This window comes from Akebia trifoliata, chromosome 2 (assembly GCF_017979445.1).
Source record: "Akebia trifoliata isolate Shusen 1 chromosome 2, ASM1797944v1, whole genome shotgun sequence".
NCBI classification, from domain to species: Eukaryota; Viridiplantae; Streptophyta; class Magnoliopsida; order Ranunculales; family Lardizabalaceae; genus Akebia; species Akebia trifoliata.
In genome coordinates, this window is record NC_141376.1 from 1,299,786 (window position 1) to 1,369,875 (window position 70,090).

General features: G+C 35.7%; 5 protein-coding genes and 5 pseudogenes across 9 annotated transcripts; 9 read left to right on the plus strand and 1 right to left on the minus strand.

Annotated features, from left to right (window-relative positions):
* Window positions 1-203: 203 nt before the first annotated feature.
* On the minus strand, window positions 204-8,655 carry EMB1030 (Alanyl-tRNA synthetase, class IIc). 4 transcript variants are annotated; one of them, XM_086419969.1, is made up of 13 exons: window positions 8,411-8,649; window positions 7,716-7,835; window positions 7,418-7,626; window positions 6,863-7,041; window positions 5,980-6,058; window positions 5,406-5,540; window positions 5,124-5,273; window positions 4,802-4,912; window positions 3,740-4,657; window positions 3,171-3,443; window positions 2,215-2,424; window positions 1,307-1,464; window positions 204-919 (listed from the first exon to the last, which is right to left on the minus strand). In XM_086419969.1, the coding sequence occupies exons 1-13, from the start codon at window positions 8,544-8,546 to the stop codon at window positions 583-585; spliced, it is 3,015 nt and encodes a 1,004-aa protein (XP_086276095.1). In that variant the 5' UTR covers window positions 8,547-8,649; the 3' UTR covers window positions 204-582. The 4 variants fall into 4 exon arrangements, 3 of the variants coding, with proteins under 3 accessions (XP_086276095.1, XP_086276096.1, XP_086276097.1); XM_086419970.1 differs by having other exon boundaries at window positions 7,744-7,835; window positions 8,411-8,431; XR_015171085.1 differs by lacking the exons at window positions 204-919; window positions 1,307-1,464 and adding an exon at window positions 2,642-2,899 and having other exon boundaries at window positions 2,286-2,424; window positions 8,411-8,655.
* Window positions 8,656-10,645: 1,990 nt separating this feature from the next.
* On the plus strand, window positions 10,646-13,635 carry LOC147408612 (putative CoA ligase CCL5). Its single transcript, XM_086419983.1, has 5 exons — window positions 10,646-11,944; window positions 12,047-12,192; window positions 12,506-12,573; window positions 12,855-12,957; window positions 13,350-13,635. Exons 1-5 carry the CDS (start codon window positions 10,705-10,707, stop codon window positions 13,461-13,463), a joined length of 1,671 nt encoding a protein of 556 aa, XP_086276109.1. The 5' UTR covers window positions 10,646-10,704; the 3' UTR covers window positions 13,464-13,635.
* Window positions 13,636-17,931: 4,296 nt separating this feature from the next.
* On the plus strand, window positions 17,932-23,388 carry LOC147408613 (putative CoA ligase CCL5). 2 transcript variants are annotated; one of them, XM_086420012.1, is made up of 5 exons: window positions 17,932-19,480; window positions 21,612-21,757; window positions 21,940-22,007; window positions 22,510-22,564; window positions 22,723-23,388. In XM_086420012.1, the coding sequence occupies exons 1-5, from the start codon at window positions 18,247-18,249 to the stop codon at window positions 22,834-22,836; spliced, it is 1,617 nt and encodes a 538-aa protein (XP_086276138.1). In that variant the 5' UTR covers window positions 17,932-18,246; the 3' UTR covers window positions 22,837-23,388. The 2 variants fall into 2 exon arrangements, with proteins under 2 accessions (XP_086276138.1, XP_086276130.1); XM_086420004.1 differs by having other exon boundaries at window positions 17,943-19,480; window positions 22,510-22,612.
* A 1-nt stretch (window position 23,389) lies between these two features.
* LOC147408614 (auxin-responsive protein SAUR64 pseudogene) lies at window positions 23,390-23,812 on the plus strand (annotated as a pseudogene).
* A 4,449-nt stretch (window positions 23,813-28,261) lies between these two features.
* On the plus strand, window positions 28,262-28,678 carry LOC147408615 (auxin-responsive protein SAUR68 pseudogene; annotated as a pseudogene).
* Window positions 28,679-29,764: 1,086 nt separating this feature from the next.
* LOC147408616 (auxin-responsive protein SAUR67 pseudogene) lies at window positions 29,765-30,181 on the plus strand (annotated as a pseudogene).
* Window positions 30,182-32,035: 1,854 nt separating this feature from the next.
* On the plus strand, window positions 32,036-32,743 carry LOC147408617 (auxin-responsive protein SAUR67-like). The gene has a single exon (XM_086458870.1). It carries the CDS (start codon window positions 32,143-32,145, stop codon window positions 32,587-32,589), a length of 447 nt encoding a protein of 148 aa, XP_086314996.1. The 5' UTR covers window positions 32,036-32,142; the 3' UTR covers window positions 32,590-32,743.
* A 1,430-nt stretch (window positions 32,744-34,173) lies between these two features.
* LOC147408618 (auxin-responsive protein SAUR67 pseudogene) lies at window positions 34,174-34,590 on the plus strand (annotated as a pseudogene).
* Window positions 34,591-38,351: 3,761 nt separating this feature from the next.
* Window positions 38,352-38,762, plus strand: LOC147408619 (auxin-responsive protein SAUR68 pseudogene; annotated as a pseudogene).
* Window positions 38,763-47,512: 8,750 nt separating this feature from the next.
* Window positions 47,513-50,969, plus strand: LOC147408620 (lysine histidine transporter-like 8). The gene is made up of 5 exons (XM_086420019.1): window positions 47,513-47,952; window positions 48,188-48,321; window positions 48,508-48,932; window positions 50,054-50,185; window positions 50,305-50,969. The coding sequence occupies exons 1-5, from the start codon at window positions 47,579-47,581 to the stop codon at window positions 50,788-50,790; spliced, it is 1,551 nt and encodes a 516-aa protein (XP_086276145.1). The 5' UTR covers window positions 47,513-47,578; the 3' UTR covers window positions 50,791-50,969.
* The last annotated feature ends 19,121 nt before the right edge of the window (window positions 50,970-70,090 follow it).

Consider the following 70,090-nt stretch of genomic DNA (forward strand, 5'->3'; position numbering starts at 1 on the left):
CTCAAAAAAGGTAAAACTGTATCCCAAGTGGATTTATTAATAAAAAAAGCCTGAAAACATGTCGTGACAGAAGATATGTATCCAAATCCAATAGTGTCTGTGACAGAAGATATAGATACAATAGATTTGAATGGTGAACTTAGATTCATATGGCCAGCACAGAAAGTTGGCATGAGGCATATTAGGTTTGTTCAACATAAGGGTGATACAGAACAAATTTTGGTTTTATAGACATGTACATTACAAAAATTAGTGTAGCACTTGTACAAATTCCCAATTTAACGCAATGCTTCATCAGTGCAAGCAAGCATTTGAAGAAACTAAATATCCTAAAATACATTTTTACAGGTTTATACTAGTTGAATGGAAAGGAAAAAAAAAGAAGAGTGGGGGGGAGGGGATCATTACCTGTTACATGCTTTTGCAATCTTTGGGTGCGTTAGTGCAAATGGAAGTATGTTGAGCACTTATGCAGTTGCAGACCCTGAAAACCTTTTGAAGATCCCAAAAGCCCAAAATCACACACCATCAGTTGTTTAACCTCGTAATGGAAAGTTTTATAAAACCAAATCCTACTGCATTTCAGCTTGCTTTTTCGGACAGAATAGCTACAAGATCGGTTCGGGCTTTTTCCAGGGCACTCAACAAGTTCTCAGGTTTTCTTCCACCTGCCTGGGCAAAATTAGGTCTGCCACCCCCTCCTCCACCACATAACTTAGCTATGGGTCCTATAAATTTCCCTGCCTGAATTCCCAGACCTACAATACCTGGACTAAAGGCAGCAACTAAGCTAACCTTACCGTCACCTGGACATGAGCCCAAAACAACGGCTGCAGGATCTTGTAAGTTATCCATGAGATATTCTGCGGCACTCTTTAGTGAATCAGCATCTATATCATCCATGTTCTCAACAAGAACCCTGGAAAATAATTTTTTTCCTCAAAAAAAAAAAAAAAAAATGAAATGAAAGTAATCAAACTAATCAAGTGCAAAATTGGACATATTTATAATAGTTAGCGAAAAAAATTGTTGTAGATTAGTTAGATATTTTTCAAAATGAAATCACAAAAATTTACTATGCAATTACATATCTTACAATAAATTAAAATTTTGCATTTTCTAGTAGAACTGGGAGATTTATCAAATTTCAAAATATTCATCATTTATTTTTCCTTGAGGAAAACCTGAAATCGTCCCGATAAAAAAACCAAGGAAAATAGAGAGAAATTTTAAAACTCTTCTTTGTTAAGAGCTTGCTAGGGATGGACGTTGTATTCATGCAAAGAGGAAAGAAGAGGTTTCGTACTTTATTGTTTTTGAAGTTCCAACAGAGAATGCTTCCTTTGCAACCATTGATGCTTTGTATACTGCAGCTTTAGCACGTAAAGCTGAAACTTCATTTCTCACCATTCGTAACTCCTCCAAAAGGCTTTCCACCCTGGTCGTTACATCTTCAGCTTTTACCTTTCCAAAAGAAAAAAAAAATGTTTCAAGAATCAACTGTTAGCACTCAAATAAGGATATTAAAAAAAAACTAATAAAGAATAAATGTATTTGAAGAAACATATCCATAATCCATAATCCAATTATAGTTCATAATCCAACTATAAGTGTTTTCATTCTGTGCAATCCCAATCTTTTGAAAGACGGTCAACTTATTCACAGATGAATTTTCTCACAACTCAATCCGAAAAATCACTTTCTTGAACAAGGATTAAAAAAGCATTTTTTTTCCATGCAAGTTGGCAATAGCTGAAACAGAGGGAGGAAATTCTGCCTTGGCAAACAGTCACACAAAAAATAATGTACACCTTGATATGATTCCCACTTTATTGCATAATTGACATATATGGAGACTCCAAAAAATTGAGAAGTGAGGAGCAGAGCAAGACAGGGAAAATGAAAAGCAGTTAAAATATAAAAATAAATGACCATACAGTCCCATCCATCTGCTTTTGGAAACAAAAAGATCATTGGGCTAATTTATTTAAGAAGCATATTCAACCCACAATAAAGGATGTTCCATTATCACTTCAAATAAACTGGCATCAGATGGATTGGCTTATGTCATACTAATGATTTCAGATGCTGGATTGTCTTTCTTTCTTTCTTTTATTTTATTTCATTACGAGTTTTCGTGTGCACCAGAAATATAAAATATCAAGATAGGTTTGGTGCTGATGCTGAATGACAAAAGCTCTCAAGAAAACTTACTTTGAGAGTGGAGCATAGACATTTCATGTAATTATCTCGGACACACATATAATCAACAAAGGCTTCACCAGCTACAGCTTCAATACGTCTGATCCCTGATGCTATCCCTTGCTCAGAAATTATTTTAAAACCTCGTAGTTCAGCAGTATTGCAGACATGGGTCCCACCACATAGTTCCATTGATACACCAGGAACTTCAACAACACGTACCTATAGCATAGTAAGTAAATATAAGTCATCATAAATTGGTTTCATGTATGGACTTCATTGTCCAAATGAAAATATCAATTGCTACATTGTTTTTAGTGTGGAAAATTTTCAAACTCCTTTACTAACTAATTACTCATTACGGGCGAAAGAGGATAGTTTTCCACCTATATGGATCTAACCATGGATTACAATTTTGTGGTTAAAGAGGTCAGCAAACCTGGTATCCTAAAGTTTCCAGAGTATGATGGGAGGGAGAATGCTGTCCACAAGTTTCCACCTCACCATTATATTGTGTAGATATTCCTTTCAAAAGCTAACATTTACTAGTCTAGATAAAGAAAGAGTCAATCAGCTCGATCTTGTGAGAAAATTGGACCCCTAGTAATCTGAAGCAGAGTGAACCCGCCAGCAAACCACTTTCTACTTCTTTGAATCTTGTGTATTTATTTGATGGGATCAACACACTTGGACTTCTCTGAAAGAATTCATAAAAATTAGAAAGAAGCATGTTTCTTCTTGGGCACAATTTTCCTTAAAAGTTCTGAAGTCTGAATTACCTGTATAATCTTTTTATTCTATGCTCTAGGTTTTTTTTTTTTTTTTTTCTTTTTTTTTGGAATTTCACAAAAAAAAAAAAAAAAAAATCCTATTATTGCCATCTGTGAATTTAATTGGGAGTATGAATTCACACTACTCAAAGGTTTTATTTCATTGTAAAAATAAAAAAGAAATTGATTAGATCAAACCTGCTCCCCATATTTTTCCCCAAACATTGCAATAGCACCTGCTCTTTTAGCATCAGTTAGTGGCATCACTTTAGTTTGAAGATCCATTGCATCACCAATCCACCTATTGATCATTTGTTCAATCTCCATAATCTCATGATCTTGGAGTGGTCGGTGAAAATTGAAATCAAATCGGAGACGTTCAAAAGCCACCAGTGAACCAGCTTGTGATGTTTCCTGACCTATTACGCTTTTAAGTGCAGCTTGTAGCAAATGTGTAGCAGTATGGTGAACCTGCAATTTCCCACCAAAGACCAATTTTTATAACATGGAAAAAACAAATCAAACAAAGCATATCATGCAAACACTACGGATAGATTTTATATCAATATATATGTTCATAACTAGCTACATTGAGATCTCAGTACATTTGTAAGATAAATAATTGAGTAGTACTAACTCATAGCTTTTGGCTTGAATCTCAGTAAACAGTAGTAGAACAGAATATTGACCCAACTAATGTGACAATGACAGCATAGACTTAAAAAAATGTAAAACAGAGGAGATGAAATTTAACATTGAATCCTCACCTTAGCATGCTGTCTAAGTTTAACATCAACTGCAGCTTCAACTTCTGTGCCGATTTCTATAGCTCCCTCCCTAATAGTACCCTTGTGAACAAATATATTTCCCAAAGACTTTTGGACATCTTTGATTTCTACAATGGCTTTCAGTTTACTTTCAACTTCGGAGACGTAGAGAAAACCGTTGTCTCCGATTTGACCACCTGATTCAGCATAGAAGGGTGTCCTATTAAGTAAAATCTCTACATCACTTCCTTCAGAACCCTTCATTACAGGATTTCCATTCACCAACAGACCCTCAATTACCGCTCTGGCAGAAAGGGTATCGTATCCCAAAAATTCAGTGTCTGGAATGCTTTCTGTAAGCTCTGACTCATTTCCAACAGCAAGTTTAACAACACTGTGAGCAGCCTGAGATTGACGTCTTTGGTTCTCCATTTCAATATCAAAACCTTTCATATCAATACCAACACCTCGTTCCTCAGCAACTTCCATTGTAATTTCTATTGGGAAGCCATACGTATCATACAAAAGAAATGCATCTTTGCCTGACAAACAAGGTGCACTTCCATGGTCTTGGGCATATAATAATGCATTAGTTAACAACTGATCGAGTAGCTTTTCTCCTCTCTCCAAAGTCTGCACAAAACGTAGCTCTTCCCTTCTCAACTCCTCAATGATACGGCGTGTCCTAGACTTTACATCTGAGTCTATCCGAGTACTTAATTCTATTACTTTCTCTGCAATTGCAGGTAGAAAAGTTCCTTCATGGTCTCCCTTACCATCACCCCTTATACCAAGTAATCTTCCAGTACGAACAACCCTTCTGATGAGCCGCCGAACTACATAACCCCTCCCAATATTTGATGGGACAACGCCATCTGATATGAGATAAACAATTGCACGCATGTGGTCTCCAACAATCTGTAAAAGAAACAAAGAAAAAATTATAAGAATGATTTTAAAAGAGATATTAACTGCATTGATACAAACCTATGAAATCAAAATTAGAAATAGATTATATGGATATTCTTGAAAGAAATAGCAGATTCTCAGAAAAGAGCATACTTTTAGACTGGTCTTTATATTGTCATCAGATTCTGCATATGAGATCATTGCCAATTCTGAGACCTTCTCTATGATGGGATAGATCAAGTCGGTCTCATAGTTGTTCGGAACCTGAAAATGAGTGTGACACATGAGTATGGTAAATTTGGGAATAAGGCTTTGATGACGATGATATGACTATGGTAGATTTCTACATGAGATAATGAGCCAAGCAGTAGAATGATGTCATATTATCATTTTACTCTACGGGAAGTTTAACACACAAGTGATCATTTTCATGACAGTAGACTGGAGCAGAACTAATGTATTGAACTACAGATACCTTCTGAAGGATGCGAGCCATACGTTCAAGGCCAAGCCCTGTATCTATGTTCTTTTGTTTTAAGGGTTCAAGGGATCCATCATCCTTCTTGTTATATTGCATGAAGACCAGATTGTAGAACTCTATAAACCTGGTATCATCTCCCAAATCCTATACATGTATTTTACCTGTTATTAGAAAAAACACAAGATACACGCATGCACACTTATATATATATATATATATATATATATATATATATATATATATATATATAGAGGGAGAGAGAGAGAGAGTACTTACAGTGTTGGAATATCCCCTCTCAGGATGGAAGTCATAATAAATCTCAGAGCATGGACCACAGGGACCAGTAACCCCGCTAGTCCAAAAATTGTCATCCTCACCCATCCTTTTTATACGCTCCACAGGAACACCTACCTGATGCAAGAATCAACATCAATACAAAGTAATAAGATTTTTGTATCTTTTATAGGCCAAAATAAGACTTTTTTGCTCGTCTCTTCTTTTTCGATAGGTTTACACGTGAAAGCGGGTTTTGATCCCAGGTCTGTAGTATTACCCACACAGACTTTACCACCTCACCAAGGTGGCACCTTGTTTTTCTTTGTTATTTACTACGAAGCATCCAATAAAACAAATTTTAGAAGGGTGAACACACCATAAAGATGCAAATGTTGGTTCTAGAAGTACAGTTAAAGAAGGTATCCTAGTAAAAGTAGCAGATAAAAAATAAGCTTTATAGATTTTATCCACCAAAGAAGTAAGATGAACAAGTATTGTTTATTAATGTGCACATAAGATCCAGAGAAGAAAAATAATAAAAGAAAAAGTAAATCTAAAATCAAATCTCGCTTACCTCATTATGCCATATGGAGAAAGCTTCATCATCATCTTCAAAAACACTAATCCAAAGTCTCTCAGGTGGCAGATCAAACCTGTAAGTTAACACAGTAGATGAATACTAAGCACATGCCTCCCAAAAATCATCAAAAAAGACAAAACCAAACTAAGGCAACAGAAATCCAAAATTTCTTGATAAAGCTATATTTATTTGATACAATTATGCTAAATGATGATTCCACTTTAAAACAATAGTTTCCATAAAACAATAACAATGTCCTTAATCTGGAACTACAAATGATAAATAAAAATGAAAATATGTATAATTTTTTTTTTCTCTCCTTTTTTTTTTTTAATTTTTTTGACTGGCATGTATGGTCTAGAACCTCTGGACCAGTTGCAAATTGAGTTGGGACCACATGATAGATGGGGATTTAAACCAAGGACACTACGCCAGATGGGAAACCAATACAAAGATTCCATTATAGAAATGAAACAAGCATGCTTGCAGAAACATCCTATATAAGATTATAATGAGGATGACCATCATCAAGTAAAGATTAATAAAGAAGAATAACGGAATAGGTATAGATATATATATAGGATGCAGCATCCATAAAAATTAAAAGTGGATTAACATTAGTCGAGTAGAGAAGTCATCTTTGTACAGATGTAATGTCATTGCTACTTCTATACATTTATAAACCACGGTTAATCAAATCAGTAATAAAACAGACCACAAATCTAAGCATGGTACCACTATATGAATGACGGTAAACAATACAAGGACCCCATAACTCAGTGTGCAATCATTGTCTCTAGCAAGTTTTCAATTAAATGACACAAAATTTACCAATCTAGAGTTCATGGCCCATCAGCAATAAAAGTTTTATGCGTACTCCTTGGTCGAAAGTTCCCATGCCCAGCTAATTGCTTCCTTCTTGAAGTAATCACCAAAGCTGAAGTTTCCAAGCATCTCAAAGAAGGTATGATGTCGAGATGTTCGACCCACATTCTCCACATCATTTGTCCGTATGCACTTTTGAGCAGTTGTAGCACGAGATACTTGTCTAGGTGCCTACATGAGATGTCCCAGCATTGTTGAAACCTCAAAAATATGATAAAAAGTACGCACCAATATTCCACTCTCTTGAGTATGAAATAGGCACTAAAGTAATATGACTGGATGACAAATCACATTGCTAATGTCAGAAAGGCCTTGCAGAAGGCATGCAATATATTCCATAAAAGTGATCAATGCACACAAAAAAAGGAAGAAAAAGGGAAAAATAATAATTTCTAGCCAATCAAACCATCACGAAAAATATGTCGTGCCTTCTAACAATGGAGTTTGCAAATCTTTATCCAGGTTCACTATGAAACATTTGTACTGTTAATTACCAAATAGCTGAAATCCAACCTATGAGAAACTTATGCTACCACATCTAACATACCTTTCCAAGAAATATGGGCTTGAACTGAAGCATTCCTGCAATTGTAAGCAGAACAGTGGGATCATCTGGCACAAGTGAAGAACTTGGTAGGACTTTGTGACCACGGGAAGCATAAAATTCAAGAAATCTGCTGCGTATGGAATCCCCACTCATAGGGAGATCCTTGGGCTTATCCTCCACCATTTCCTTAGTACTAGGCTGTACTGATGCTGCAAAACGGAATGACTTAATAAAAGCCTTTACATATAGAAATGAAAGAAAAAATAAGGATGCTACTCCATTAAATAACGAAGAAAACCTGATGTACTTATTCTGTTTTGCATTACTTGTGATCCCTTCATATTAGAACGTTCATTGTGCAAGTTCGGTGAAGCTTGGAAAAGAGTTCCTACCCTAAAGCCTGCGTAAGCCCTGCAACCTATAACCAAGCATGACATTTCAGCTACTAAACTTTGATGGAAGATAACCTCAACCTATAAACTCAAAAAAACACTATATAATGATGAGATTTTGCATTAAAGAACAGAGTACAAAAGGCAAAATTATACAATAAGAAGATGGGTTCTCCAGAATCCATCGACCATATACTAGTGTCTCGATGGCTATGGCAAACAAAAGTCCAAATCTTTGACAATCGAGTCGGTTAATTTCAATGGGGAAACTTAATGTCTTTCTCAGTTGGTACAAATCTCAAGAGCCAAATTTGAAGCTCTTCAATTCTTCCAAAGAAATCATGGTTCGTACTTCTTACGTCTTTTGGTAAAAATAATGTGTTTGACTAACGTATTTAATGGAAATTATACGATTTTAACTAGGTTTTTCTCAAATTGACTACTTTGAGAATCATTAGAAGCATGAATTAGAATTCAAGTGGTCAAAATTTAATAATAATAAATGTAAATTTAACGATTAACGATGAAATAACTGAAGAACGTGAAGCTCGTTAATGGCTGGAAAAGATTATAACTGAGTGCAGTGAGTTGCAGAGATTACCAATTGCGAGGGAAAGATTGCACTTTGCTGGTGTTGGAAAGTAAGGTCTGGAAACTAAGCTTGAAGTAACAAGTGGGATGAGAGGTTTCCCGCCATAGCCATTCTGCAGAGAGTCTGCGAGCTTCAACCCTTTCATGGTGGGAAACGAGAGAGGCACCACTCTCTCAGCTTCGTTTGTTTAACAAGCGAAGAAGCAGAGCTTCGAATGAGCTTTCTATTCTAATAAATGGATTTAAAGATAAGCTTTTGGAGAACCACAGGTTCTGCTTGTTTGGGAACTAAGAAGATCCTGACTCCGATGGACAAAACTCATCTTCACCGCACACGTGGCACGCTTATTTAAGAAGATTTACGGTTCAGATGCTCCTAATGGATCGCCTTAAGGGGGGAAAAAAAAAAACCCATCATGATTAAGAATTTAGAGAGATGCTATTGGCACTCCAACTTTTACTTATTACATCCCAATTTCTTAAATTATTTATCACACCCTAATTAAAGACTAAAACACATCGTTGAAACATGGATAAATTACCATTTTCATGCCTTCAATATGGAAAATTTCTGAATTTGGTACACCGTTCTTTTTAAATCCCAAAACATGTTTTCCAAGCAGTTCTCCACTTTTACAATCTATCATTAAAAATATTAAGGGTATTTGACTTTAGCATTACCTATAATTTTGGTAGTAATTAATCAACGAATTCGCTCATTATAAAAGTCACTTAAAAATTACTTGCAATCTCGTTGTTGCCCCAGGGCTAGTTCTTGGACAAGACCATGGCCTATAGGTTCGGCAAAGCCCAAATATAAGCACGGTCCGCTATCTACAGGGATACCCACTTATCAATAATAAAAAAATCTAAAAAGAAAGAGATAAAGATAACGAGCTTCTATTGTTACCCCAACTTTTACTTATTTTTATTCTTTGATTAGTTTTTTTTTTTTTTAGTGAGATTCACAAGACCAACCTATATGTTGCAATTTTATTATAAAAACTCCCATACTTTATCAAGTTTGTTACTAAACAAACTTTACTTTACGAATCAGGCTAGAATGACTAACTTAGTAAGATTTCAAATCTTTCTAAGAATTCTAGACTTCATGGAAAACTCAAATTTAAAAAAAGAAAAAAATAATTGAACTTGATCAAAGATACTGAAATTGGATAGCTATCGAATAATAGTAAATTTTTTTTTTTCTAGAGTTCATAGAATTTTGTCATTTATAATACTATTGGCATTAGATCATGTTTTTGGATTTTACAAATTGATGTGGCTAGGATCCACTCTAATTTATGTTAAGTAACAAATTAACTTCATCAATTTGAATTTTATGAAGTGGATTCCCATTCTAAGGTTTGTTGAATAATTAACTTGATAAAGTAAGATTCGGTGGGTAATGAACTCCATAAAATAAGGTTTCCTTAGAGTTGTCGGAACTCCAAAGGAGTTTTTGAAATAAAAATGCAATGGTTAGATCTGTCAAGTAAATCTATTTTCTTTTTATTCTAATTGGAATGTAATAAGTAGAAGTTAGGTGCCAAATTGATTTATAATTGCTTCTATCTAATTGAATGATGGACCCACTGCTATTGGCATCCAACTCTTACTTATTATACCCTAATTAAAATAATAATAATAATAATAATTGAATAGTTGAGAACAAATAAAAACTAAGATACCAATAGAAGTTTTTTTCTTCTTCTTATTTTTTCTTAGATTTCAATTTTTTGGTTTAAGATTTTCTATTAGTCATGACTCTAAACAACTACTGAATTGTTTGAAAGTGTTGTTAGATCATAATTTTAGCCAAACCATTGTAATGTTTGAAGAGCATGTGTTCTGAATAATTTAAGAAATTGGGTGTCGATAGCAACTTTCATTAAAAAGTAGTTTTATCAGGAAATTATCTATGGAGGAACATCATGTCCTCCTTCATTTAAGAGTAATGATTTTCTGACTTTCCCACTTGACATATTCAAAATACTCTCTTGATGTGGCATGTGCTAGAATTACAATATATTTTGTCGGGATACTCAACAGCACATATTTATGGGGATGTGACATTGGGTATCTCGAAAAAAAAGATTTTTGGTTGATGACCATACCACGTCAGCGTAGTGAAGACATTCTAATTAGAAAGTCGTTATTCTTAGTGAACACGTGTAATTTTATGTCGGGCTAGTGCATCACGTCCTTGAAGAGTACTGTCACATCAATCTATTCATGTCGGAACTAAATTCACGGAAATAAGTATTTACCAGTTGGGCGAGGAGAGCAGAGGCCTTTTTTCACATGGCGCAATATAGCAGCGTTTCAATCGATCCCAATAGTGGTTTCTGCAAGTCCAACTCCATCTTCTACAGAAAGAGACAACCATTACCTCTCCCTTCCAATGAATCTCTCGACATCACCACCTTCATCTCCTCCCAGCCCCACCAACACCAAGGTAACATCGCCTTTATCGACGCTTCCACGGGTCACCAACTCACCTACACACAACTCTGGCGATTGGTTGACTCAGTCTCTTCTGGTCTCTCCAATCTAGGCATCCGCAAAGGTCACGTGATCCTCATCCTCTCTCCAAATTCCATATTTTTCCCAATTATCTGTCTTTCGGTCATGTCTCTTGGCGCCATAATTACCACCACCAACCCACTCAACACGCCTCGTGAAATCGGTGTCCAAATCGCCGATTCCAAACCGATTCTGGCATTTACAACTCAGTCTCTCCTCCCAAAACTCACTGGTTTGAATGATCTCCCCATCGTTCTCATAGGAGAAAATAATATTATTAATTCGGATAACAAAGCCAGAATTGTTTATTCACTAGAAGATATGATGAAGAAGGAGCCGAGTCAGAACCTAGTGAAAGATCGAGTTAATCAGGATGACACAGCGAGTCTGATGTACTCGTCGGGCACAACAGGTAAGAGCAAAGGCGTGTTGTTATCGCATAAGAATCTCATAATCATGGTTCAAAATGTGGTGGATCGGATACAGTCAACTGGCGGAAACCAGACTCTGATCTGTACCATCCCGATGTTCCACATGTACGGTTTGTCTTGGTTTGCTATTGGGTTGCTAGCATCTGGATCGACGACTGTGATGTTATCGAGATTCGATTTGGAGGAAATACTCTCTGCTATCACCAAGTACAGCGTGACGTTCATGCCTGTAGCGCCACCAGTAGTAGTCGCGCTGGTTAACAATGCTGATAAAATTCGGGCCTCGTCGAGATACAATTTAGGGTCGTTGAAGTGGGTTATATCTGGTGGAGCTCCATTGAGTAAAGAAGTGATTGAGAAGTTCTTGGGATTGTATCCAGGTGTAAAAATTCTACAAGGGTATGCGTTGACAGAGACAACAGCAGTGGGTGCATCAAACGATCTGGTTGAGGAGAAGATGCGTCATGGTTCAGCTGGATTGCTATCGGCCTCTTTTGAAGCGAAGATCGTTGATCCGAAGAATGGGAAGGCGTTGTCAGTGAATCAGACGGGTGAGCTTTGGCTACGTGGACCATTGGTTATGAAAGGTAAAGTTTCTTTCTATCTTTATGGTAGGTGTTCTCACCTACCCAACATTGATAGAAATATTCTTAATTAACAATCATACGGTGGTAATGAAATTAATGTAGGTTATTTGAACAATCCTGAAGCCACTGCATCAACTTTAGATTCGGAAGGATGGTTAAAAACTGGTGATCTCTGCTACATTGATGATGATGGATACCTCTTCGTGGTTGATAGGTTGAAGGATCTCATCAAATACAAGGCTTATCAGGTGACTCAAAACTTTTAGTGATTTAGTTATATTTCTTTTAGTTGAAATGCTCATGAATACTACAAATTACAACTCTATCATTTTTCTCTTCAAATTTAAGTTTTTCTATTGTTAAACCAAACAGGGTGTTTCTTTTCTGTCCATGCAAGCCCCCTGCATACTTGAACTTGAATTTAGATCTAATTATTTTGACGACCATGTTTTAGACCTCAACTAACCCAGATGTGAACACCATTTTGATTCTTTTCTTGGTGACTGTAAATGTTCCTGGAATTTTTCTAATGGGAATTGAATCTCTCTCTTTGTTGGGTAGGTCCCTCCAGCAGAACTAGAGGCAGTATTGCTTACTCATCCAGAAATTGCTGATGCTGCAGTCATACCGTAAGCATTGGCCTTTTACATCTCTTTTTAAATTCCTAAATGGGTGAAGATGGTGTCTTGATTCTTTGGGACAAGGCTTTGTTGTTCTTTCATGTATTAGACAACTTTTTTTTCCTTAAAAATTTTCGTAATTAAGAAATTAAAGAATTTATTTTGAAAATTTAATATAAAGATGTTTTAAAACAATAAAATATTTTTTTGATATAAAAGATATTAATAGAACATGTAAACTTAAACTCCTTAGTTGGAGATATATGAAAGTATAATTTCATGTTCTATAGATTTCCTGATGAGGAGGTTGGACAGTTTCCCATGGCTTATGTGGTGAGAAAAGTGGGAAGCAATTTATCGGAGAGCATGGTCATGGACTTCGTAGTAAAACAGGTACTTTCAAATTCTGTTGATTTGTGCTAAGGGATATTTAAGAAAAAGTGATCAATTTTTGACGAATTTATGATACCGGCCTGCTGTTCATTTTAATTACCAAAATGTGAACGATAATGAATTCAGAGGTTCTTAAAGTGACTATTTCGCAGGTTTAAAGGAGCAATTTCACAGGTTTAAAGTCACTAATTGGAAATATTCACTTTAAAACCGTCAAATTTGTTATTATTCTGAAATTTTTTTTATAACGAAAATGTGATTATTCAGGTTTTGGTAATTAAAATGAATAGTTAGCCAGAATTGTAAATAACTCATTTTCAGTTCATGAAATTATATTCACCCTTGTGCTAATATGTTATTAGTATCTCAAAAATATTCATACACATGTTCAGGTGGCTCCATACAAGAAAATTCGTCGAGTCACATTCATTGAAGCTATCCCCAAAAACCCATCAGGCAAGATCCTCAGAAAGAATCTCATTAAGCTCGCGACCTCCAAGCTTTGAGAACCTAATTAGATCTATTAAAACGTCCATGAGCAGAATAATCTTTAGCATTTCTATAAAAGTTCACCTTAATCAAATTTCAGTGATGGAGTTCTCTGTTTTTTTATTCAACAAATCTTGGGATGGCTATCCTTGCAATCTAGCAATAAAAATGAATTGGCTTCTTTCGTATCGCTGGGTGTTTGCATGATCCATTGAACTCTCGTATGATTAGATGGATGTGGCCCACTCACTATGGTATTCAATTCATAACACTAAAGGGGAGGCAAATGACATAGCGAAAACTTGTACATCAATAGATTCGAAAGAAATTTAGAGATTGTGTTTAATAGAACATATAAAATCAATTTGAATCAATAGATTAAAATTTGAAAAAAATAAATAAAATTACAAAAATAAATTAAAACAAGAGAAATAATTAAATTCAAAATTTATTGCATGAATTGTTATATTTGAATAGATAAATTTCTTTTTTTAAACTCCTTATACAGATAACTTTATTATAATAAATTAGAAACCTTCTAAAATACTAAAAAGTATCTATGTAAAACATAATACCAACTTTCTAAATCTATTATAACTCAATTTGGATAATTCAAAACACCTTTAATTATATATAGCCTAAAAATTAAAAACTAATTTAGACAAAAATAGAAACTAAAAAAAGAATAATACTCCTAAAAGAACATAAAAATATAAATCCTACTAGAATTAGAAAATAGAAAATTGAAAATAAATTAGAAACTTCCAAAGGTTGAAGAAAAAAAACTAACTAAAGAATTTCTAAAGTACTTATAATTGAAATAGACTAAACACATGAGATTGAAATCAAAATTGGGTTGAGTATGACCCAACCAGGTTACTTATAATTGAAATAGACTAAACACATGAGATTGAAATCAAAATTGGGTTGAGTATGACCCAACCAGGTCAACTTGAACCAGGTTGGTTAAATCCAGTTGACTTGATCAAACTGAGTTAACTTGTCCAGATCTTGATAAGTTGATAAGGTGATGAAAATTTTATTCTCAAGAACAATTTGTTCTACATCAGCAAACCAGAAGTTTCTAGCAAAAACATATCGAAAACTATGTAAATTAAGGGCCCTCCATTGTCGAATGGAAGGAATTTGGTCCAAATTTCACTACATAAATCATTTGGCAGCTAATCATACTTTAGTAGATAGTCTTCATAAGCAGTCTAGGGTAAGTGGTAGGAGCATGTGCTGGCTTTACATTGTTGCGGATAAAGGGATTCTAGTAGTCTAGATAGTAGATAGCTAAGGTCAGAAACTTCAATGAGCACCATTTAGGCATACAACAAGGCACTTTTAAAGCCTGGGTGATAGAATCCATGGAACTTGGCAAACTTTGTATGGCCCAAGAACATAAGCAGACTCAATTGCTCTAATAGTCATTATGGGTTGCAGTTTAAACTTATTTGATTAAGTTTTACGAGCATTTGATGCAAATCTTTATGATTTTATAAGATTACAGTTTGTAACTTGGAATTGATCGACATGAAAGTGACTCTGCACCAGCAAAATCTCACATAGATGCACACCAATTTGATTAGAATCTCTCTCCAACTACTCTTCTCTTTCACATATTGTATCATTCAATTTTTATATGCTACAATGCATAAAATGTTTATGTAATGGAGACTGGGCTGCCTCTAACTGAACAAATCCTAAGAGAAACCAAAGACGTTAAGGCATGTCGACCTCATTGTGAGCTTCACATCTTCAATACGACGCAGTATGCAACATCACTGAAATGCTCTAATTAGTGTTTCATCATATAGTATTAAGAGAAGAATTCCCCAAACGGTTAACAGAAAAGAATTAAAATGTTAAAGAATGAAACTAGACCTTATAATGATTTGTTCAAACTGCAAGTAAGACAATTGTATATCAAAGCAAGTAAGAGGTCTTTCTAACGGTTTATATTTTGTGGTAAATCTTGATAGACACAAAAATTTACTTAGTTTACAAGATTAATGTTACTCAGCCTTCACAAGATCTAAAATTTCAACCAATGGCCCTAAGAAAAACTCAAAAGTCCAATCCTTACAAAACCACATCTAATTGAAGGCATGGGAGAGAGGGAACAATAAAGAAACTGAAGCACCCTTATAGGTGGTAGTAGATATAAAAGAGGGATATTGAAAACCTGTAATTGAGATATACTGAATCTCTTTTGTTGTATATTATATTGTTATTAAAATAGAAAAAATGAACTTGATTCCATGGTCTATGAGAATATTTAGGATTATCTAGATAGTAAATATTAATTAATTTGGCATTTAGATTTTTCCTAATAATTAAGCTTTCTTTCTAAATTTTAGGATGATGTAATTCTCTATAAAATCCCTATTGGGGCTCATGTAATGATCAACAAATAGAATATAAATTATTTCTTCAATATCGTATTAGATCCCAAGCTCTACTGAGTACAATCTTTCCACGCATTCTTTGACAGTGGCGCCATTGTCGTTAAGTACTTTCTTTATTTCTGCATTGCTTTTTTTCTCCAATAAATCATACAATCATCTCTGTTTCTATAAACTCTTTTTTTTTTTTTTTTTTTTTTTTTTTTTATAGCTCGATGATTTAAATAATAAATTTACCATTAGAGGGAGAAGAGTTTGAAGACAATTGACTTTGAGGGGAAAAAAAGGGAGAGATTTACCTAGCAAACCTAATTATTGCATTTTTATTAAGAAATCTCAGTTGGAGCTCTGACAACTCCAAAGGAACCTTACCTTATGAAGTTTGTCACCCACCAAACCTTACTTAATCAATTTTGTTACTCAACAAATTTTAGAGTAGGGATCCATCTTATAAAATTCAAATTGATGTGATTAATTTATTACTGTTATATTTTATAATCATTTTTCACTGTTGTATTTTATTTTTAAATGTTGGTGCCCGGCTGCACCTTGGATCAAGCTTGAAAAATATTTTTTTCTTAATATTTTAAAATTTTGAATGTGAATATTTTAATGAAATCCAGAAGACTGGATTGTTGGATTGTGAATGTGATAATCAATGTGGACCAACAATCCCTTTTTAAGAGTTGAAGTCTTAAAAATAAATCTGTAGGCAGGGGATGTGTGGGCAAGAGAGAAACTTTATCTCCATGTATTCATGCCACATGTCAAACTACTGTTGGGCTGTGAGAAAATTTACTTACTGCACTTGTGAGCAAAAAATCATTCCGCATCTCTACGTGTCCCCCACGTGGAAAAGTGATCGGGTATAACTGATATGAGTGATTGTTTGGCTGCCAGCACAGTTTGCCCAGAGACCACAACCGTTTTGACTTGTGACGCTGATGGCGTAAGTAATAATAAGAGAATTTCTCTTTCACCTGCCCTGTAAAGAAACGAAATTTCCTTAAAGGATCCGATACAAATTGCCGTAGAGGATAAATTCTAAGAATTTCACAACAAACAATAATAATAAAAAAGATATTTTTTATTGTTGTATTTTAATTTTAAATTTGGGTGCTGTCCATTTTCAACCCCATTGATAAGTTTGAAATTTTTTTATTTTTATTTTCTTTTTACCAAGAAGATTTTTTTTGAAATTTAGAAGGTTATGGTATTGAATTGTCAATATGATAATCCATATGGATCCCACAATACTTTTTAAGGTTTTAAATTTAAAAAATAAAATTTTATGGGCAATGGATGTGTAGGCATTTCCTTCTTAGTACTTACCTCGTGATCGTCACATGCCAAAACGGTGTTAGTCTCTGAGCAAATAAAATTTCACATCAAACTTTCATTATGTATGGGGGTGGAATAAATTCCTCCACTTATTTTCTTTAAGATTTTACAGTTTATAGGATTCAAAGAGATATTAGCGGGACACATGTTTTATAGTCATGGGAATCTCATCTTTACATATTGGCTCTCACACTAATGCGATAGGATTGGCAACGGATGCTTATCGGTTCGAATATAGTAATACCTGAATCTGAATTCGAAATTTTTATCTAATATCCAAATTCGAATCCGACAGATGTTCTAAAACTCTATTAGAATTCAAATAATTTATATATAAAAAAACATAAATTTTTTTATCCAACTGATTTTTCACTATTAAAGAAAATTATTATATATTATACTATTTATATTATTTTATTTGTATAATAAATAAATTAAATAAAATAATATATATTATAAATTATTTCGAATAAAATATTATTAGATTCGAAATGTTAATATCCCAATCTGTAACCGATAAGGATTCGAATATATAAAATTATCCAAATTTGAATTTGATATATGAAATTTTTGGATAATATTTGATTTTTCGAATTTGAATTTGAATCAGATTCGAATTTTACGCTATCTTTGACACTCCTAATTGTGGTGTTGGATTGCCTATATGATAATCCATGTGGATCCTACGATACTTTTTAAGATTTCAAATCTAAAAATAAAGATTTATGGGAAGTGGATGTGCAGTTCGGAGAGAAATTCCCTCATGACTGCCGCGTGTTGAAGCGGTGTTGGTCTGTGAGCAAAGAAAATTTTACATCAAACTTTCACTATGAGTGGCGTGGAATAAATTCCTACACTATTTTCTCTGAGATTTTACAGTTTATAGGATTCGAAGAGATATTGGTGGGACGCATGTTGCTTTATGTCGATGGGAATCCTACTTTGCATGGTGGCTCTTACACCTATGTGATTGTGATCTCTATGTCTGAAATTGATTTCCAGGGATCCCAAGAGAGTAAGTGGAGGAGATCACTAGAGAGGCCATTCTCATATGGCGCAAGATAGCAGCATTTCGATAGACCACAAGAGTGGTTTCTGCAACATTAACTCCGTCTTCTACAGCAAGAGACAACCATTGCTTCTCCCCTCCAATGAATCTCTCGACATCATCACCTTCATCTCCTCCCAGCCCCACCACGGTAACATCGCCTTTATCGACTCTTCCACTGGTCACCACCTCACCTACACACAACTCTGGAGATTGGTTGATTCAGTCGCCTCTGGTCTCTCCAATCTTGGCATCCGCAAAGGTCATGTGGTCCTCATTCTCTCTCCAAACTCCATATTTTTCCCAATTATATGTCTTTCAGTCATGTCTCTTGGCGCCATAATTACCACCACCAATCCGGTCAACACTGCTCGTGAAATCGGTGTCCAAATCTCCGATTCCAAACCGATTCTCGCCTTTACGACTCAATCTCTCCTCCCCAAACTCACCGATTTTAATGATCTCCCCATCGTTCTTATTGGAGAAAAAGATAATTCAGATAGCAACGCAAGAATTGTTTCTACACTAGATGAGATGATGAAGAAGGAGCCGAGTCAGAACCTAGTGAAACACAGAGTTAACCAAGATGACACAGCGAGTCTTCTGTACTCGTCGGGGACCACAGGTGAGAGCAAAGGAGTAGCGTTGTCGCATAGGAACCTTATAGCGATGGTTCAACACGTCGTAACTCAGATACGGTTATTAAGCGGAAAACAGACTCTCATATGCACCGTTCCCATGTTCCACGTGTACGGTTTCGGGTGGTTTGCGGTTGGATTGTTAGCATCTGGATCGACGGTGGTGATGCTATCGAAATTCGACTTGGACGAAATGCTTTCTGCTGTCTCCAAGTATAGCGCGATGTACCTGACTATCGTGCCACCTGTACTCATAGGACTGATCAATAATGCTGCTAGGATTCGATCCTCCTCGAGATACAATTTGGGGTCGTTGAAATGGATAGTATCGGGTGGGGCTCCATTGAGTAAGGAAGTAAGCGATGAGTTCTTGGCGCTGTATCCTAACGTTAAAATACTTCAAGGATATGGGTTGACAGAGACAAGTGGAGTGGGTGCGCTTAACGATCCAGTAGAGGATGGCATACGGTACGGTTCAGCTGGGTTGCTAGCCGCCTCTTTTGAAGCCAAGATTGTTGATCCAAATAATGGAAATGGAAATGCGTTGGGGGTGAATCACGTGGGTGAGCTTTGGCTCCATGGCCCATACGTCATGAAAGGTAAACAAAACAAGAGCGTTGCTACAATGACTCGAAATGATGGTGGGAAGTAACACTGTGTGTGCAGATAACCATCAACTTTCCTCAACTGAATAACTCATATCACGATGAAACGTCTACGAGTAGTTTTAGCATTATTGAGAAGACTCATCAGGATCTAATTCGGTATCATGTTCCTATAAAATAAGAACAGTGTTTATGTGGCAATTTTTAATTGGAGTTCAAGACACCTTGGGCTTCGAACTAAGCCGTGCATGCAGCCCAAGTTATCTATTCTCCAATCAAAATGGTCACTTAGACACTGTTCCTATGTATAAAACAGGACACCATACTGGATAACGACTCTCTTGAGAAAAAGTTATGATAAAATGATCATATTATCTATACACAGTCTCGATGCAGTTGACATGACAAGTGCATAAAATCATATATCTTTTTCTTTAGGATACACAAGAAAAAAAATCTACGATTTTGTGCACTTGCCACGTCAACCGTGTATGTGTTAACGTGCCATTTTATCATTAGTCTTTTAGAAAATAAAGACATCCAAATTACTTAAAGTTGGAAAATGCTAAAATGATTGCACAATTCACCATGTACACACTAAGCTTGCATTGAGGTGCACACATAACCATAGATGCTTTTCACGGGTATCTTGATGAAAATCATCTATGATTATGTGCAAACCTCCACATCAATGCAGTCTGAAGCACAATGAATTTTGCAATCACTCCAACACAACTCATTTAAATTTGGTAAAGTATAAGTACGTGGGTCTTCCACACATTATAGAGGTTTTTCTGTTTTAAATTTGAATAATGCTGAAGTGACCTGAGATTGTAACTCATACCTTACGTGGCATGTGGTGAGGTGTGGGAGGAGGGTTTCAATCGTCCACTCTGTGTGCATATGATTCAGACTCTTTAGATTTTATGTTCTAAGCTGATGAACCAATGGCATGCTGCCATTTGTATTAAAAAAAACAAGTAACATCCAAGCACTTAAACAGTTAAACCACTCATAAATTTTGTCCAAAAGATCTCTCTCCGTTCATCAATCACTGTTGTTTTTTTGTTATAATTTTTTAATACACGTAGCAGCATGCCATTGGTGTATCAGCTTAGCACAAAAAATTCAAAACAGTTCGCATCGTCTAGCATAAAAATCATAATTAAACTAATAGCACACCAATCCTTTTGATGTCAATATTAGATTGATGTGTTATAAGTAAAAGTTGGTGTATTAATAGAAGTTCTCTTAAAACAAAGAGGAAAAATCCTCTGTTCCCAGGAGTTGACCAAAGAGAAGAAGGCTGAAAAATTGAGAGAAAATCATATGCTTTGTGCAAGCTAGTCAATGTGAATCTATCAATTATTGATTCATGATTCAATATCTGAGATGACTATATAGTTCAATACTATTAGAAATCTCAATCGAGTTTATGAAAATTCATCCAAGTAAACCAGGTTTGGAATGGTCAATCCATCAAAATGAACTCTTTTCAGGCTTTGAACTCTCATTTTTTAGTGTTTGATTTGATATGCTCCTTGAGAGCTAGAGACACGTTAAATTAAATAAGAGTTCTCTAATTCCCAAGCTACTCATGGGTTTGCCATTTGTGGAATTGTATAACTATTAATAGGTCAATCGGGAGTTTCATAGAATCCCAGATTGACCCATGGTTTTGTATCTGGTCCGAGATCGAGACGACTCATCCGAGTTGTCTCAGTATCATACGTCCAACACTGAGACGAGTTGATAAGCCATTTCAAATCTAAGGCATTTTTTAAAAATCTTATCCGAGATGACTCAAATAAATTGGATATCTCATCGGAGACAACTCTCATTCATGGACAAGAAGAGACACATGAATGAGACGAGAAGTCAAAACGAGTTTTACAACTATGGATTGGCCCAAGTGTAGTAAGTGAGGGGATCCCCAGATTACATTAATCTAGGTAGTCTTCATGTGATTGGTCATCCAGAATCCTGTGAAGTACAGGATTGACTTTTCTCTACTCGTGAGCCAAGCAAGTATGAATCGATGTGGCACTAAAAGATTGGTAGTCCGATCTTAATTGGTAAGTGACATACCCACAATTCAAACCTAGGAATGGTGATGACTTTGTAGGTTATTTGAACAATCCTGAAGCCACTGCATCAACTTTAGATTCGGAAGGATGGTTAAAAACTGGTGATCTCTGCTACATTGATGATGACGGATACCTGTTCGTGATTGATAGGTTGAAGGATCTCATCAAATACAAGGCTTATCAGGTGCCCCAAAGTTTAATTGATTTACTTAATTATTTATTTTAGTTGAAATGGTTTAATGATCATATGGCCTTGTAGTCAGCCCATTGGTTCTAGATGTGAACTCATTTTGATTCTTTTCTTGATGATTGTAAATATTCATAGAATTTGTCTAATAATTGGAATTGTATCTCTTGGTTGGGTAGGTCCCTCCAGCAGAATTAGAGGCAGTGTTGCTTACTCATCCACAAATTGCCGATGCTGCAGTCATACCGTAAGCATTTGCTTTTTACATCTTTTTTGGGTGGTCAAGGAGTATCGTGCTAATAAATTTAGAGTAGTAGAGATGATGTTGAGATATCAGTGAAAAGACGGAAAGATAAAAGTTAGAAACGAACACGTTAAACAAAAAAAAAAAAAAATGTTGGAGTAGCTCTTATAGAAAGTCGATTCAGATGATTTGAATATGTTCAATGAAGGCCGATAACAACCTTGGTAAGAAGAAATAATGGAAGACTTGGTGACGGACAATATGGAGTGGAGGAACAAGATTCATTTAACTGACCCAAAATCTTTGTGATTAGGCTTTGCTTGTTGTTGTTGTATTAGACAAATTCATTATACAATACAGTTTTTATTTTATATTATTTTTTTCCTTAAAAAATTTGGTAGTCAAGAAATTGAAGTGGTTAGCTTGAAATTTTAATGTAGAGATGTCTAAAAGCAATAAAATAAAATATTGATGAGATATGCAAGCCTAATTTCCTGTTCTACAGATTTCCGGATAAAGAGGTCGGACAGTTTCCCATGGCATACGTGGTGAGAAAAGAGGTAAGCGATTTGTCGGAGAACACAGTCATGGACTTCATAGCAAGTCAGGTAATTTCAAATTCTACAGAAACTGAACTGGGACAAAAGACTAACAAATTCTACTGATTTTTGCTAATTTGTAATTACTATCTCAACACATTCATACTACACATGTACAGGTGGCTCCATACAAGAAAATCCGACGAGTCACTTTTGTTGATTCTATCCCCAAAAGCTCATCAGGCAAGATTCTCAGAAAGAATCTCATTAAACTCGCTACCTCCAAGCTTTGAGAACTTTTCGATGAGCAGGATGATCTCTAGCATCTCCATCAAAATTCACGTTATTCAAATCTCATACATTGAGCTCTCTGTTTTTTTATTGATCACTTTTTTACCCTTGGGAGGAAATACATTAAGATTTTTTTTTCTTCTTAAAGGGAATTGCTTAGAATTTTAGTATCTGGGGCAGATCATTTTCCTTGGTCCGTCAAAAAATAATTTGTGGGATGAGGAGTTGCGTCTCCGAAATTTAAGAGTTTATCCCTGTTGAATTCATCATTGTGAAAACTTTTTTCAATTAATATAATCCAACTTGCTTGATGTGCCCTACTCTGATGAGGTGATTGCTTAACAAAAAACAAACATGCCCACCTGCCTAACCCTCTCTCTAGTCCAATCTACACATGGTTTTGCATCCAATGGAGCCCAACATGAGGATAACAACACCAAGTGATGTTGTCTATCCTTGCAAATATATAAACCACTACTTCCTTTGCTTCCTCCCCAACACAAGCACCTTCTTCTTTGTTGCTAAAAGCCTTCCCTCAATCTCAGATACTTAGCCATGATTAAACCAAGGAGGCTCATTGAGATGGCAAGGAAGTGGCGGAAGGCAGCTGCCATAGGAAGGAAAAGAATATCGGTACCGAGGAACGATGGATGCAATGAGTTGGTAGCCAATAAGGGACATTTTGTAGTGTACACCACCGATAAAAAACGTTTTATGGTACCATTGAAATATCTCAACAAAGATATTTTTATACAACTATTTAGATTGTCTGAAGAGGAGTTTGGATTGCCAGGCAACGGGCGAATTACACTTCCATGTGATGCTGTCTTCATGGAGTATGTCATATCACTTATTCAAGGACATGTATCTAACGATTTGGAGAAGGCATTGGTCATCTCTTTGACCAATGGTCGAAGCTGTTCATCTTCATCTTTAGCTCTAGGAGAGAGAAATAAAATACTTTTACATGGTTTCTAAAGAAGTCACATACAATATACATTTGTACAACCATTCAATTTTGACTCAATATACAAATGTTCTATATTTAATTTTCGATATGATAGTTCACATTTATCATACAAATTTTTTGATATTTAAGAACTTTTTAATTAACCTTACTTTTTTATATTTTAGTTAATGTACTTCCTCTATGAAAATACATTAGTGGTACCGGTACGTACACTTGTCATCCATGTCGATGAAACCATTTTCTTTAATATGGACACTTTTCGTAAACCTTGCCTTGTATAATTTCATGGGAGTAAACTATTATAATCAGTGTTTAAAATCACAAAACATGTATTCTAGTTAGTTGAAAGTATGGTCAAACTGAATAGTCGATCAAGCCAAGTCACCTCAGCTGAGTTTCAAGTTGATTTTTCCAAATTTCTTAACTGTAGAACAATTGGTTCAAATGCAGAGGAAATCATTCCAAAAAAAAAAAAAAGCAAATTAGAAGTAAAGGGAGCAGAGCACAACACAGAATTTACATGGTTTGATAAGATTGTTTATGTTCACGGGCGATGATGATGATGTCCTCTCACCATTGTGATGAAACTAAGATTAAATAATTCAAATCTCACTTCCTCAACAAAACAAAACAAAAAAAACTGAAAAACCACAATGTGGAAAAAGCCCAAATTTGACGGCCTTGGGCCATCAAATTTCATAAGATTTGACGGACTAAGAGGTTGAATTGGCGTCGAATTTTTCATTGTCAAATATTTTTTTTCGACGGGCCGAAACTGTTAAATTAATGAAGGATGAGAGGAATTCGGTAGCTTAAAGCCATTAAATTTGGGAACATCAAGAATTTCGACGATCCTAGACCGTCAAAATACAATTTCTAAAATTCGTGGGTCTTGGCCTGATAAGGTCCCAATTATTCGATTTTGGGACCGTAATTGCATTAAGATTACCATTGCATAAATGTTAGTTCCTTTAAATAATTGCAAAATTATTTTATTTATCCAAATTAATAAAGCTAATGATATATTAGTGTTAATTGTAGCGCACGTGGAAGCCAACAAATCGCGAAACAATTACGGTTACAATACACGAGTCGAAAGGAAGTTTCCAGAAAAATCTCGGTCGATTTGGGCGCCACGTCACCGCGCCGCGGCTAGACATGACCGCGCCGCGGTCATCTCGAGGAATTTGTCCTCGAGATTTTCACAGAAGCTTCCAATTTCTTCGGTGGTTGTAACTGAATGGGTAGTTCGAAGCAAATCATCCGAAAAGTTGACCCGATTACCCGAATACAAATGTTATAAATTGAAGGGTTGATTTTAGAGAAGGGTCCCTCTCCTTGCTCTCTTCTTCTCCAATTTTTTATTTCTTCTCTTTAATTCTCTGTAATTTTTCTTTTGGTGAGATCTTGAGTGTAGTGAGAACATCAAGAGTAAGCCATTGGCCCTATTGTAACTCTTTTGAGAGATTATCAAGAAAGGAATCAAGTTGCATTTCTCTTTTATATTTTCTTTCCATCTATCTTCTTGCTTTTAGTATTGTTGCAATATGATCCTTGCGATGATCGGCTAGATCCTCTTTAGAGAGATCAATGATGCCGAAGCAAGTTTATCCTTCTAATGTAGTTTTAATTCCTTATTTTGCTTACATGTTTACTATTCTAGAAATTCTACTTTGATTAGATGATCTACTTATATTTCTGATTCAAATTTTGATAGCCATTACTTAGATAAGTTCAAGAACGGCTATGCTTTGTGAAGAATCTGAATATAAGCTAGGCAATCTCAATTAAATCTGAATTTTCATGAATATCTCTTGGTTACCTTTAATAATTAAACCGCTCCACCTTCCGATCCATGAGCAATGACTTGCTACATGGATTGAGTTATTCTTGGAATTGATCTGCATTATGGATAGTTTGCAAAAGCTGATTTGATTTCTCTAAACCTCCTTTCTTATATCTTCAATCTCTACTTTCTGTTTTTATTTCAAATTGCAAGTTAATTTCCATTTCATTTATGCAACAAATCTGTTTTGTTTTTAAGAAAAATCTGTTTTGGACTTCTAACCGAATGAATCTTTGAATCTTCATTGTTCCTGTGGAACGAATTCGACTTGCCCAAAGTCTTAATTCACATCTTAATCTCTGCATCTCTATTGCAAGCTTTACAACCGATCAAGTCAAATTTTTATGTCGAATTTTCTAGTTTTCACATGGTGAACCCTCATACTAATCTGTTAGAGAATAAGATGCACTGTATTAAGATGCATGCGATACACTGTATCATTGTTAGTGTATTTTATCACAAATAGAAGGTTGTGATGAAGGATATTCTAAAATATATATTGATATCTAGAATATATCAATTGGGATATTCTAGAATATTTATATTAGGTAGTTTTCCCATATCTTGGTTGATGTACTGTCTATAAATACCTTATTGAGGCTTTTGTAATATTCATCCAAGAAATTATCAATTAATTAGATTTTACATAGTATCAGAGCTCAAGCTCTATTGAGCACATTGATTTTGGTGCACTGTTCTTCGGCAATGGTGCCATCGCCATCTCCGAACCTTAATCATTTTGTTTACGTTATTAGTATTTTTTTTTTCAATAAAAATATCATCTTTCTCTATGTTCCGAACCTAGATATCTTTTATTTTATTCTTTGCTATTATTTTAGGTTTTTTGTTTTTCCAATAAAAATCACAACTCCTTTTATATTTCTATAAATCTCTCAATTTCACACATTCATGTTACACGGTTTCATTTTTTTTTCCTATCTAAAATCTCTTCAAATGGCACAATCCTACTTTTTATGTTTCTGGGAGAGATCATGACAGATCTAGTCTAATAAACCACCGGCTTCGACAGACTCAAAAAGAACGGGATGCAACAGTGATGGACTTCATAGACAGACGGTGACCATTAACAAACACAATTGACACTTTGACAATCAATGAACATATTCATTAATGAGATCAAGCAATTATTCAACAAAATCAATTGCATATTCCTTTTTCAAATAACCATGCAATTGCGAGAGGATGTTAGAGAATAAGATGCATGAGATGCACTGTATCATTGTTAGTGTATCTCATTACAAATAAAAGGTTGTGATGAAGGATATTCTAGAACATATATTGATATTTAGAATATATCAATTGGGATATTCTAGAATATTCATATTATGTAGTTTTCATATATCTTGGTTGATGTAATGTCTATAAATACCCTATTGGGGCTTGTGTAATATTCATCTAAGAAATTATCAATTAATTAGATTCTACAAAATCAAACAACAACTTTTCTATTAACATGTAAATCGTACAAATATGATCTTGTTCTCTGTTTGTAATCCCATTGATTGTAGGGTCTATATTTAAAATATTTTTTGACTATTGAAGTGTACGTTTAGTTACTCAATATGATTATGATTTTCACAGGAATCAGTACATTCCAGAATTACTGAACATATTATTCTTTAAATTCAAGTCAGATATTAGTGAAGTATGTCAAATGGATTCAAATTTTGTTAGGATGGCCCTCAAGACATTGACAATTCACTTGTGGTTGGATTGTCTAAAATGTTATCCACATGTGCCGCATGTGTGAGAGTAAAACTTGGGAGTATCTCTATCATACATATATAAAAGCCAGAAATGAGATACATTATAAAATGCTAGACAAGAATTAAACCCACAATGATTCTTGTTTTTAAAGTATGAATAACAAATTGAGATCAGAATATGAATCGATCTCAGGACTATTTTTATCGGAACCTAGGTCCACAATGGGATCAAAATAGTGATCTACAATTAAAAAAACCAAGTGTTTTATCAAATTGGAGAACGAGAAGCCAAAGTTACTATGCCATATGCCAATTGAGAGCCTTATCTCTTCGGCAAATGTGAGGAATAGATGTTAACTGGCATGTCATCACCTAAGAAAATATATCATAAACCATGCATAAGTACATTAGTTCCAGGGACGAGTGCATTTAATCTTCAGTCTAGGTCTTCAACTGAAAATAGCAACATTAGAGATTATGTAATCTACCTTGTTTGTTTCTCCTTCACCCACCTAACTTCATTGCGTGATTGGTGGATAGGGAAGCTAGGATTCATTGAACCCAACTTGTTATTAAATTTCTTAAGAATGGGACACAATATCTCTGTCTCACAATGCCCTACCTGCATGTGCCACAACAAAATCCAAACATACCCACCCCTTCCAATGCTGCCCAATGGTTTATTAATTAAGCCCATGGATTTGAAAACCAGACCTTCGCTATAGACTGATGACGATCAGCCCATGGTTTTGCTGTACAATTTACATGTGGTCCTAACACAAGAAAAGCTGCTACATTAAAATGGGATGTCTAGCTTTGGAAGTGTCACCAAACCAGCTCTTACTTGCTCGCAATCTTCCCTCTACTCGATATAGTACTAAGCCATGATCAACATCAAGAGATTCATCACGATGATGAAAAAATGGCACAAAGCTGTAGCCACCAATATGAGAAGAATATCGTTACTGAGAGCCGATGAGGGCTGTTTTGTTGTGTACACAATAGATGGGAGACGTTTTGTGGTTCCTTTGGAGTATATCAAAAGCAACATTTTCAGGAAACTCTTAAGACTGTCAAGAGAGAAGTTTGGTCTACCAGGTAATGGACCTATCAAATTGCCATGTGAAGCAGTTTTCATGGAATACATCATCTCATTTCTTCAAAGTTGTGTGTCTGAAGATCTAGAGAAAAAGACTCTGATCATCTCCATGACCACTCAAATTGCGCTCAATCAGATCAAGCGAACCAGATGCCTCTATAAGAACAAGTACTATGAGCTTTGCCCGTCCTGTTTGTCTTAATTTGTATATGAGTCAAATTCCATTTTAGCCTAATCTAATAATGAGAGCTTTCTTAATTTTTTCTTTCTTGCAATTTATATTTTTCTAAGGTAACATGATAATAATTCTTGAAGAGATAGTTGGAGCCACCCCCAACCCCCACATGTACCCGATTTGCAAACATTTCCACGAATCTTATTCCTTCATTCAATTCTTCTTGAAGTCCTGACTTCTATTAATTTTAATGTGTTCATATCTACTTTGCACATGACAAAACTATCACAATCAAACAATATTAACACATGTGAATGTGAATGGATATTTTCATGCACGATTAATGCTCCCATTATACAAAAAATGGGTTAATAAATTTTGGGGGTCCCCATGTCCATGCCACCAAGCTACCAGATTCAACGATTTAGGCTTGTAGCTCACGTTGGATGTCTAGAGGTCAGATTGGAGAGGCATGATAAGAAACAAGATGCAGACCTTGGAGAGAACTGGCCCTACAACTGATTCAGAAAAAAATAGCATATAATCCAAATTATATTAAATATTTGGCCCGTAAATTGCTTGCCACGCTCCGGAAAAGTCTGAAATTAAAATAAATAAATAAATAAGACAAATGAGGATTTGGATTGCCCCACCACCACACCAAGTAGAGAAAGGAAAGTGAAAGAAATCAGAAAAAATTGGGGAATTGGATAACTTTTACTGTTACTTCATGAGCTAATCTAAAGCTTTGTATAATCCACAAACATTTCTATGCTTTATTAGTTGGCATTCAATGCTTGTACCCATTGTGTTGTTAAGTCACTTGGCATAGAAAGTAAACTACTTACCAACCCAACATGAGTCGAGCACCACACAAGATTCCAAACACGCATTCAAATCATCACATGGTTTTGCATTCCATGCAACCCCAACACAAGGAGTGCTCCAATTTAATAAACTGTTTCCCCTTTCAATTATATATAACTAAGTTAAACCCATGGCCTTCCCACATCAACACAACAGCCTCCTCAGCAACTTAAAACTCTTCTTTCTTGCTTAAATTCGTTCTAGCTCCCACAACAGACAATGATCAGCCCCAAGAGACTCATCTCAATGGCTAGGAAATGGCAGAAGATGGCTTCCATTGGACGTGGAAGAAGAATCTCATTACCGAAATCCAATTATGGTGGTCTAGACGCTGAAGAGTATAGCAAATCGAGGGCTAATAAGGGCCATTTCGTGTACACTTGTGATGAGCGATGTTTTGTGATTCCCTTGGTTTTTCTCAGCAACACCATTATTAGAGAGCTCTTTAAAATGGCTGAAGAGGAATTTGGACTACCAAACGATGGACCAATCACATTGCCATGCGATGCAGTCTTCATGGAATATGTTGTATCGTTGGTTCAAAGACATGAATCTAATGATATGGAGAAGGCTTTGTTGACATCTGTGGGCACCAGTCGGTGTTTGGTAACTTCACTTCATGAAACGCAGATCAATAATCCATTACTTATCCAAAGCTTCTGAAGAAGTCCTATGACCATAGTCAATTCATTGAGACTTTTTTCCTCTCTGTTTTTTTGGCTAAGGGATTCACTTCTGTACCATGTACATGATTGATACAATTTTGATTAAAATAGAACTTTTTATACTTAATTTTCCAATTTCATGGGTCCATTTTCATGTGTAGAATATATTTATTGAACAAAGCAGAGTTTGAGTCATTCTTGGTTAGATGCTGTCAAAATCAAATTTAAAGGAGGTAGCTCTAAATATTTATTATTATAATGAAAGAAGGTGGAGCAGAAGTGATTCTACACCAAAATTTGAGTGGTCATAAATGCCCTCACTTTTATATTTAAATTTAATATAATCAAGGTCATTTTGATAAAAAAATAAAGAAAATTTCCACTCACGACTGTATAATTATGTTGCTTATTTTTAAAATTACAAAAATATCTTTTTTCCTATGTAATCTTCAAAAATTCTTTAATCGATATTTAAATAACAAATAAGTTCTTTTGATACATGTGTGTTTGCACATGCTACCTTCTAGTAATTATAATACAAAATTACATTTTAACACAATACATTAGTAAGAAAACTATAAAAAATGCTCACTTCAATAACTGTCTGTGTGAATTTAGAAGATTTCACTTTATACGCTCCCTTGTATCTGGATATATTAATAGATATAGACTATCTGTTGGAGCTGGTACCAAATAGTTATGAATAATGCTGAAGTAACCTCAAGATTGTACCTTATATCGCAAATCCTGACGTAAAAGTGTATAGGAACCATAAATGTTTTTTATCGAGATACAAGGCAAAAGGCATCTATGGTTCTGTAGACACTCCAATTTGCATACATCACCTCTAAGCATGCATTTTCATACATTTTTTATATTCTTAAGTTTTTCAAAAGATTGGTTAAGTTTCAAAGGTAACACCTTTGTTGGAGATGATGTGTTGCCTAACACCTTTCCCATCCTCTAACTAGACCTCTCTATTTAGATCTTAGGTAAATCATGCTCTTATTCATATACGAGAGTCACTACAATGATAAAACCAATTTCAAAATCATTTTAAGTGTCTATTCCCACCCATTTCCAAAAAAGAATGGCGACGACTCCAAATAGCGTAGCATTGAGGTTATATGATGAACATCGCATGTCTAGAGGTTCCCAACACACTTTCACATTAGGATGTGCAATATGAATTACAATCATAATACTTATTAAGTTTGAACCAAAATTTCAAAAGACACGTCATCAGAGAAGTTTCTTTGATCAATTAGGTAGGCCAAGAAAACAATTAATGGCTACAACTACACCAAGAACTGAATATACAACCACCCATTTGTCAGATGTGATCGACACCCATGTGCTGAGTCCAAGTTTACTTGGAGGATCCAATCTATCTAGCTCGCATAATTCAAAGCATATATCCCAAACCATTCCAAATGGATTTGATAAACCATGCATTGATATCTATATGAGAAGACATCAAAATCAATTCATACCAATCAATCCGACCGTGCTTTCAAAAGTCTGGATTCATCCCAATTTTATAAACATGGTTAGAATCATCACACCAAACAATAATAATAAGTAGGACAATTTTACTGTTTCTTGACGAGTTCATCGAATCTAAGCCCACAAACATTTTTACAAGCTGGCAATTAGATATTTGTACCCAACATGTTGTTAGATCACATGGCATAGAAAGAAACAAAGTATAGATGAAAGCCATGTTATCAAAACTTCATGGTGGATCGATGATCACCACAAAATCTCCAAACATGCAATAAATTCATCACATGGTTTTTCATCCCATGCAACCCAACACAAAATGTTGGTTCCACTTGAATGAACTGTCTCCCTCCCCCTTGTATATAAGTAAGCTAACCCCATAGCTTTCCCCCATCAACAGAATTAATTGCCTGTTAAACTATCTCAAATTCTTCTTTCTTGCTTACAGAACAGATTATGATGATCAACCCCAAGAGACTCATCTTAATGGTGAAAAAGTGGCAGAAGTTTGCTGCCTTTGGGAGAAGAAGAATAACTTCATGGAGAATCAATAGCGATCATGGTGCAGAAAAATGTAGCAAATCTATGGCCGATAAGGGCCATTTCGTTGTGTACACTTGTGATAAGAGACGTTTTGTGTTTCCTCTGGCTTATCTCAATAACACAATCATTAGAGAGCTCTTCAAAATGGCCGAAGATAAGTTTGGATTACAAAGTGATGGACCCATCACATTGCCATGCGACGCAGTCTTCATGGAGTATGTTATCTCATTGGTTCGAAAACGTGTATCTGAAGATCTAGAGAGGGCTTTGTTGGTGGTATCCTTGGGTACTGGCCGGTGCTCAGAATCTTTACTTTATCAAGAACAGACCAACAATCAATTACTTTTACAGGGCTGCTGAAGAACTCATATGTTCATTGTCTTTGTTAAATTAACTTCTGTACATTGATGGATACAATTTTGATTTAAATAGAATCCATTTTAACCTAATTTTACAATTTTCATCCTATTGTTGAACATAACGTTGTGGAGAATGGGATTTTTTTAATGTAAATAATTTACTTTTTTTTAAGAAAATGAACATCGTGTTGTACTGGAAGACTTAAGTCTTCTAAAAATGATGAATATATAATACATCGTTGGAAATAAAAAATTAGGATAAGAGAGACATAGGTTCACATATTGATGTTGTACTCAGCTTAGTAGTAATTGTTCACAAATGCTTGTACGATAGATGAGCTGACGATTAAATTAGTTTGAACAAATGAGTTGTTAAATCCTTAAGCAACAAGGGAGACAAGCATTACTTGTCGACTATGACATAAGACTTGATGAGGTGATGGGCTAACAACATGTTTTTTGGTATAACTTGGACAAGATACTGAATGGATATAGCAACTAAGAAAGATTCAGTTTCTTGTTGATTCACAGGTTCATCTTAGTTGTAATTGTAAATGCTTGTACAATAGATGAGCCGACAAGCAATTCTTGTGGACTATGACATAACATGATGAGGAGACGGGCTAACGACATCCAAAGTCCATACAACCCAGCTCTTTTGACCCAAAAAGCACATGGTTTCACAACCCATGCCACCCAACATGAACAAAGATAAATTAAATGAGATTCCCCACTTAGCAATTACAAACATCTAAATTAACCCCCACTGCGCACACAGTAAAAAAAAAATTCTCCTTAACAGCCTTATCATGTGTTGTCAGAATCAAATTATGGCACATGAATACATGATGGAATTTGAATGGTTGGACTTATTCGAAAATTTTGAAGAGGATGAATTTTACATATGAATAAAAGGAAAACTGACCATTAGATGAAGTCCACATACGTAACTCAGTGTAACCACATGGCTCTCATCCCACGTGATGTCTCTCAAACCAAGCGGACTACTCAGACGAAGTGTATGTGCATGTGCATCAAGATTACTATGACCCTCGTCCTACCTCAATTTTATCTATGGCTAGAAGAATCCTATCTGTGAGTTTTTCTTCTTGAACAATGTGAGTAAAGAAAAATGACCATAGCAAGAAACGGAATAGATGATAAAAAATTACCCAGGGGAACTGGATGAGTTTTACTGTTGCTTTATGAGCTAATCTAAAATTTTGTATAATCCACAAACATTTCTAACATTATAAGTAGGCGGTTAAATGCATGTACCCAATGTGTTGTTAAATCACTTGACATAGAAAGCAAGCTATTACCAACCCTATATGACTTGATCACCACAAAAAATTCTAAAGATACAATCAAATCATCACATGGTTTTGCATTCCATGCACCCCAACACAAGGAAGCCCCACTTCAATAAACTGTCCCCCCTTGCAATTATATATAACTAAGCTAAACCCATGGCCTTCCTCCATCAACACAATAGCCTCCTCAGCAATCTAAAATTCTTATTTCTTGCTCAAATTACTTCTAGCTAGCACAATTGAACATGATCAACCCCAAGAGACTCATCTCAATGACTGAGAAGTGGCAGAAGTTGGCTTCCATTGGGAGGAGAAGAAGAATCTCGTTACCAAGAACCAATGGTGGTCTAGATGCCGAAAAGCATAATAAATTGACGGCCAATAAGGGCCATTTTGTTGTGTACACTTGTGATAAGAGACGTTTTGTGGTTCCTTTGGTTTATCTCAGTAACAACATAATTAGAGAGCTCTTCAAAATGGCTGAAGAGGAGTTTGGATTACAAAGCGATGAACCAATCACATTGCCATGCGATGCCATCTTCATGGAGTATGTTGTGTCGTTGGTTCAAAGACATGTATCTAACAATGTGGAGAAGGCTTTGCTTACATCCATGGGTACCACCCAGTGCAAAGTATCTTCACTTCATGAAGCACATACCAACAATCAATTACTTGTCCAAAGCTTCTGAAGAAGTCCTATGACCATAGTCTTGTTAAATTTGCCTTTGTAACTTTTTTCCTTTTTGGCTAATCGATTCACCTCTGTACATGATAGGTACAATTTTGATCTAAATATAATTTTCTTTATACTTAATTTTATTATTTTTTGTATCTGTTTTCATGAGTAGAATATATTTTGTTGAACAGAATGAAAAGCACAATATAATTTTTGGAGAAGTTGAAAATGGTGGTTTTTTTTGTTTTTTGGATCAAATAGATTAAAAATAATGTCATATAGGTTGAAGAGTTTGGAAATGGACTGTTGGGAGATTAATCAAAGGGGTCATGTCTAGGACAAGGTCATTTTTCCGTTAGTATTTCAGAGGAGACTGAGGTCAAGAGGTACATATTGCTCTCAAATGTTGTATGATCAATTAAATCAATTGGAGTCAATGTATCATTAAATCTCAGAGCAACAAGGAGAGACATAATATCTGTAGACTGTGACATAACAATATCCAAAGTCCAAACAAGCTCACATACAAAGCCTTCTCTTGTGTCCAAGCAAACACATGGGTTTGCAACCCATGCGATCTGACACAAGCGAAGATACACTTAAATGGTGTTCCCCCACCGAGCAATTATAAACAGCTAAGCATCTACTGCCTTCCACACAGCATGAAGAAATAATGAAAAATGAGGTCTATCGAAAAACCCAATGGATATTTTAAAGAATGGTGGCTCTATGCACCATCAAAAGTGGATCCAAACAGGACTACTTGATCACAAATTACCTAAAGTAAATAAAACATCTTTTTGATCCCAAACCCAATGGTTTTCAAAATTCTCCTCATAAAGTTCTGGCTAGTCTTAGATAAGTCCTAAGAAAAATAAACGACAGCTTGGATTGCCCCCCTCTAGCACCCATCCACACACAAAAAAACAAAAACAAAAATCAGAAAACAGGGGAATTGGATAAATTTTAGAGTCATGACTTGCCAGGTGGCATACTCAATCGACTCCCTGACGTGACAAGTTCGGGAACCATAGATCTGAAAGTCTTGGGATACACAATTGTACTTCCCCATAAAAATATGTATCCCAAGGTGTACTGATCTACAGTTCCCGAGCTTGTCCACATCAGGGAGTCGATTGAGTACGCCACCTGGTGAGTCATTTTATGAGGACTCTTAACTTTTGTTGTTGATTTATGAGTTCATCTACAGTGTCGAAAAGGCGACAAAGATTTCCAAGCTTCACTTGTTTGGTAGTGAATTCTTGTACCAATATGTCGATAAAAGTATCAAAGTTCATGAGTTGATCACCACACAAACTCCAAACATGCAATCAAGTCTTAACATGATTTTGTATCTGATATATGCAACCCAACACAAGGAAGGTTTTCAATTAATTAATTGTGTCCCCTTCAATTATATAAAACTAAGCTAATCCCATCTCCTCCCCCATTAAGGCATCAAAGATTGGATAACCATTTATCAAAAATATATCCGATTTTGCAGCTCACTCGTTGGGGAATCAGACAAATAATATCAGCCTGATTGCTGTTTTTGAGCCATTGGATTATGGAAACCACTAATTGGTGAAACTCATGAAACAACAGCCACAATAATAATAATAATAACTAGAATTGACAGATGGGAGACCCATGAATGCGTGCCCTGCCCTTTGTGGATAGATAGAAAAGAGCAATCTGACTGCAGATTTCAGGCCGTCCGATTTCATCGTTTTTCATCACAGGTTTTAACCCACTAATAAGCCTGTTTACAAACTCATAGACAAAATAAAGAAAAGAAAAATACTACCAAGAATTGAAACATGTCCATTAAAAAAAAATTTAATAAAGGACACAGCCAAATCTGAATGTGTTGTGCGGAGGCTAAACAAGAGCGAGAAATATTAATCAAATCAAACACACAAAGAACACAAGGATTTAAGTGGTTGTTCAAATTTCTTATCTCCACGGAGGAATAGAAAGGGAGCTCAATCCACTATCAATGACAACGATTACAAGGTCTCAAACCTCTACAACTCTCTGAGTCCCCAGAGAGGCCTCATAGACCAATAAAAATAAATAAAACTCTCACACGAAACCTTAGGTAAAAAATAAATTGTCTCACTTAACTGCAAAAAAGGTCTCCTTTGATTTTGCCCTCCTTAGCAATTCCGAATACGGCAAAAATTCGATTTGTGAAAAGGTGGATTCCTCCAAAATTTTGAAGCATGGCCGCTTCAAAGTCAACTTGTGTTACATGGCACAACTTACAAGTTTATACTTTGCAACATACAAAAAGTTACAGTAGCATATTTTTTCTACCGAGTCTTATAAAAATTTGTAAAAGTCGTAAAACATCACATTTTATTCCTTTTTAAATTAAAATGTGTGAATTATTCATAATAGTTCAATAATCTGGAGTATCATAAAAATACTCGAATCAATGGTATCGACATCACAAAGGGTTGGGCCTGGATCAATGTCCTCAAAGAAGGTGCCACATGGCATTTTGGGAGAATGAGGACTTCAAATGTCAAGCACATGGCACGTTGAGTTTCAAATATAGAATGAAATATCCTCGACAAGTTTTGGGACTAATTGTGACCTTAGCCGTCCGGTGCATGCCAAGGCACGAATGGCTAAACCATTCCTAGTGAGGTTGCTGAGGGTGGGGGGACCTAAAACATGAGCCCATTGAATTGAGGATGATATAGCTAAGGGTTGATCTGGAACAAATCATCTGAAACATGATTGATCCAAAACGAATCTCTTAAAATTTTTGGTTGGATTATCTCCTTAAGATATTGGATCTGAAAGAATCAGATTTTGGGTCTGAATTTATTTATTATATAGGCAACTGATTAGCAATTAAGTAGGTGAAGGTGGGCTTTGAAACCAAGTGTGGTAGACTTTAAGTCATTAACCAACTGGGCAAGCAGGTACTTTCAATTTTGGGTATAATCTGATCTGTTGAGTCATAAATATATTAAAAGCTAAAAAAGAGAGTTTAAAACTTGAAATTAAGAGGGAGTTTCCCTTATTTGCCACATGGCACATTCCTTAGAACAGAGATTTGTTGTTAAAAAAAATCTCTGTTCAATTGGTGATCGAATTATATTGTTGTGTAAATGATTTATATTCTTTTTTTTAAGGGATTTCTATGTTTAAGGTTACTAAAAAGGGAATTATGTAATATTTTCTTTTGGATTTTTTCTATTTCTGGGGTTTCTATTTATGGGGAGATTAATACATTTTTAGTAACTCCCGATTTTATAAATAGAGATCTCGAGGATTGTAAAAACTCGAGGGTTTTCTTCTTCTAGGGTTTAAGAGAGAAAAGGAGATGGGTGTACAAGGAGATGTGTGGCATAGCAGTAGGCCCGTAAGAGTAATGCCAGCCCTCCACTTATTTTAAAGGATCCAAAAATGCCAAAGTTTTCCAGCCTAGACCTAATAATTCGATGTAAAGATTTCCAACAATACAAAGCTGGGTTGGGTCCTTGGCTTGATGCGCCGAATACTAAGCAAAATCCAGTGGTGAGCATTCCTTCTCATCAAGTCAACACATGCTCAGTTTTCTACATCCCATGTAACCTCAATACAGCCAAACCAACACATTTAAATGGCTTGTCTCCCCTTACACTATGTACCACTATATATATAAGTAACGAACCTCCATTTCAATTATCCAACACTGTCCTTCCCTATCTAATATCCAAAACACTTCACCTCGATCTCTAAGTATCAACCATGATCAATCCCAGGAGACTCATTGAGATGACGAAAAAATGGCCGAAAGTTGCTTCCACTGGGAGAAAGGTCTCTTCCCCAAGAGCCAATCGGGTTGTGGATATAGGGAATGGGTCCAACAAATTGGTGGCTGACAAGGGTCATTTTGTAGTCTACAGTGTCGATAAGCAACGGTTTGTGGTTCCATTGCCATATCTCACTAGCAACATCTTTAGAGAGCTCTTTAGAATGTCCGAAGAGGAGTATGGATTGCCAAGTGATGGGCCTATAACATTGCCATGCGATGCCATCTTCATGGAGTATGCTATGTTGTTCATCAGAGGATATGTATCTAAAGATCAAGAACAGAATTTGCTTTGCTACATAAACATGGCTCGACAATCAAGATCTTCTCTCAGTCAAGAATTGAACAACCAACAAGTACTACAGTGTTTCTGAAGTAATCGAGAAGAGGGCTTGGCGGCCATATAGGAAACCTTAGGAATCACTATACGTCAGAAGATGGTTCATGCTTCTGAAGAAATCATACTAATTGCATAGCCAAGCAACCCCATCTTAGGAATTTTGTATCTGTAGATTAATTATTAGGACAATTTTTTTAGAAATGAAATGACATGTTATTTATTAAAATTTATGTTCGAAAATCCTAACAAGTCTTTTTCTTATTCTCTAAATAGGGGAATTGTGATGAAAACATAGACTATAGTTACATTTGTTGGTGTAGTAGAAATCTTTGTTCCATCAATTTTCTGCACTCCTATTAGAAGTGATCAGCAATACCCATTTCACCAAATTCAGACCATCTATGACATTCTCCAATGGAGCTATCATTTTCAACCTTTGATAATATTGCTAACCAACAAAGTCCCCAAATTTTGGAATAATAAGAGGTTTGTAAAAGCAAAACCACAGATTGAAGTATAAAATCAACAAGAACATAGAAACAATCACATAAGACACAAGAGATATGTGGTTCAGTCAGAATTGACCTATGTCTATGTGCGAAAGTGACAATTTCACTATATTAATCAAACGAAGAACAAAGGTTACAATCTTCCTCAACCTCCTGTTTTTCTCTAATGATGGCAACTAGGGTTTCTTTGCTTAAGTGCACAGGAAAAACAAAATACTATATATAACACTATTAGGGGTAAAATTAACAATGACATATAATAAACCATCCATTATATTTTGGCCCGGGGGCGTTGTAACAGGAAAAACAAAATATTATATACATATATCACTCCCAGCTCGACCCCGTGTCTGTCCACAACATTAGTCCAAAGACACCAATCAGGAATAGAAGGCATAACTCAACAAGGTTCATAAAATTTTAAAGTTCGAGGGGATAAATGTATATAAAATATTGGTACAAGGAAAAGTGGAGGTCATTTTTCAAGGTCATTCTTAGATGTTCGATTCATTAACGAAGAACATGTCAATTCAACAAAGGGTAATCATTAGAACTGGCCAAATTTATATAAATGACTTGCATTAAAAAATGATGAGAACATAGCATGATCTTGTGAACTCTTTTGAGTGTCTTTTGTGAATTTGTGGCTGGAAAACAAAGCTCATCTGGATTGGCCATGATAATGGTACTATACCATGTGAGGTCTCTCACTGATGTTTCAGGTATTTGCTTCTATGTCTGGCATTCAGCCGGCATATACAACCATTTTCAATGGAAGATCAGCTTCCACCATTAAATTTCATATATCCATCATCATATCCATTAAAGATTTTCTCCAAAAATATGGTATCTGTTGAATCAACCCAAATCCACTTGTGGACACAAAAATTGTAGAAAGGTCCCTACATCTGTCTCAATCGCCAAAATTTTTTTTCCAAACACACTCTTGGTTATAATATAATCACTACGCATCATTATCTTATAAAATCACACCATAATTGTTAAAGGTTATATAACCATTAACCACAAAATTTATAGTAATTTTGAAGAACCCCTTCCTGGTTCTGTGTTTTCAAACAATCAAACCCTTTGAATTGAGTCTTCCACAAGAGATTAATGTAAAATGATTAAAATGGCCTCATCTTCAAACATTGCCAAAACCATTGATTTTTCCTCAAAAGTCTATCGTCTTTAACTTCAAAGCCAGGGGCGGAGCCAGGATTTTCTTGTAGTGGGGGCAAACTATGATTAGTTGTATGGTTGAAGATTTTGAAGATGAATGATTTTAGAGAGAAATTCAGAGGTTTTTTATTAGAAGTTGAAGAAAATGATATTTAGGTCATTTCCAATTAGTATGTAAGAAGGCCCAATCAAGAGGCAATGTCATTAACTTAAAATTGAAAGGGGGGTGGGGGGTGGGGGGTGGAGGGGGAGAGAGAGATGAGGGAGTGGAGATAAACGGGGGCATGTAATTAGTTGAAACTATAGGGGTGTCCCAAAGTTTTGGGTGGGTCTCCGCCCCTGTTCAAAGCTAAATTTGCTTTACTTGTCTTCAACCTATAGATTATATGTCGTCCAACAGTCAAACCTTAAGAACAAGATACGATGCAAAAAAATATATTTAATCTCCATCGTTGATCTAGTGGCATACTTTAATTTTTTACTTTTCCTTCCTAAAAGCTTTATCATAGGTAATATAACAGCCCAAAATTGGAAATTTATTAGAACAAAATTTTCTTTCTTATCTCTTATTTCATGTCCCTTTCATCGCATTCAATCATGTTTTTGCTTTCCAATTCAATGTTTCTAACTATTTTTCAGGAGTAAGTATTAAATGAATGAATGCAAGAAGGGAACCACAAAATGTCCGTCATTTTCGGGGTAGAACCGAAATCAACTTTGTCAGCCACCAAACTATGCCAATCACCAAAAGCAACTAATGTGGAAAGAGATATTGTGTCTTCCCTTTCACCTGTCCATATTCCATAATGAGTAAGGCAGCAGACACAAATCACACACCACTCCAATAATTCCATAATAAGTTTTAAAATGAGTGGTTGTGACTTGTGAGTATGGTTCAAATATGGCCCGAGACCGACCAACTCATCTTGGTCTCAGTCACAGACGGATGTACACTATGTCTCTAGCTTCACACTATCTTATGAGATGACTCAACGATATTTTGAAAATCTTAACCAAGTCAATTGGGATTTTATATTTTTTAATTAAAATAATTATCTTTTTATTATTATTTAATGATTTAAATATCTATTATTTAAATTTAAAAAATGATCTTGTGACTAACGATCTTATACTCTAACTTATTTTTTTAGAAAGTTTATAATTATTTATACATAAATATGTTTTAATAAATAATTGTAAATTGAGTAAAATGATTTATCTCATTTAAGTTGAAATGACTCATCCAAGATAACTCTGTTCATCCATGAATAAGAAAAGACGTCAAACCGAGATTTGAAACCATGGTTGTGAGGGTTTGGAGGACAATTGTTCATGTTCTGTAGTGGGAGTCGGTGAATTCAATCCCCTCCCACATGGCATATCACCAAAGCTTTTGTAATTGATGAGGTATGTAAAAGGAAGCTTGATGCCAAAACTAAAAAACTTTAAGTAATGCAAATTACATCTTTTATTTATTTATGACGGGGGTGTTCGGATTCGTAGACTCGACTATTTCACCCAAATCGTGGGTACATGTAATACCCCACACACCACACATATAAAGTAAGCCGGGACAAATCCCTATGAGTGGCCAATACCTCTTTCTTTTCCCACAATCCAACATGTCGATCTTATCCTTAATGTTTCTTCTTTTACTTTTGAAATTAGACATAAAAGAGGGACATTTTAAAATTGCCATTGCATTTGCAATAGTCAAATATTTGTGTTATTGTTGTATTTTCATAATAACTCATTTTTCTTAATTTTATACCAAGTTGAAGAGTATTAGGATTTCCATGATTGCTACTCAGCTACATTCTAGACAGAGAATATATGACATTATGATACGAAGTCATATCATATATATTCTTCTCAAAGTATAAATATAACTTTAAATAGAGATGAATGATTAAATAGCTTGCGTGACGCTGGTTCTAAATAATTGGTATGAGAAGATAAGGGCCGGGCACCTCTCATGACAACATGTCAACATTTTGTGTCACATGTCGAATGTCCTAAGTGCAGACATCAATTTGGACTTTCAGTATATGCATGACCTCGGAATCCTTTAGTTCAAAAGTTGCATTGTATTTTAATAATGATCAATTGGCTTTGTTTATATAGTTGAAAAGAATTTGATTTGAGTTCTAATTCACGGTTAGCGGCCAAAAAAGAACGAGTATTGCACCAAAATTTACAAGCATTTTTGGAATCAAAACAGCAAAAATAAGTCTAACATAAGCCTGGCCCATGATAAAAAAATGTAACCGGGTGTCTTTTTGTGAGCCACAATTTCATTGGTTAGTGGACCTAAACGATTATGCCACGTGTCATATAGAATTAAGGTGTTAAATTATTGGGAGAGAATCCTCTTTGGTACTTCTTTCCTGTAGTGAATTTTCCACAGTCAAGATAAGAGTTCCTTCAAATATCATTAACACCTCCAACCTCTACATTTAATATCATAGATCAGATTTGAGAAAAAAAATCCAAGAAAAGCATAAAAAACAAAAATCTTTCTATAGCGAAGATCAAAGGTTTGAAAACAGACTGGTCATTGAAACCCCAAACATTAACATTGTTTATTTGCTATTTGGATGACGTGGAAAGATCTAAACCGTCCAAATTCAATACAGATAATTGCAGAGAAAAAGTATGACGGGGGATCCGCTCTCTAAATTATTTGTCTGTTTTTATTTTTTTAGTTGGAATCTAGAATACAAAAATGTATCCATTCCCATAGTAAAATATGGTGTCTACATGGCAAGTATTTATTGGAAAACAAATACATTGGGCTGCAAGTCATCTCAAAAAATGGTTTGGTTAGAAGTTCTATGTGTCTTAAACTCCTACCCAAACACGTCACGTAGACATCATTCTTATACTACAGGAATGCGACACTGTTCTGGATCCTAACTCATACACAAAGGAAAACGTGTAGAACATAATAAATGATTTAATTTTTAATACGCATAGCAAAAAAAGAAAGATTAATTGAATGATTTAGTGGAAAGGATTTCTTTGACTCTGCATTTGTTACATTAAAATTGTTTTGGATTCTTTGACTTTTTTTTGGTTGTTGGTAAGTAAAAATTTATTGATTAAAGAAAAGAAGGCCAAGGTGGCCCGTCCACAGAATACATAAATTAAAGAAAGAAGAAAAATAAACTCATGAGACCCACTCTCACTTATAATGAGAGAGAGACCTCTATGTCTATTTTTTACACCAACCAATGGAAGGACTAAACTTTTTTGTTGTGTGTGATTTAGATGTCCCTCCACGTCCAGGTGAATATTTTGAGATTTCCCATGCTTTCAAGTTGACGTCATGTCCTTTTAACCTCCGTCTTTTCTATTAGATTAATGAACAATGATTTAATGCCCTCATCTCTGAACTTCAATCCTAAACCCTTGATTTTCTTTGGAAACTCTTTATTTTCGAGCTCTTCAATGTTTATGGCTATTAAAGTATTAGACAATGTCTTGTTTTGAGATATATGTAAATGCACCAAATCATGTTTGTTCATCAGATTTCAATTATGTAGTTAGGATAGTTAATTAGTCAATAATGTAACTAATAATTTTTTATTTAATAGAATCTGATCAAATGATTTTAGTCATTAAGTTTATCCAAAACTATTTTCAATGTCATATTCTCAAATATTCCACGAAGCGTGGAGGGCTAAGTCTTTATCAATTTTTTTTTTTTTTTTTGGGGTAATAATATGAGACGTATTCTAATTTTGAGCTCTTCTTCTTGGGTTTCTTACGAGTCCCTCTTTAGTTATAAAACTATAAAAGATCAACTCCACAAGTTCAACCAAAAGAGTCAATTTTTTTTATTGTAAAAAGGGATGGTCGTACTATCACACCCTTATAACATTTTTGCGATTCCAATCATTCCGATTTGGTAAAATTGTTACTGGATTCAGTGAGTTTAATATAACATTTAAGACAAATAAAAATATGAAATATAATTATCAACTTAATAAAAAATTAAAATCTTTAATAACCTATCCAAGCCGGCCCTCCTCCAAACAAATAAAAACAAATATTCTAAGTCAAGGAAGTCCCACAATTTGAGCTAGGAAAATGCTGGAATGACACAAGGTATTTACTGTGATTCTCACAAGTCTGACGTTCAGATAATCATAAATGTATTTTCTCGTGATACGAGTAAAAATCATCGATGGTTATGTATGCATGTCTGGGTCAGAATTGTGAGAATCACTGTAATGTCTTTTTCCAAAAAAATAATAATAATTTAAGAACAGCATCTACATGATATGCTTAATCGTTACTATGTATCATAAGACCATATTCATGAATTTTGAGTAAAGAGAATCTAAGCTGACGTTGCAGGCTTCTTCTTTATTTTCATCTCCATTATTTATTTTAATATTCTCATAAAATCATAATCTGAACCATCCAAATAGTTGACCAAGAAATCACATATCAAAATAGGTGGTGGATAGAGAATGGACCACTTCCACTTCATGCATTTGAAACCATATTTTGAAGTTAATTCCAATGATAACGATGGTCAAAGATTGAACGGTGATGATAGGTGATCGTGATCTGGCTTGCCCATATATCCTGTTACTCCAATTGTTGCAGAAATAATTAAACTCTTTAAATTATTAATTAAAACGTTTTAGCAGGCCGAGAGAGAGAGAGAGAGAGAGAGAGAGAAAAGTTAGTCAAGAATGGCGTGTGGTCTGCTCTCGTGACTAATCATTAAGAAATTAAACAAATTGTTTGCCAAAACTACTGTCTTTGGTTAAGTTAAGTGAACTCCCCAATTTCCGTTAAACAGATGTTTGGAAGGTAGGTTAGCTCTGGTACAACTAATCGAGTACAGATTCTATTCAGCTCTCTATAGACGGTTGACTTGACTTGTCGCACTCCTGAAGATGGTTATAAATGAAATCCTCCATGATAGGTGGATAGGCCCTTAAACCAGTTAAAGTTTATGCTCATCCAAATAGGGTACAAAAAATCTTGCATCCAAACATGACCTAATTGGATGAACCAAGTGCTGCTGCCACTGGTATCTTATTAGAATGGTGATAAAATGAATCTCCCGTGTGGCATACTTAATTTGACCCTCCCTAACGAGGATATACAACTGCATTTTTATATAGATGCAAAGTTGTGTATCTCGAGAAGTACAGATCTACAATTTTTACACATGTCACATTAGGAGAGTCAATTGAGTATGCCATGTGGGGGAGTCATGTTATCACAACTCATCTTATTATTATTATTATTTTGTATTTCAAAATAATATGAGCCCAACATTGCTCAATAAATTCACATATTCTATGTAACAATTATAAGATGCTACGTTCCATTTCATCTTAATAATCAAAATGAGTAAATAAAATGAAATGAGGATTTCAAAAGTATAAGGGTAGGGTTGAGAAAGATGAAGTAAAAATTGAGTATATTCTAAAAAATCCAGGAATAGTTTCAAAAAGAAAATAAAAGAAGAAAAAGTCAATACAAATGATTTAGATGTTTGCAAAGAAAATATAAACAACCGGTCCCATGAAAAGTAATGTGTAAATCAAATTGAAAATTTAAATGAATAATGACTTAGAAAGAGGTATGAACGAGAATAGCATTCACATTGGGAGTCAAAGCAATTGGAATAAGGTATAGAGGATGATATGGATGGGAAGACAATTTTTTAAAAGTAGTTGAGAGTTGAAGATCTTTGCCCAAGATTTTTCTTGCACTCCTCTTTAAAATGATCAAAATATCATTTTATTTAAGTGAAAATTTTTCATTTACGAGTCTAAAATGTCTATTGTGCACCACATGTATTGTTATATTGTTGTTATCAAAGATTGAGTGTGTGATTTTTATTGTAAAGTTTGTACTTTTTTTGGGTGAAATATTGGTACACAAATTCTTCTTGTTGTAGCGATTGTTAAAGAGATTGATATAACTGCTTAATGGTAGGTTAGTAGGTATACCATTACCATTATTTTACTTGGACGCCAAAGTGTTATAATTAATTGTATATAAACAATAAATAATGATAATGATGTACGGTTTTTTCCTGTAATAACACCATTATCATTGTAGTTATCACCAAAATTTTAAAAAATAAAATAAAATAAGTAGAATTTGTTTTATTCCTATCCCTTTCGATTTCTATGTTTTATTTCTGTGGGTTTGATGCTAGAATTTGCAAATCATTGAGATGAATCGGCACCTTTCCATCCCACTATTGATATAGTACAATTTTCATTGATGAAATAATGGCTCTAGAGGGTCGTTGATGGTGCGGATCCCAAAAATGATTAATTATGGCTTCCCAAGATCATTGGATAGGAGTAACGGCACTATCAAATTATGATTTAAACTCTTTGACCAGTCTCTAAGCTTAAGATCTGAATCAACTTTATGCACCAAAGAATTTTGGCCCATACCACAGCAATGCCTAATGACAAGTAAACAACAAACTTTACTCACATTTTAGAGATCTGGAGATGTTTGTGACAACAAAAAGATCATCCAACAATTATCAATCAGCACCGTTCAATTGTTGGGCCAGCTGCTCAGATTGATCCTATTCCAAAATTCATACTGTTGGGATGACATGTTAGTAACTATCCTAAAGTCCAAATATATGTATCTCATAAGGCATAGATGTTGATGATGTTGGGTCAACAATCTCCTAAAATTCTTACTGTTGGACAACACCATTTTCCTCAAAACGAAGAATTGTCTATCCACTGTGTCTCTAAGTAGAAAAAATTAACAAAAAATCCAAAATTACTTTGTTATTTTGTCCCTGACGGGTTCACAAAATGACTTGGTCAAGTCAAGCATTTCTGAAAAAGAGTAACTTTATAAGTGTTTTTTTAGTTGCTTCAAATAGTCAAACGCGTGGTTGCGGTCAAGGTGTTTAGTCAAACTATTCATAATGTCATTTTAAAATATACATGGCGGCCCAATTGAATTTCTAACATAACTGGGTCAACTTCCACATCAGCTCAAAACTATCTTCCTTCACATCCTTCAGACACTTTAAATACGTTACACCAGACGTCCTTGGTTGCAACAAATTACTACTATCTATTTATAGATAGATGGATAGATAGAGGCTAAGGAAGGACAGTTGCTTGAGTAGAGATATTTGGACACAATGGGTGAAGTGGTAGAAGAAATTTCAATCCCAATAACACCGAGATCGGCGACTGTGGCACCGGCTCCACCCATCTCTGCCCCTCCTACCCAATACAATTCCCCATCCTTGAGCCGAGCGCCTCTTCTCGAATCCTTACCACCAACGTCTGCCCCTAAAAGCCCAAAAACTTCGAGGACTCCCAACTTCATCTCTCCTATGGGTAGCCCAGTGAGGAAAATGTTAGACATGACGAAGCTCGATCCCCAAGACGCTTGGCTCCCTATCACTGAGTCAAGAAGTGGTAACGCATACTATGCAGCCTTCCATACTCTCTGTTCCGGAATTGGAATTCAAGCCCTCGTACTTCCCGTCGCGTTCACCATCCTTGGGTGGTAAGCAATTAGCCTTTTTAGTGCATTTGTGGATGATTAATTCCAAAAAACTGGTCTTGTCAATTCATTATGAGAAGTTTCATAATACATTTTCTCCATTAGCAATTCACAAATTCTATGAAGAGCAAGCGGATCTAATTGTATAAGTGTCTATAATGATTTCTTTTATTCCCATTAAAATTCGATCAATTCTTTTTTTTTTTTTTTAATTATTTATATATTTAATTTGTGGCAGGGCTTGGGCAATAATATTTCTGTCATTAGCGTTCATATGGCAGCTATACACCCTTTGGGTACTAGTTCAACTCCATGAATCAGCCGACGGGACTCGTCACAGCAGATATCTCCAGCTTTTCAATGCAACCTTTGGTATGCGTTTGGTTGCAACCTTATGCTTAAGTACAACAAAATATTGAATGGATAAAATTAACTTTGTAACCAAACAAATCAGTGGATTCCATCCTAGTGTCTTGAATGACGTATTTCATGGGACATATTAATGGTAAGTTTGTACATGTTTCAAAAACTTTATATTGATAGATGGTAACATCTCAGGTACAAAGCTCGGGACCTTGCTTGCTGCATTCCCCATCATGTATTTATCAGGCGGGACGTGTGTGGCCCTCATCATACTCTGTGGTTCAACTATGAAGGTATTCGCCCAGATCGTATGCGGAGGCATATGCAGTCATCCATTAACGACTGTAGAGTGGTTCTTGGTGTTTACTTGTGCAGCCGTTGTTATTTCTCAGCTACCCAACTTGAATTCTATTGCTGGAGTGTCGCTAATTGGGGCATTAACGGCCGTGGGTTATTGTACAATAATGTGGATGGTGTCTTTAACAGCGGGTAGGATCCCTGGCGTATCTTATGACCCAGTGCTACCCAAACCCGATATGGAACGCGTTTTCACTATCCTCAATGCACTTGGGATCATTGCTTTTGCTTTTAGAGGACACAATCTTATTCTTGAAATACAGGTAATTAATTTAATTCCCACTTTATCTATTTCTATCCAATTTATCAAACATTTTTTCACTAAAATTTGATCGATGAATTAACAGCCTAAGATGTGCTCGTGATGATTGACCAAGTCACTGGGTAACACAATGTCAAGTAGAGTCCTGATGATATGACTCGTCAGGTGGCATACTTAAATGATTTCATGACATGGACAAATTCAAAAAACCTAGATCGGTTTCTCTTGGGATACACTTTTTTTATGGGGAAGTGTATCCCGATGCATTCAGATCTATGGTATCCGAACTTGTCACGTCATAGAGTTATTTGAATATGCCACTTGGCAAGTCATGTTATCATGACTCTTCAAAGTACGGGATGTAACGAGCACCATATCCAATAGGCTTGCATAGCATCTTCTACTGTTTAGTTGACTTCGAAGTTAAAAAGGGACATATCATGTACAAACTATAGAGTTTCATATTTTTTGAAGTTGAATTTTCAACTGTTCTGCGTTTTTCTCGGAACAAGTGACGAAACTTAACGTTTTAATTCAACAGAGCTGCTATTGGCACTTCAACTTTTTACTTATTAGACAACAATTAAAATATATATATATATATATATATATATATATATATATATATAATTAAGTTAATTGTTGAAAATAAGTATAAGCTGGGGTGCCAATAGAAGCTCTTGCCCTCTCTCTCTTTTTTCATTTTTTTTTATTTATTTATTTTAAATTTCTATTTTTTTTAGGTTTAGGATTTTTATGAGCCTAAGGGAAATTGTAAATAATTATTGAAATTGTTTGAATGAGTGTTATAATGTTTTGTAATATTGACTATTAACTTAAGCCAAATCTTTGTAATATAAGAATAATTTGTTTTAGTCTTTAATTGGGGTGTGATTAATAATTTAAGAAATATTGAGGTGTAATAAGTAAAAGTTGGGGTGCCAATAGCAGATCTATAATTCAAATTGTTAAATTTTGAAGCATGAGTTTGAAAATTTTTTGAACTTGGATCATAGCCATTCATTAAAGATTAAACGATTATAAATTAAATATAACATGCAATCCTGGCAATTAATACAGTTAATTTGGGACATTTATAACATAGGACGTATCTTGTTGCAGGCCACAATGCCATCGAGTGAGAAACATCCATCCCGTGTGCCAATGTGGAGAGGATTGAAGTTTGCTTATCTTGTCATCGCGATTTGCTTATTTCCCCTTGCAATAGCAGGCTATTGGGCTTATGGACACAAAGTAAGTCTTAAATTGAAATTGAATTATTTTCTAAAAATTAAAACTTTGAGAGAATACTTATTTATTATCCAGAAATTAAAATCTAATTATATTCTCATAATTAAAATATCGACTGACAGATACCAGAGCATGGTGGAATGATGACTGCCTTGTACCAGTTCCATGCACGGGATACTTCAAAATTTGTTCTCGGATTAACAAGCTTACTTATCATTGTTAATGGCTTAAGTTCATTCCAAATATATGGAATGCCCATCTTCGACCACATGGAACACAGATACACTAGTAGGTTTCACAAGGCGTGCCCATGGTGGCTTCGGTCAGTGTTTCGGTTCTTATTTGGGTTTATATGTTTCTTCATAGCGGTAGCTATCCCATTTTTGGGTAGCTTGGCAGGTCTTATTGGAGGCCTTGCGCTACCCATCACGTTAGCTTATCCATGTTTCATGTGGATTTGGATTAAGAAACCCAAGAGATTTAGCACAATGTGGTACCTTAATTGGGGATTAGGAGTCTTAGGCATGGCTCTGAGTGGTCTATTGATTGCTGCTGGAGTGTGGGTTGTGGTGGATACTGGTATTAAAGCTAGCTTCTTCAAGCCTTAATTAGTACAACTGGAGGATAAAATCATTGGTGTTATTAATTACGTGTGATTGTACTTTGTATGGTAATGTGAACTAGAAGAAAGGAGAATGTCCATATTCTTTTCTATTCTATTCACTTGGTTTGTTATGTGTTCATATACACAAAATTAGATGCAAGAAACTTTGTTAATTATTAATCAAAATATAAAACTCAAATAACAGGGAAAAAAAAAATGAAAATCCTTAGAGAAACCCCAAAATGAGTTTACTACTAATCTAAAAAATATGAAATGGTCTCATAACAAATAGTTCCTCTACCAAGCCCACTCCGCTTCGGAAAAGGCTCCCTTTGATTTTGCCTCCTAAAGCCTAAGCCCAAACCAGAAAACAAGACATCTTCGCAACACTACAAAACCATGTTATTTGCCACAAATACCTGACCCTAGATAATTGCTAACCGTTTATTGTGAGAGCAATACTGATACTTAAAAATCAAATACACAAATCAGGGCTAGTGGACCTGATTCGATTATCAATGGGGTCCCAAGACACGATTCCAAACCCGATTCCAACACATCAGGGCAATGGTGGATCTGCCATTGTCTCTACGTTATTATTTCCAATGACTCACCAAGCTAGCCAAGGGATAGACTTGTCCAAAGCATAACTTGTGGATCAAAAATCAAAATAGTGATCGGCGAACCAAAGTCCTTCGAGGAAATCATTCATGCATAGACCACTCTCTCATGACCCCAGATCACACAATATTAACTTGACCCAATAACATTAAAAACTGCCCTGTGAGGTTTAATCTTTTGGCCCACTGAAACATATTTATAGCGCCACACTCTTTGGTGGAATTGTGCAACCAAAAATCATCTTGAGCTGACGATTTCAATTCGATTATTTCTTGCATGTAAATAGGCACTCCATTCTTTGGTGGAATTTGACACAAAAAACCAACTTTATTTGATGAATTCAATTCATTCTGATTTCATTATTTATCGTATATTGTAATCTATGACATGGGTAAAGAATAATGGTTTTCAGCACATGATGAAATGCTCAAATCCAATGCCTAGAGTACTCTTACCAGACATGTTTTATTCATGGCTCCACCAAGATATGGACCGAAAAGTACACTTCAGCTCAATGGGGTCAAAAAGAGTTTTTCACAAGGCATTTTGATCATTAAATATATATATATATACATTGGCCGGTAGTGCGTTTTCATGAATTCCATCTAAAGCTATCATTGCGCTAGAGAAGATCTCTAGGGCTCACTATGTGAAGTAAATTTAACTAAGATGACGTATATAATTTTATATCCTTATTTTAAAACATTTAGAATTTTATGTAGACTCACATTCAGTGGTGATTTAAACATACATATCTCTATATTTTGGTAAATATTTTAGATATAGGATATGGAAGGAGTTCTAAATAAAAAAGAGGGAAAAAAGGGACTCCACTATAGCATGGGATATGGAAGGTGTCTGCCATAATGGGCCACCATGATTAGTCTGGAAAGGGGCCATTTATAAAAAAAAAAAAAAGAAAAGAGAACCTAGTACTTGAAAAGAAGGTTAAGGGGTTGAGGGACTTGCCATAAAGTGGGCCAACAAAGCTGTCGGCCTTTAAGCGTGGAGCGTATGTTACGATCCTTAGGTTAAGACTTAAAAACTTTTCACTCCATTGACACCTAGGTATTTTTGGAGCATTGATTTGGGTCTTAACAACAAGCCCTTGGTTGCATGTAACAGATTGGGATTCGTCAGACTCATGAAACGTGAACTCATATGTTCACACACAATCCCAACCATGTATATGTGAGATGCAACAATTGAGATAAAAGATATATCTCGAGAATATATTATGGATCTCTAAGATACACCTCAAACGTTAGATCTCACAAATACACAGTCGAGATTGTGTGTGAACATATGAGATCACTTTCATGAGTCTACGGACCCCAACCTGCACCTAACAACTATCTATTAGAATTAGATAGAGAGAAGGATAGTTGGTTTAGTAGAGATATTTGGACACAATGGATGAAGTTGTAGAAGAAGTTCGATTCCAGTAGTGCCAACAGTGGCTCGGCTCCTCCCTCCCAATACCATCCCAACTGATCAACTCTGATCGGTTGTAGATCTTGCTAAATAAATGCAGAAATAGAGATTAAGAAATGGACTTTGGGTAAGTCGAATTCGTTCCACAGGGACAACGAAGATTCAAATATTCATTCGATTAGAAACCAAAACAAAGCTTTGAAACAGATTGATTTAAAAACAAAACTGATTTGTTGCACAAATAAGATGGAAATAAACTTGCAATTCTATTTAAAACAGAAACTAGAGGTTGAAGATAAAAGAAAGGGAGATTAGAGAGTTCAATGTAGCCTTCACAAACCATCCATAATGTAAATTAAATTTGAATCTAACTCAATCCATGTAGCAAGTCATTGCTCATGGATCGGAAAGTGGAGCCGTTTAATCATTGAATGTAACTAAGGATCATTCATGAAATACTGATTTAATTAAGATTGCTTAACCTATATTTCAATTCTTCACAGAGCATAGCCATTCTTGAACTTATCTAAGTAATGGCTATCAAAGCTTGAATCATAAACATAAGCTAAGGAATCTAATCAAAGGAGAATTTATAGAATGATTAACAAGACAAGCAAAAATAATGAATTTAAACTACATTAAATGGATGGACTTGCTCTGGCATTATTGAACTCTCTAAGGAGATTCTAGCCACTCATTGCAAGGGTTATAGTTGTAGAAAATAATAAAAGAAAAGAGAGAGAGGAGAAGAAGAAGAAGATGAAGAAGATGCAACTTGATTCCTTCTTGAATGGATCTCCAAAAAAAAGTTACAATAGAGCCAATGGCTTACTCTTGATGTTCTCACTACACTCAAGATCTCACCAAAAGGAAAAATTACAGAAAATTAAAAGAAGAAAAAATCAAAACTTATGGAACAAGAGAAGAAGAGAAGAGCCCCCAATTTATAATATTTGTATTCGGGTAATCGGGTCAACTTCTCGGATGATTTGCTTCGAACTACCCATTCAGTTACAACCACCGAAGCTTCTAGAAGCTTCTGTAAAAATCTCGAAACCAAATTCCTCGAAATGACCGCGGCGCGGTCATGCCTAGCCGCGGCGCGGTGACGTGGCGCCCAAATCGACCGAGATTTTTCTGGAAACTTCCCTTCGACTCGTGTATTGTAACCGTAATTGTTTCGCGATTTGTTGGCTTCCACGTGCGCTACAATTAACACTAATATATCATTAGCTTTATTAATTTGGATAAATAAAATAATTTTGCAATTATTTAAAGGAACTAACATTTATGCAATGGTAATCTTAATGCAATTACGGTCCCAAAATCGAATAATTGGGACCTTATCACACCCCCAAACCTCAATTTTGCTAGTCCCGAGCAAAACTTAAATGTAAACCACTCCTCTTTCGTGAGGTTCCCGACTGCATTTAGCTTATGCAGTAAGCCCTTAAACCCCTAGGTTACCCCTAGTGGACGAGTTTGACTCGTGAGGGTTTGCAGTGAATATACCCACAAAATTCTAACATTTTAAAAATAACAACTTCAAAATTATTGTATATAATGCCATCACACTAATTTTCAGAATCCAGTCAAAGGTCTATTTGAGTAAAAATTCTTTTTATTCCTCATTTTCAGAAATATCTTGAGTGTGTGCACAAATTTTTCTGATTGTAACATAAATTTTTCGGAACAAGGTTTCCCTTCTTAACTACTAAAATGTATGGGTCTGCCTAAATTTTAACTCGAAACTGAGCCTCCTGTCTGGGATTGTGAGAAGTATGGATGTTCACTTTAATACCTCTAAGGGGCTTTATCTGTGATATTCCAGTGTACTCACGTTTTTACCATTGACGGCTTTCACCCTACTGAACTATTTTGGTCCCATTGGACTCTTTTTACAATTTGCACTTTTTCAGTTCTAACTTTCACATCTTTCTGCTTTTCTTTTCAACCTTTTTCACGCTTTATCATTTTTCTGATATTCTTTTTTTTTTTTTTTTTTTTTTTTCAAAAAGCAGGTAGCCCTTTTCAAGGTACCCAGTCTAATCCTATGGTTGCTGTCTCCAAAAATATCAACTACAGTTCTGTTTTTCTTCTATTCAGCCAACCAAAGGACAAGGAGGTCAAAGTTCATTATTTTTCAAGCTTTCCCTCTCATTCTAGACAGTGAAGAAGACAACTCTTAATCCAAAATAACTTTTTCACTACAATCAGAAGTGACGTGAAGTTTGTTTTTCAAAATATCTTGTTTTTGAGGAATAAGAATTTATAAACAAATTGGACATGAGCCTGGTTTAAAAATTCGTATGATGACAGTACATATAAACATTTTGATGAAGGTATTTTTGAAAATGTACCGAAAACAATGTACAAAAATTAAAATGTGCTATCCCACACCCCCAAACCTAAATTTAGCATTGTCCGCAATGATTAAAGAGTAGAGGTTTAGAGTACACCTGAAAACGGATGTCATTACGTTGCAGAAGTTGTAGGTACAACCAAAAGAAGTGTTCCGCATAGGATGTAGAAGCTAAAAGCACGCCACATAAAAAGTATGCCAAAATAAGTGGTCCAAATTTTTTTTTTTTTTTTTTTTTTGAAAAGATTTAAACTTTTTTAGAAGGTGAGTAAATGTGGAAAAAATTTGCAAAATAAGTACACAAAATCAAGGGTTGCCTCCCGAAATAGCGCTAAGTTTAATGTCTTCAGCCAGACATGGAACTGGAGCTAATCCTGGTACACAGGATTACTCAAAAATGAATCTTTTTCGATGAATGAGGGAGAGTCTGAAATGGCTTCAGCCTTTGGCCATTGACTTGGAAATATTTCCATTGGCTGGGTTGAGTACCTCGATGTTTCCATGAGGGTGAATATTGTGAATCAAAAATGGTCCAGTCCAACGAGACTTTAATTTCCCTGGAAATAAATGAAGGCGAGAGTTATAAGAGCACTTTCTGCCCTACGTGGAAAGATTTTCTCTGAATGTGCCTATCATGCCAGATTTTCGTTCGATCTTTGTAAAGTTTTGCGCTATCGTAAGCATCATTCCTTAATTCTTCCAACTCAGTGAGTTGGAGTTTTCTAAGCTCGCCGGCCTTCGCTAGATCAAAATTTAAATGTTTGATCGCCCAATAAGCTCGATGCTCAAGTTCGACTGGCAAATGACAGGCTCTACCAAAGATTAACCGATAAGGGGACATTCCTATTGGAGTTTTGAACGCTGTTCTGTAAGCCCACAAGGCATCTGATAATCGTAAGGACCAATCTTTACGAGTCGGATTGACGGTTTTTTCAAGAATGATTTTGATCTCACGATTAGAAATTTCGACCTGCCCACTAGTTTGTGGGTGATACGGAGTAGCTACCTTATGAGTGATTGAATATTTGCGCATCAAGCTTTCAAAAACTCGGTTACAGAAATGTTTCCCTCCATCACTAATGATAGCACGAGGGGTACCGAATCGGGCAAACACTGTATTTTTGAGAAATTGAACAACAACCTTATGATCATTCGTTCGACAAGCTGTGGCTTCAACCCATTTGGACACGTAGTCGACTGCGACTAAAATGTATTGGAATCCGTGTGAAATGGGAAGGGACCCATGAAGTCAATGCCCCAAACATCGAAGATTTCGATGATCAAAATTGGTTGTTGGGGCATCTCATTTCTTCGACTGATTTTTCCTAGACGTTGACATCTATCACAAGATTTAGCAAAGAGATGAGCGTCACGAAAGATTGTGGGCCAATAAAAAACACTGTAAGATTTTAGCTGCTGTTTTCTTTCCTCCAAAATGCCCACCACAAGCATGATTGTGGCAGAACTCGAGAATACCACTTTGTTCTCTCTCATCAATACACCGACGAATTATCTGGTCTGGACAGTATTTAAATAAATACGGATCATCCCAGAAGAACCATTTGGCTTGGGCGAGGAACGCAGGCGATTTTGTTTACTCCAAGAGGTGGGAGTTTGACCTGTCACCAGGTAGTTGACAATGTCAGCGTACCAAGGTGTGTCAGAAATAGAAACTGCCATGATTTGCTCGTCAGGAAAATTTTCAGAAATCGGAAGAGAGTCAGAGAGAGTTTCAACTACTAGCCTAGATAGGTGGTCTGCAACCACATTCTCGCATCCCTTTTTGTCTCGAATTTCGAGATCAAACTCTTGAAGAAGAAGGATCCATCGTATCAACCTCGCTTTTGCATCCTTCTTGGCAAGAAGGTATTTCAGCGCTGCGTGGTCAGTGAAAATGACTACTTTGGACCCTATAAGATAGGAACGGAATTTATCTAAGGCAAAAACTACTGCTAGTAGTTCCTTTTCCGTGGTGGAATAATTGAGCTGGGCATCATTAAGCGTCTTGCTGGCATACTGGATGACATGGGGGAGTTTGTCAACTCGTTGTCCCAATACAGCACCTATAGCGTAATCGGATGCATCACACATCACCTCAAATGGGAGATCCCAATTGGGTGGTTGGATAATAGGTGCTGAGGTCAACTCAGTTTTTAGCTTCTCAAAGGCGGATAAACAAGCGGTAGAAAACTCGAAAGAAATGTCTTTGGCTAACAGATCACACAGGGGTTTTGAAATTTTTCCGAAGTCTTTGATGAACCTTCTATAAAACCCTGCGTGCCCTAAGAACGAACGAACTTCTTTCACAGTTCTAGGTGGAGGGAGATTTGCGATGAGATCGACTTTGGCTTTATCTACCTCAATTCCTTTGTGGGAAATAATGTGCCCTAGAACTATCCCAGAGGTAACCATGAAGTGACACTTTTCCCAATTTAGCACAGGTGCTTCTCTCTCTGACATCTTTTCAAAACTAATTTCAAATGATCCAAACAGTCATCAAAACTCGACCCAAATACAGAAAAATCGTCCATGAAGACTTCAAGAAAGTCTTCGACCATATCAGAAAATATACTCAACATGCACCTTTGAAAGGTGGCAGGAGCATTACATAGCCCAAAGGGCATACGTCGATAGGCGAAGGTCCCAAATGGACAGGTAAACGTTGTCTTTTCTTGGTCTTCTGGGGCTATTGGGATCTGGTTGTATCCCGAATATCCGTCAAGAAAACAGTAATAAGCATGACCGGCTAAACGTTCAAGCATCTGATCGATGAATGGAAGAGGGAAGTGATCCTTACGTGTCATCGTATTCAGTTTTCGGTAGTCTATACAAACTCTCCATCCGGTTTGGACTCGAGTAGGTATGAGTTCATTATCCTGATTTGTCACAACTGTGACACCTGACTTTTTAGGGACAACCTGAACTGGACTAACCCATTTACTATCCGAGATGGGGTATATAATACCCGCATCTAAAAGTTTGATGACTTCTTTTCGGACGACCTCTTGTAACACCGGATTGAGTCGCCTCTGTGGTTCTCTCGATGGTTTGAAATTTTCCTCAAGATGAATTTGATGCATGACCACAGAAGGACTGATGCCTTTGATATCAGCTATGGTCCACCCAATAGCTTCTCGATTTTCGCGCAGAACGTCAAGTAACCGATTTTCTTGTGATTTTTCTAGAGTAGGGGAGATAATGACAGGAAAAGTTTCAGCATTACCCAAAAATGCGTATTTCAGCAGCGTATCAGGCAATTGCTTTAACTCAAGCTTTGGAATTTCTTCCACTATTGGGATGACGAGAGAGAGGACAGACTCTGAATTTTTGGCTGCCAATCCATCATAGGGACAGATTCAAGAAGAGAGTTCACCTCCCTGATGGATTTCTCAATATCGAACTCAAGGCCGAATTGGCCAAAATACTCTTCAAACGGATCTTTGTTCTCCGCTTCCTCAAAAGTGCTACTGACCAGGGTGTCGATCATGTTGACTTCTTCCAAATCATCCATGTCAGTAGATTGAAACTTATTTTGGAAGACATTCATTTTAACCTTCATGTCCCCAAATGATAGGGTCATAATACCATTGCGACACTTGATGACTGCATCGGAAGTGGCTAAGAAGGGTCTTCCTAAGATGACTGGAACATGAGAATTTGGGTTAATGACAGGTTCAGTGTCAAGAACACGAAGTCGGCAGGAAAGTAGAAATCCTTCACTTGATAATCACATCCTCCACTATTCCCTTGGGAATCTTCACCGATCTATCTGCTAGACTCAGAGTGATATCCGTAGGTTTAAGTTCACCTAAACCTAATTGCTGGTAGACTGAGAAAGGAAGAAGATTCACACTAGCCCCAAGATCTAATAGACATTTCTCAATCATCGTTTCTCCAATGTGCACAGAAATTGTAGGACAGCCTGGGTCCTTGAATTTAGGAACAATTGTCTGCTGAATCAGACAGGAAGACTGGGCTGTCATCATAGCCTCTCTTGGCACAGGAGTTTTTCGCTTCACTGTGGTGAGATCTTTGAGAAACTTGGCATATGAGGGAATTTGACGAATTGCGTCAAGGAAGGGAATATTTATTTGAACATTTTTGAATACTTCTAGAATTCCTTCCAATTGTTTTCCCTTTTTGTTGTCTAGAAGTCTATGAGGGAACGGAGCTTTGGGAATGATTACTCGACTTTCGAGAGGAGGAGGTGTTTCCTTAGACTGGTCTTCTTTTTCTGTGGAAGGTGCACTAGAGGTTGTTTCTTTGGATAGAACCTCCTCAGGCATTTCAACTTTATTGTCCACCAATTTGCCAGATCGTAAGGTGTGGACGGCTTGGACAGAACTAGAGGGACCTGCCTGACTATTGATTTCATACTGTCCTCTTGGAACAGTTCCTGCTGGATTAGGCACAGTTTGACTAGGAAACTGGCCTTTGTTTTTCTCTCCTATGGATGAAGCTAACTGACCCATCTGAACCTCTAAATTTTTTATTGCTTGCGCAGTGACCTGGTTGGTCTGAGACTGGCTCTGGGTAGTTTGGATTTGTTGATGTATGAGTTGCTGTTATTGCTTTAATATCTCAGCCATCATTGATTCCAATGCTGAGTTTGGTTGAGCAACATGAGGAGAGTAATTAGTCATAGGGTTGACAACGATCGCCCGTTGATCAGAATTTTGAGGTGAAGAATAGGATGGCTGCGGAACCAAAGATAGGTTCGCACTGGCATGAGTTTGACGATTGAAATTTTTCTGAAACCCTGGAGGACCTCCTGATTGGATAGGTTCACTTTGTCGATAGGAGAAATTGGGGTGAAACCTATTATCGGGATGGTACGTCTGACTATAGGAGTTAGGAGTGGGTTTCCTATACGTGCTGTAATTTCCAACAGCATTGGCTTGCTCTGACTGCGAGAGAGTCAAGGTGGGACAATTCTCTGTAGAATGATTGAAATTCTCACACAGCTGACATGATGAAAATGTCTCTGTGGCAACTTGTAGAATTGGAGTGGCTTGGAAATTGGATTTGACACTAAAAGCGTCGAACTTCTTATTGAGACTTTGTAAGCTACTCACAAGGCTATTCATGACACTCTTAAGTTCAGGATCAGACTTAACCTCATACATGCCCGGCTTCTTGACTCCTAAATCTCCTCTATCGAAATCCCTATGTTTGTGCTCCAATTTCGAGCATTCTCAGCCAATTCGACTAAGAATTCATAAGCTTGATTAGGAGTTTGATTCATGAATTTACCCTGATGCATAGACTCGAGAAGAATACGCTGGGCTGTTGGAGACCTCGGTAAAAGAAATTAACTAATTGGGCTTTATCTATCCCATGATGTGGATACTTGACAAGAAGGTCATTGAACCTTTCCCAAGTCTGGGATAATTCTTCATCCGGTCTTCCCTTGAAGTTCCGAATGGCATTTTTGAATTGTTCCGTTTTCGCTATAGGAAAGAATTTGACCATGAATTTTTTTGACAACTCATCCCATGTAGTGATAGAGTTGGAGGACAAGGAATTTAACCAAGCCGCAGCATGGTCTTCGAGAGAGAGTAGAAATAACCTAAGCTTGACATTCTCATCATCGAGGTGACCATTTTTGAATGTTTGGCATAAGGTCAAGAATTTATTGAGGTGATTGTACGGTTGTTCGCTTTCGAAACCGTGGAATTTGGGCAGCATATTGATGGTGGCTGCCCGAATTTCAAATTGTGCCACGTTAGCAGCAGGTAAAATTATACATGATGGAGGGTTGGCAGTAATAGGTGCGAACAACTCATTGAGCGTTCGTTGATCCTCATGGATGTGATGAGGTGGAAGTGGATGTGGATCCATTTCTGGGACTGGTGGAGTGAGAACGGTGTTGCCTTCTCTTCTAACCTTAGGTAGAGGGTGAGACCTTGTGATCTCCGGATCAAATACAATCGGATTTTTCTGCGATCTCCTACCTAACATACACTACCAAATTGCACACAATAGGAGGAAGGAATTCACACGTGAGAACTGGGTGCCTATTACTAGACAGCTCCTAACTGGTTCAAAGGATTAATCAAAGCCTCCAACCCAAATCTCTGAAATCGGAACAGCCAGTTTAATCTCCAGAGGAGAGGTGGCGCACAATGCTGAGCAAGGGCACTCTTAGATCACCTCTCGTCTTGAATAGACGTAGTCTATCCCCTGAATTCACGTAGAACTACAGGGCAAGATTGCGCTAGGCACTGTTCACGATCAAGAAGTGCAATTGGTGCAACTTTTGATTAGCTTTGCTTAATGAGCTCGATGGAACCTAGAGTCCAGTCTAATCAAATTTTAATTAATTAATTTGCTGTGAATTTGATTTTCCTAGAAGGGCAAGATATCGGTAATGAACTCCGATTCTTATCTTATGGTGCCATCCTCGTAAGGGTGCCCTTGTTACTAGTGCAATCCAATGTGTACAGATTAGTCACTCAAAAGCAATACAGAAACTCACTAGCGAGTGATGCGTGAGTGTTTCGAAATTTACCTCCCGTTCTAGACGGGGGATGATCGAGTTGAGTCGACTCGGGCCACCAACACCAAACTTGGTGTACGAACCCGAGGGGCTGAGATAGTTTCGTCCCACTATCGTCCGTCCCTAAATCTATTACAATTCGAGCCCTCTCGGATGAAATTAAAAATTAATACAAGTTCAAGTTCCTAATACAAGTTGGTTTCTTAAAAAAAAAAAATGCAGAGAATTGAAAGTTGCTGATCTTCTTGGTGATGGAACCAATGTAGTGGATAAAAATTCCACGTGTCGCCTTCCGTCAATTTCCGTCGACTTCCGTCAAGTCCTTCACCTGAACAGAACAAAATTATTCAAATCAGAATACTAAGAAAAAAAACCAATATGACCATTACAATGTCCATGATGTCAGAAACTTGTCCAAAAAAATCAGCAGAAAATGTTGCCACGTCACCGCGGCGCACCAAGGGACAACCGCGGCGCGGTAAAATTTTGATGAAAATCGATTTTTCAAATTGGAAATAGTTTCTGATATCCTGAGGATTGTAATGAAATTTTTTTCAATTTTTTTTCTCTATTCGTTTGGCTTCTGTTTCAAGCAAAAACATTCGGTTCTGTTTCGGAAACTGTTTCGGATACTTTCCGAATTGAAAATGAATCAACTCGCTGTCCCCGGCAGCGGCGCCATTTTGATCGGTTGTAGATCTTGCAAATAAATGCAGAGATAAGATTAAGAAATGGACTTTGGGTAAGTCGAATTCGTTCCACAGGGACAACGAAGATTCAAATATTCATTCGATTAGAACCAAAACAAAGCTTTGAAACAGATTGATTTAAAAACAAAACTGATTTGTTGCACAAATAAGATGGAAATAAACTTGCAATTCTATTTAAAACAGAAACTAGAGGTTGAAGATAAAAGAAAGGGAGATTAGAGAGTTCAATGTAGCCTTCACAAACCATCCATAATGTAAATTAAATTTGAATCTAACTCAATCCATGTAGCAAGTCATTGCTCATGGATCGGAAGTGGAGCCGTTTAATCATTGAATGTAACTAGGATCATTCATGAAATACTGATTTAATTAAGATTGCTTAACCTATATTTCATTCTTCACAGAGCATAGCCATTCTTGAACTTATCTAAGTAATGGCTATCAAAGCTTGAATCATAAACATAAGCTAAGGAATCTAATCAAAGGAGAATTTATAGAATGATTAAAGACAAAGCAAAAATAATGAATTTAAACTACATTAAATGGATGGACTTGCTCTGGCATTATTGAACTCTCTAAGGAGATTCTAGCCACTCATTGCAAGGGTTATATTGCAGAAAATAATAAAAGAAAAGAGAAGAGGGAGAAGAAGATGAAGATGCAACTTGATTCCTTCTTGAATGGATCTCCAAAAAAGTTACAATAGAGCCAATGGCTTACTCTTGATGTTCTCACTACACTCAAGATCTCACCAAAAGGAAAAATTACAGAAAATTAAAAGAAGAAAAAAATCAAAACTTATGGAACAAGAGAAGAAGAGAAGAGCCCCCAATTTATAACATTTGTATTCGGGTAATCGGGTCAACTTTTCGGATGATTTGCTTCGAACTACCCATTCAGTTACAACCACCGAAGCTTCTAGAAGCTTCTGTAAAAATCTCGAAACCAATTCCTCGAAATGACCGCGGCGCGGTCATGCCTAGCCGCGGCGCGGTGACGTGGCGCCCAAATCGACCGAGATTTTTCTGGAAACTTCCCTTCGACTCGTGTATTGTAACCGTAATTGTTTCGCGATTTGTTGGCTTCCACGTGCGCTACAATTAACACTAATATATCATTAGCTTTATTAATTTGGATAAATAAAATAATTTTGCAATTATTTAAAGGAACTAACATTTATGCAATGGTAATCTTAATGCAATTACGGTCCCAAAATCGAATAATTTGGACCTTATCAAACTCCCTTTGAATCAGCACCAACATCTTGTTGTTTTAGATCTCTTGTATTCTTGCTTGGGCTTGGGCTTCAAGAGGCAAAATCATTAGTGAATAGATTTCAATTTGATCCATGGACAAAGGCACACTACCACACCACATAAATCTTTGTTTTGTGTGTGATTTTAAGTCCTTTGCTGCTTTGTTTTTAGCACGTCTGCCCCAATCTCCCCTTTGGTCAGCCTATTGAGGATAATAATCCACATGACCAAGCTAGATCCCCACTCCCCACGATGTTTGGCTCCCATATTTTCACGAAATATTTTCATTTCTAGACTAACCGAAATCGAAATTTAATACTTTGGATACAAGTAATTTAATTTGATTCCCACATTTTTTTTTCTATTCAATTTATGAAAACAAAAACTTCATTTGATTCTAATAGATAACTTGGAGATGTGAAGATTTGAAAAAAGAAGTGGAGGTTCGAAGATTTTCTTTAATCTTTTTTGCTTTGTTCTTCTACTAGGCAAAAGAAAAAAAGTTATTCTACTTGTTCATAGTTTTAGGGCCTGAGAGTTCAACTTTGAAGGGTTTTGGAAAATGGAGGTTTCCAAGTTTTATTGAAATCTTTTTGTTTGTTCTTAATCTCATTTTAGATTTCATCATGCTTGTTTTCCATTTGGTGTGAAAACGAAGCCATTAGACATCTCATTTGTGTGGTAAATTAAAGGGGAGAAAACACAGGAGAAGAGAGGAAATAAATTAAATTGAAGAAGGGCACTTAGGTTTCTATATCATATCTGTTGATTGTCAGCTGAAAAAAAAAAAAAACAATGATAAGGCTTCAAAGCCTACATGAGTACCTTGTCTTCATACCTCACAAACAATATACGTATCTTGATAATAAGGTTGAATAGATTTAAAAACTTGAAGATGATGGATTAATTCTTCGATAGATTAATCAGTGGTTTAATTCAAGAAGTCAAAGTCGATGGATTGATGTCAAGTTACATGGATTTAGAGAACGTGAAGATGATGGATTTTTTTGATAGAAAACTCAAGGATTTTCTTCAATAGATTGAAACCAATGATTCGAAGATAAAGTTAAATAGGTTAAGGAACTTGAATATGGAATTTTGTGGATGAAATTAGAGATAAGAATTAAGATGAGTACTCAGCTAAGTTCCAAGTTTCTAATGAACTGGAGGACGACTTTTAAAACTAGAGTCATGATAACTTGACGCTCTTTGTACACTCTCTAACGTGATAATATGTAGATCATAGATCTTTTTCTTCAAGGTACACAAGGAAATAGATCTATGATTCTATGCATTTCCATGTCAAGGAGTGCCATTTTATCATTAGTCTTAAAACTATGTTTAGAAGTATTCAATAAATACAAATTAGGTCGACGAAATTAACAGTTGTTAAAAATTGGTCCGGTTTTTAAAATGTTTTTTAAGTTGACGTTGAAGTCAAATAAAAAATGGGCTACCTATTACTGTTGTCGCTGATCTTCATTTTAAAAAATCTTATATTTTGAGACTTTGACTTTTCAACTGCTTAGCATGTTTCTTTGAACCGTATTAACAAAAGTTTGGAATTGGTAATTACTCGGCACAGTTCAATTTGGATAAGTGGGATAAAATTAGGTAATGTATGTACCAATCTTGCTTTTTGGGGTAAATCAATTTTCAAACCCTATCCACCTTGTTATCTAGATTTGAATGTTAAAGAAAATAAATTTTGAAGATGAAAGGTGTAACTCTTACAATATTCCTTGCTTGATTGATAAATTGACAATTATTTATCGATCCATAATTTAATTAATTAGTCCCTTGTTCTGAAAATTTTACAAAATATTTGAAAAAAATCAGAGAATTTTGTGAACGTGCTCTGAATGATTGATGAAACGTAATCTCGTATCTCAAATTGTTAAATTCTGAAGCATGAGTTCTAGTATTTGATGATTTGGATCATAGCCATCTATTATACATGTAGAATGTAGAATGTACATAAAACGCATGTTAAATACATGCAAAGAACACAAAGTTTTAAAGCTTGTCGTGTTGGTTTGAAACTGGGCCAAGTCAACTAAAGAAAAAAAAAAAAAAAGTGAGTCCAAAAATTTGACCGGAATTTCTTGTTATATTAAATATTTTTGTAGAATGTAGGGAACAAAAAATAAATATTATTTTTTATTTTAAATTACAAAAAATTATTTTTAAATTAATATATTATTATTAATTGATTTGACAGAGTTGAATTGCGTCATTGACTTGCCACTTGGTCATCCGTGTTGTAGAATCGAATTTTTTTGGTTTTAAACCCATGACATAACGAGTTAACTAACATATGATTCTAATTTTTATAATATTTAAGATATCCCCCTAAAATTTCAAACACATTGCATGGCCTTTTGACCTTGATCATATTTTATAGACTGATAAAAATGACCAAATAGTACCCTCATCTTGAACTCATAAATAAAAATAACTGGACTTCTTCTTCCCAATATCTGTCATTTTCAATCTCTTTTTAATCTTACTCATCACTTAAACCTTTAAAGGCTCTTATCACTGTCTACACCTTGAATCGGATTCATTTTCAAGTGGCAAACCACGAACCCATATTCAAACTAAGCAAACCCACAAATCTAATAACATAATTCCTATTTATAGGTGACCAACCTTGCATAACTATTCTTTGTCACACATTCATTTCCCTGGGTATATGGGAGACTTGTCTTAAAATCACTCAATTCGACTTTCAAGTCCTTACTTGATAATGAACTGCTATTTTAGGGGTTTTTTTATGGGTAAGCTTGGCTTAAACCCACAACCACAAAGTTGATCGAGTTCAACCAAATGAGCTACGGGTCTAAGCTTTTTATTTTAGGATGTTATTGACTTTGAAATGTATCTTGTTGCAAGGCATGATGCCATCAACTGAGAAACATCTATCAAGTGTGCCAATGTGGAGAAGAGTGATGCTCGCTTAATGGCTTATCCACTCATTACCATGTGCTTGTTCCCCCTTGCAATAGCAGGCTATTGGACTTATGGACACAAACTAACTCGTAATTTGAAATTGAATTATTTTCTTATATAATTAAAATTTTGAAAATACAATTATCATCTCTAAATTGAAATTAAATTATATTTTTTTTTAAATTAAAATCTTTCTGCCTCAATGACGGATACCAGAGAATGTTGGGATGCTAACAGCCTTGTACCAATTCCACCGACGTGACGCTTCAAGATTTATTTTGGATTAACAAGTTGGTTTATTGTTGTTAATGCCATAAGTTCATTCCCAATCTATGGCATCCATTGTAAGGAATTCAACCCAAAATTCCCAACCTGTGAGAAATAAAAATAGAGAAAAAAAACACACATCGAAAAAAAAGTAATCATACACACAAAACAGTATTTACATGATTCGGCAATTAGCGTACGTTCATGGAGTTGCAAGAATTTCACTGTTATCAAGAAAAATTACAAAGTGCGACTCAAGTCCGAAAAACGACAATTAAGACCTTAAAAACCCCTAAGCCTCCACTCCATGGACTACGCCTCAGAAAGTCTCACATCAAAATATCACGCAAACATTATTAGGGTCGGGTCGAGTCAAGTCGTCAACTGGATCAAACATAATTAGACTCCACAAAGCCCAACATCCATATCTTCGATCACATGGAGCATAGATACACTAGCAGGTTCAACAAGGTATGCCCATGATGGCTTCTTTTGATGTCTTGATTCTTGTTTGGGTTTATACCTCTCTTTGTAGCGGTGGCTATCCTATTTTTGGGGGCCTTGACTGGTCTGATTGGTGGGATTGCCCTACCCATCATGCTATAGCTTATCCATGTTTCTTGTGGATCACTATTAAGAAACCCATAAGATATAGTGTAATGCTGATTAATTGGGGACTACGAGTCTTGGGAATGGCTCTGGAGGTGAGGGATAGAGAAAGAGAAGAAGAAGAGAGAGAGAGAGAAAAGGTAGTCGGAGATGGTGATGACGGCGACGAGGAGATGGTGGTGGTGATAGGGAAGAAAAAGATAGGAGTGGAGAAGAATTAGGGATGGAAAATTTTGATGGATTTCACTTTCCCATCCATATGAGTGGGAAAGTGAAATCTATGTTTTGGTGGATTTTTTGATTAAGGTGGAAAATGAATTTCCATTTTCATGTGCAATCAAATACTTAAAAAATGTCATTTTCTATGAAAATTGATTTTCCACCCTATTTTCCATGGGCAATCAAACATACCCTTATTGTCAAGATCATCGCTTTTTTATTTTTGAGTTTGACAATTTTTATTGTTGACCTTGACAATTTTTAAAATTGTTGAAACTTGACGCTATAAAATCCACACATTTTCATTATTTCAAGATTTTCCGACTAAAATATAGATCAACTAAAAATTTGACACAACAACTTGTTTAGAAGATTTAAAATCAAAAGAATCTCTTTGGTTGATTTTCATCGAAAAACAAAGGAAAAAAAATAAATTGAAAAAAATCCTAATTTTTTTTATACGTCTCCAAAATGCTTGAAAATGGTTTCTTTTTTCCTTTTCAAATCCTTGAAATCTCCTGAACTTGATTGAGATGTTTAAAATCTAATTTTTTGAATGAAAATAATGAGTTCAAACGTGTAGAGCACATTCTGCATTTCAAAAATCCCACAACAAATCACAACAATTCAGTATTTTTGTGATTTTTTTTTTTTTTTTTTTTTTTTTAACTTTTGATGGGTAAGCTGGAGTGCTGGACAAACCCACTATCTCGAAGATGTCTTGCAGTGTGTGAAACCAATTGAGCCATTGGTCTATTCCCATAGTGGCCTATCATTGCAGTTGGCATATTGACCTCATAATCTTGTTGGTCTCCCATTGATGAACTCTAATTTACAGAAGAAGAAAAAAAGCATTGAATACGAAAGCCATTCCGATAGTTGAACATCAATTCACACATGTGTAAGTTGACAGACCTGACTCCATTTTTAATGGGTCCCAAGAGACGAAAATTGAACACTTCAGGGACATGTTGAATAAATGGCCTGACGTCTCTATGTGATCGCGCCAATGACGTCATCAAACTTGCGGTGGAAGACCAGAAAGCGAGAGAGAGAGAGAGACAGAGCGCCAAAGTTGAGGATTGAAAAGTGAAGTTAGTGAACCGTAGTCCTTCGAGGAAATGATTCATGGACCACTCAATCTCCCACGACACCAGATCACTTAATATTAAATTGACCCCAAAACATGAAAAATTGCCACGTCTAGAATCGTTAGGGCACTATGAAATTTTCATATCCCCACACTTTTGTGGAATTATGAAAAAAGAATCATCTTTCAATTCATCAAATTTGATTATTGCTTGGAAAATTACTTAATGAACCTTAAATATTTAACATTTTCTCACCAAATGCCCCCTAATTTTTATGGGCATCTTAACAAAAGTTCTAAAATAATCAAAATTCAAAACATCTTCTTACCTAAGTTTTTCCACAGTCGTTATGTCTTGTGTTGAGAAAGACGCATTACGTCCCATGCTGACAATTTATGATGACGAATGATGAACGAAGGACAGATTAAATATTTCAAAGATTTAAAGTAATAAAACTTCAAAACATTCTCTTACCTAAGTTTTTCCACAGTCATTACGTCCCATGCTGACAAAGACTCATTACGTCCCATGCTAACAATTTATGATGACAAATGATGAACAAAGGGCAGATTAAATATTTCAAAGATTTAAACCTATTTTTTTATTAATATGTATTTTGCCATTATATACGTGTGTGTGTGTGTGTGTGTGTGTGTACACCCGCGGGCACGCATTATAATTTGCTTGTGACAATATCTTCTTTGGGGTTAAGGGAGTAAAAAATAATAAAATTAAGACAATATTATATGAAATGGGGAGGAGGAAATTGAAAGGATATTATTGAAAAAGAGTAATGAAAATAAAGTTCGAGGGTTATTCTAGGAAGAGTCGTGATAAAATGACGCGTTATCACTTACGTAATCTATATGTGGTTGACATGGCAATTAAACATAATCATATATCTTTTTCTTCGGAATACACAAGGAAAATATCTACGATTCTATGCACTTTTCACGTCAACCACATATTAATTGCGTATGGTAGAAGAGGTAAGACAATAAAGTTGGACGGATATTTTTGAAAAGGAAAATAAAGGAAAGAAAATAAAATTAAAATTGTCCTTAAGATTTGTAAGGAAATTAAATTTCAAACCTCTCTTTATATACGGGTTAAAAAGAGTGGGGTCTACCTTTATGTTTTATTATATATATATATTGTATTTCTTACAGATCTATTTAATGAAAATATTATGAAGAACTTTCTATAATAAGCTAATTTTTAAAAATAATAAAATCTTAAATTATATATAAAGTAAAAAATATATAACAAGATAAATTGAGTTTG

What these genes read in the sequence shown, in the direction of transcription:
- LOC147408620 (XM_086420019.1), top strand. Translation starts at nt 47,579, where the DNA reads ATGGGTGAAGTGGTAGAAGAAATTTCAATCCCAATAACACCGAGATCG. An exon ending in GCTTTTCAATGCAACCTTTG is followed by an intron (nt 48,322 to 48,507) that starts GTATGCGTTTGG and finishes GTAACATCTCAG; the next exon opens with GTACAAAGCTCGGGACCTTG. An exon ending in ATTGGGCTTATGGACACAAA is followed by an intron (nt 50,186 to 50,304) that starts GTAAGTCTTAAA and finishes ATCGACTGACAG; the next exon opens with ATACCAGAGCATGGTGGAAT.
- LOC147408612 (XM_086419983.1), top strand. Translation starts at nt 10,705, where the DNA reads ATGGCGCAATATAGCAGCGTTTCAATCGATCCCAATAGTGGTTTCTGC. An exon ending in TCAAATACAAGGCTTATCAG is followed by an intron (nt 12,193 to 12,505) that starts GTGACTCAAAAC and finishes TTTGTTGGGTAG; the next exon opens with GTCCCTCCAGCAGAACTAGA. An exon ending in TGGACTTCGTAGTAAAACAG is followed by an intron (nt 12,958 to 13,349) that starts GTACTTTCAAAT and finishes ACACATGTTCAG; the next exon opens with GTGGCTCCATACAAGAAAAT.
- LOC147408617 (XM_086458870.1), top strand. Translation starts at nt 32,143, where the DNA reads ATGATGATCAACCCCAAGAGACTCATCTTAATGGTGAAAAAGTGGCAG.
- EMB1030 (XM_086419969.1), bottom strand. Translation starts at nt 8,546, where the DNA reads ATGAAAGGGTTGAAGCTCGCAGACTCTCTGCAGAATGGCTATGGCGGG. An exon ending in AGAGGGGATATTCCAACACT is followed by an intron (nt 5,274 to 5,405) that starts GTAAGTACTCTC and finishes ATACATGTATAG; the next exon opens with GATTTGGGAGATGATACCAG. An exon ending in GGGAAAAATATGGGGAGCAG is followed by an intron (nt 2,425 to 3,170) that starts GTTTGATCTAAT and finishes ACTATGCTATAG; the next exon opens with GTACGTGTTGTTGAAGTTCC.
- LOC147408613 (XM_086420004.1), top strand. Translation starts at nt 18,247, where the DNA reads ATGGCGCAAGATAGCAGCATTTCGATAGACCACAAGAGTGGTTTCTGC. An exon ending in GCCGATGCTGCAGTCATACC is followed by an intron (nt 22,008 to 22,509) that starts GTAAGCATTTGC and finishes CCTGTTCTACAG; the next exon opens with ATTTCCGGATAAAGAGGTCG. An exon ending in TGGACTTCATAGCAAGTCAG is followed by an intron (nt 22,613 to 22,722) that starts GTAATTTCAAAT and finishes ACACATGTACAG; the next exon opens with GTGGCTCCATACAAGAAAAT.